We start from the raw sequence: 72089 nt of genomic DNA, 5'->3' as shown, positions 1-72089 counted from the left end.
GAAGGATGTAGACCAATTAGTGGTGCAATATAGTTTGAATCTAAATGAATGGCTTTTGGTCGGTAGAGTATCAAAAGTTTTGTGCAATAGTCCAATATCGATCGCCGTTACAAAGCTTGATTGGAATGCTTGGCATTGGCCCAACAATATTTTCTTTTTGGAAAGAATTGGGAGCATATAACAAGTGGATTTATATAGCATATTGGTTAACTCCTCTCATCAAATTATGGAGGGTGAATACGCTAGAAGAGAAGTCATTGAAGACAGCTCACAACATTTGGGAGGTAAATGCACATGGCACTATTGGGGCTGATGTAAAAGATGATGAGGTTGTACAAAATGTGAGGCCACAGTCACAGGTTTTGAGTGGACCACAAGAGTCCTCTTCTCATGGATCTATTGAGAAACCATGGAATGGTAGACTACGTACGCAGGTTACTCCACCAACAAGTACAGGGAATGTATCACGAAAAGGAAAGGAAAAGGTTGATGAACCTCCCTTTATGGCTGATGCATCATCAGGTTTTTCACATGTAGACATGGATTCAGATGGTTCTGAACAAAGTCTTGATGAGGAATTTGGAATTCTGGCTGTTAGGACACCCGGTGTAAGGAAAGTACAAGAAGATGCTAGAGGGCAAAGGAGTGACCCAGGACCGCGCAGATCTAATAGAGTCAGAAATCCAGTTCAGAAATTGACTTATGATGGGTATCTAATGGCAAGCTTAATGAAGATACTCACTTGGAATGTGTTTTGGGGGGCTATCCCAACCGAGAATAAGATTCTTGGTAGATTGATTGGCACAGACACTTGCTCTAGGTGCAAAGAAGATTTGGAGGATCCCTTGCACCTGTTTGAACATTTCCATTTCTCATGGAGTCTTTCCTGCCAAAATTTACAAATTGTTGCAGAGAATGTGGAAGGTATTCTTTTTTAGAAATGACTTGGTTTTGGGAGGAAGAAGATTTTAAAACCAAGCAATTTTGGTTTGCACACAAATAACCAAATATTGCACTATGAAGAAGTTATGAAAAGCTCAGTGTCAAGGGATATGGATTCAAGAGGTGAACCAAGAAGGCACAGAGCCTATGGTTGGAGAGAGAGAGAGAGAGAGAGAGAGAGAGAGAGAGAGAGAGAGAGAGAGAGAGAGAGAGAGAGAGAGAGAGAGAGAGAGAGAGAGAGAGAGAGAGATATGCATGCCACAAAGAAAATGGCTCGAGAGACACGGTGGACACCCAAAACATGTGTTGTTTAACAAACTTAGAGCTTCATTACAAAAATGAGCCTTTAACAGGCACTACAAACTCCCTTTTAATTTCTTGAATGAGAGAGAAAGTGGGAAAAACTAAACTACGAGTAAAGGGGAGCAGGGAGAGGATGTAGTCTTCCTCTTCTCCCTCTTTACTTTCCGGGTGAAAGCATGGAATGGTGGCTCAAATAGCTGTGTCCATGGACACCTACTATCAAAAACTTTGGCCTACAATTAGACATGAATTCACATAAAATTTCTATCATGATATATGTCAATGGATAGCTCTTAAAGAATAAATGTAGAAGTGCAATCACTTATAAATTTTATTTAGTTTGTATTATTTTTTCCACAATATTGTTTTTATGATATGATATCTAATAGCTTAAATATCATTCCACCTATTCATGCTTTCACCCTTCCCCCCTAGCCTTTGTATTACTTGTAGATTCACTATCTTCCATTGCTCTTTAGGATTCTCCATAATTATGTCTTGAGTCTGTCCTCATTAGCTCTTCAAGCTCCCTTCATCAATATCAAGGGATACAGAGCGAGATGGACCCGATGATTACCACCTCCCTTCTTCCCTCCACTAGGGTTGAGAGCAAGAGAGAGAGAGAGAGAGAGAGAGAGAGAGAGAGAGAGAGAGAGAGAGAGAGAGAGAGAGAGAGAGAGAGAGAGAGAGAGAGAGAGAGAGAGAGAGAGAGATGCTCCTTGCTTGATTTCTTCAAGATCCAAAGGGAGAGAGAGATGCACCCTTCTTGCTCTCCTCAAGGTCAAGAATGAGTGAGAGATGCTCCTTCTTCAAGGTTAAGAATGAGAGATACATGCTCCTTTTTCAAGGTCAAGAATGAGAAAGATATGCCCCCTTTTTGCAGGCTCCTCAAGGTCAAGAGCGAGAGAAAGATGCTCTTTCTTCAAGGTCGAGCGAGAGAAAGATGCCCCTTGCTTTCCTCCTCAAGGTTGAGAGCCTGACAGAGATGCCCCTTGCTTTCCTCCTCAAGGTCAAGAGCGTGAGAGCAATGCCCCTTGCTTCCCTCCTCAAGGTTAAGAGAGTTGAGAGAGAGGCACCCCTTGTTGCTCTTGAAAACCTTCCTTTCTTCTACCTCCTTTGCACAAAGTTTTCTACCCCACTCTTCTCCGTTGTCTTTTTATGCAAGTAAAAAAAACATTTTCCTAGAATCCCTTTTCCTTGAGTTTTCTCCCACAACAGTCACAATGCTGTGATTGATGTGGCATGGGAAACGGGTTGATGATGTGGTTGTCTAATCCTGGCACTACTCAAAAAATGCTAGGAATAGGGCCAAAAAGGGGTGCCACAGGCTAATTGTGCTAGCTCATTCGAGCACTTCTTAGCTTGCAATGAGCTCCCAAAGCCTCCTGTGCATCTCCAACTCACTACTCATGCATTTTTTGTGTGATTATTCTTCCTCTTTATATCGTGCCCCCCTTTATTTTAGCCTTGGGTGCACATTAATGTTTGTGCCAAACTTTTAGGTGGCCTTTTTATGGGCAAGGTGCTCATGTGGTGGCCACAAACATTGACATATATTTAGTATAAAGTATTGCTAAGCACAACATCTTTCTTTGTTGCTTCTTGGCCCTGTTCCTATTAAACATATCTTGCAATCAATGTACTCCAAGTGAAAATATTTCGGGCAGTAAGCTCCTCAAGCACTTTTGTGCTCTTTGAAGTAAACCAAATTTGACGTGCATGTCAACCAAGGAAGTGCCAAGCACGACATCTCTGTTCGTGATGATGCACGTATGTTAGTTGCTGCAAAATTACATGTGTCGTACTTAAATAGTGGTGCTATGTTTGGTCAATGCAGCTAACGGGTGCCCTCCTAGACAACCACACCATGTCCAAGCTCCAGAATTTTGATGTAATCTATCCTAATTTTTCCAAAAGTCTTGTAATTGAGCCCATATAATTTTGAGCCAAATGATGTATACTTTGAGTTGTATTTTTTTGTCATGAGCCCGAAGCCATGTGAGCTCGCTGCCATAGGCAATTTGAAAAGCCTAAGTATAAAGCTAAAAAAACCCTTAACATCATTGTAACACTATCTTGAGTTTTGTACTTACGATTGTGAGCGACTTCTCAAGTTCAACGTAATGATCTTGTAATTAGAATTCAATGAAAAGTGCATTATGCTCCTTGTCTCTTGCTCTATCAATTAAGTATAATCATTTCAAGTCTTTTTGTGGTTTGCAACTATGCATATGTGAGCCTTATTTGAAAATTTGGATGCTTAAATGACCGCTTTTTGACATTTTGACCTTAACAGAGTTTTGTTAGACCTTAGAATGACCTATTTGGATTGTTCTACTACAATTTTTTTTGACCTGAACCATGTTGGATTGGGATTTTGTTACCTTGTTGGATGACCATTAGACTTTGTAGATTCATGCCCTTAGATCTAATATAGCTTCCCCCTAAAGTTTTGTGATGATCCGGGTTTGTTAAGTTGACGAAATGGCATGAGGACCTAGAGTGATGGAATAGGACATAGGTAGATTTTCATATTAGAGAATGTTGGTTTGCTTCTTGTGGTGATAGGTTGACTTACTAGGTTCACTTCTTGAGGCTGACGCCCTCAAAGAGTCTTCATGCCCCATCCAAGTCACTTTCCCATTGACATTATGTTAGTGTTAGATAGCTATGCTACAGGTGTTCATCGCCGCGATGACTCGCTAACATTGGCACCATTTCCAGGGAATAATCATTAGGTGGAGCATGACCTAATCTTGTTAGAGCCTTCTTTTCAAAGATTTTGTTACCCATTCTGCTTACATCTTAGTAGTAAAGCAGCTAGATGTGGGGTTTAGTGCTTGATAGATTCTAGAGTCGAGGGACTGGCCAAGTCTTTCCTTTAAGGACAAAGATAGTTGTGAGTGAGATACAAAAGGAATTTCATTCTTCAAATTTCTTGATGCTTTGAAAGTATTGTTCCACATTCCATTCCGCTTTCAATTTGTAGTGCTTTGTTTGTTTTTGTTCATAGATTGTTTCCATCATTTAGGAGTAGGGTAAGTAGAAACTACCACCATCAAATTTGGGTAGAAAGATAGAGGGAAAACTACTAAAAACCATATTTCAAGAAAAAAGACCGTAACTTTGAAATTTAGAAAATTTAATGGTAAGAGTCTAAAGTCTGATCAAAACTCAAAAAGTTGGTGCCCAAGGATATCAATAAACTCAGAGGAAGCAATCTGAGAATTTTCATCCAATTCTGTGGTGGATCGCAATCCATGTACCCCTGAGACTGTTTGAGCAGAAATAGAGATCATCAAGTACATATTGCTTCCAAGCAACTAAAACCAGAATTTGGGATCAAATTAAAACCAAAATCAAATCAAAGAAATTGGAAAAGATCACCAAAAGCTAGTGAAAGTGACCAAATTTGGGGATTTTCAAGTCTCAATGTTCCAAACTCAAAAAGTTTTGGGGATAGCTTCAAAATTACACTGACAACCAGCTGACCAAGTTTCATGTAAAATGAGGTGAAACATGGATTTCAATCCATGTACCTCATCATGATTTTTGGTTGAGATTTGAGCAATAGATAGCTGAGACTATTTGAAACACTTTCCTTAAAAGCACATTGGCAAAAAAGTTGAAAAGATTGGTAAAAAAAGCACAAATTAGAGAATAGTCAAAAAACAAAAAAGCAGACCCAAAAATTTACTTTTGATTAGAAAAAGGTGATCCAAATTCAAAAGGATTTTGGGATTAGGCTATAGACATAATAAGTAATCACCTAGCCAAATTCTAGATTCAAAAGTGATGGAACATGGATCGCGATCCATGTACTCCATTTGAATTTTTGGACAGAGACTTTACCAGCCTGTAGCAAAGACTATTGTGAGCAATACTTCCCAAAGAAAGGTAGCCAAAAGACTTGAAAAAGTGATTCAAGAGGGCAAAAAATAGTCTCAGACTAAAAACTGCTAAGGAAGACCTAGGGTTTGATTGCGTTTTTCTTGATGAAATTCTAGTGCACACTGTTTTTGAGTAAGAGCACTTACAACATTTGGAGCAGGTGTTCAATTTACTACGGAAATACAAGTTATATGCAAAAGAATCCAAGCATGACTTTTTGAAAGATGAGACTCAATATTCTTGACATGTAATTCCGGCTATCAACCTCCATATGGATAAATCCCAATTGGATGCCATTCGTAAATGGCCTTCTCCCCAATATCTAAAAGAGATTCATATTTTCTTGGGATTTGTAGCTTCTTACCAACGGTTCATTAAAAACTATGCTCACATTGTTACTCCTATGACGTACCACTTGAAATCCAAGGGAAAATCCTTTCATTGGGGAGCAGCTCAACAACAAAGTTTTGATACACTCAAGGTTGCTCTCGGTACAACACCTACTTTAGCTATAGTGGACCCTATGAAACATTTTGTGCTCAAAACGGATACTAATAATCGTGCTATTGGAGTAGTTCTTCTGCAAGAGGGAGGGCCGATCACATTTGAAAGCAACAAACTTGATTCTTCATAGAGAAATTATTCTGCTTATGAAAGAGAACTCTATGCAATATTGTCTACTTTGAAAACGTGGAGACATTATTTGTCTGGGGCTCAATTTGAAATTGTGTTTGACCATGAAAGTATAAAAGGGTTTACACAAGGAACCGATTTGAAGGGTCAAAAGACCAGGTGGGTTAAGATTTTTCAGGAGTATGATGCTAAGCTGCAATATTGTAAGGGATGATACAACGTGGTAGCTGATGCTCTTAGTCGTATGCCTGATATCAACTCTCTTGTCTTGATAGAGCTTCAAAGTGTAAGATCCCCAAAATTTGGATCTCTTTTAAAAATAAGAAAAATAGATTGCGTGTTCCATAAAATTTTGGTTAAGAATGCCTATTTGACGGTGTTGTAAGGTTCTAAAGTGAAAAGCAAGGTCGTTTCCATGTTCCAATAGATTATACGGACGTTTGATTCAGTTTTGGAAAAACCAGTTTTTTTAATGTTTTTTTCATTCTTTTTGTGCTTTTATGTGCCTTTTTGTAAAAAGGAGGTCCAGATCCTTAATCTAACGAGTTTTGCAAAAGCTATGGTTCAATTTTATAAAAATCTGCTTTTTAAGCGTTTTCACGTTATTTTTAGCTCTCTTTTATTTTTAGTGCTTTTAGTTAAAAGCGAGTCTGCTTTCTTATTCCAATGAACAAGGAGAACTCGTGGTTTGATTTAAGATTTTTTTTTGTTTTTATGCTATTTTTAGCTTTTTGTGCTTTTTCGTGTTTTTCAAAGCAACATGACTTTTAAGATGATCCAACCATAACAAATATTATTTTTTTGTCTTCGTCGAATTTAAAAATGACCACCTGAAGAAAAAACGAGATTTTTTACGAAAATTATTCCTATAAAAAGCAGTACCGTAAATATGCATGGGTAGTATAAAAGGTCATAAGTATGTCGGGGCACCACGATGCAACATAGTTTGGTCTTGGTCGCATTAGTCATTAGGATACTAACCAATTAGTCAATCTTTACTATAAAAATTGAAGGGAAATTGGGCGAGTTGACTGCCAAAAGCTAAGCCATGTTTTTAGCAAAGTCCCAAAAAGCTTGCAGCTAATGATAGCAGGAGAGATAGAGCTAGTAGCTTGCCTGGACATCAATCCATCCTCTTGCAGTGCCTATAAATTGGTAGGAAGTGCACAATTTTTGGTACGACAATTGCGTCCAGTTTCGCACAATGATATGTACCTATTATACGGAGTGGTACAAGCTCTTCATTACCATCTCCATAAGTTCCACTCTCTCGTTCGTGGGAAGAAGAAGAAGAAGAATACTCTCTCTCTACTTGCTTACTATCTCCTCTCTCTTTTCACGGTGTACGTGCTCTCCGACGGCTTTCATGGTGAAAACCTCTACATAGCTCTCATCACCGCTCTCTTGCGGCAAAGCAAGAAGCCTTTCAATAGCCCCTAATCAATCCTAAAGCACGACTAGCCACTTTGGGAACTCTCAATTGCTACCATCATAGCTCCACTCTTCAACAACTGAGAGTCATTTCTTACCTAATCATAAAGCATTTGACATGTTTCATTTAGAGCCATAGGCCATTTTTAACCTGAGGTCTACTCTCTCTCTCTCTCTCTCTCTCTCTCTCTCTCTAAAACATCACTATCATAATGAGGCTTTCCATCATTGCTATCAATAATGAAGCTCATTAATTATATGCGAAGAAATTATTCTCATGGTGGGGAGCGTTTAGTTTAGTACACCATATCAAGAAAAAGCATCTTCTCATGGAAATAAAGAGGTAAGTGGTCCATCAAGTTGGCCTGTTCCACTCGGCTTCCTTCAACAACGATTTGTGGATAGCAAGGTAAGGAGAGCAATATCCATCAAATACGATTTTGTGAGTAGTGTCACCTCTCCACCTGCATCCCATCTTGTTTGTGTGGGAGTTCTATATGCAATGTTTGCAAAATGACATATAAAGGCTATGGTAAACACAATCAGCTCCTCAACTTCAGATATGTATCATCAAACCCTTGCATGATTTCTTTTTTGTTCCCTCAAGCATATAATTGAACAATTCCACTTCTTCCAAACAAATAGTGCAAAACTGTCATAGGACAACAAATGGAAACTCCTCTTAAAACATTGCTCTAATCTTATAACTGACACTAATTGCTACATAGGGTTTCATGTCATGGGGAATTCACCCAAGCCAGTCGTTGACCTTTGTAAGGATGTCACTTTCTCAAGTTTTACATCACAATTAAGGATGCTCAAGACAACAACTTTGCAAATACCCAACCAAAATTTTGATTCCTATGGGGAGGCATGAATAAAGCGAGAGATTTTCTTGCAACGTTCAATAAGGAGAGTACGATTGAAAGCTGACATAGAGCTCGTTTGGGAAGTAGCCTTGCTGGTCTAGAATGACTTCAATAGCTTGGCTACTATGCAAAGGTGTGCCTAAAGACTTCCAACTTGATAGAAAGACTTAAGTGCTAACTACAAGCTTTCTCCCCTCTGCTTCAATTTTCCTTGCTCTAGCAACTTGCAAGATAGTGTAGGTCATAACAAGCAAAACATTCACTAGAACTTGGAAACTTTTATAGGTTTTCTTCATGGAAAGTTTCTATGATAGCTACTAGCAAACATATGAGAGAGTATATGTAAGACAAGCACATAATAATCTTTTTGTTGTAGTTGTATAAGCTTAAAAAGAAGGTTCATCTTTACTGCATACTAAAGTCACAACTAGAGGGTTTAAAAGTCATAAATAAAGGTTTTTTCAAGACTATCCACTTGTAGGTGACTTGTCCTTTCTAAAGGCATTGAATCTCCCTATAGAACTTTGATTTTTGGCATGTCCCAAGGGCAAGCACTTAGTGTCACCTTCTAAGTGTATATGGATCACAATAGAAATTTTATTCATCATTTCTAAAAGTCATATGGTGGAAAAGAGAGATGTGATTGATAGAATCAAATTGGGGATCGTCATTAGTGTGTACAATTTATTGTCAATTATAGGTTCTTGTGCCAAATAATATCCCTCTATCCATCTATATTACAAAGGTACACAATAGGATTTTCTTTTACCTTGCCTATATTAAAGTTGACTCACTGCAATGCTTGCAAAGGTGTAAGAACTGATTCCACTGCCATAGTAGAAGGCACACCAAGTTTTTTTTTCTTGATAGATTGCACTTATTCCATCTTGCAAGAATGAATGAGGTCTTAGATATGATTTGTTGAGATGAGCAAATGGACCTATTCAAGAAAGAACAGGAGAGACAGATAGTGAACGAGAAAGAGGATGAGCAACATGCTTAGATGATACTAGGGGCTTTGATAATTTAGTATTCATGGAGCTGTTTCTTTGGAGATGCTTCTTGTGTCCTTTGGAGATAAGGTTTCCAAATGCATCATAGTCCAACCTTTGAAGTCGAAACGCTAGTGGGAACATGGGGTTATCCTTAGATGCCATAACCATCCATAGGCCATTTTTTTGTGTTCCCACTTCGGTTGACATGCTAGCCTCCTCTACCTTTGTAGCTTTCACCTCCGTATTGGCTTTTGTCTGACCTTGGTTTTCACCCTCTATTCTGATTTTGTTTGCATACATGATCTCTGCTACAACCCATAATGTTTGGCCTCTGCAAATTATGCACAATTGAAAAGAATATGTAAGCAATAGACACTCTCTCTCTCTCTCTCTCTCTCTCTCTCACACACACACACACACACACACCCCTCATGTCGCCTCTGACGGCAACAAAAACAAAAATCTTTTTTTTTGGAGAGAGAGAGAGAGAGAGAGAGAGAGAGAGAGAGAGAGAGAGAGAGAGATCCACACAACGTGTCTCAGTTGTTATTAGAGTATATTAAATTAGATAGAGTTCATAGAAAATCTTCCATCAAAATATCTGCACTCTAAGAGATAGTCTACTAAGCCACATTGTATTGACTTCTTTGAAATTTGTGTTTCATTAGTGCATACCATTTACAACACTTGTCCAAAGAGAGAGGAAGAGGCAACTACACTATAGCCTTCTTAGTTGAAGGGGTAGGGAATGGTCTGTCAGAGACCATTCCCATGACAGAGACCATTCCCAAGAATGTAGGTGACCACATGGCGATCGAAGGGGAGCCAGAGCCATGGTGGGAGCCTCATTCTTGAGGAATGGTCTTTGACATGATTATGGCTGCTGATTTGTTCAAATTTTGCGTGTTGACACAACGAAAGATGTGTGGCTGCAAGGCACCTCAAAAATCATTACGAGCGCTAATTTTGCATGCAATCATTGGACGGCTAGTCTCAGATTTTGGGTGTTGAGCTCTCAAAAATCCAACGGTTGTATGCAAGCATTCCGGCTCGGAACATCATCTTGATGGATGGTTATAATTTTCTGACCCCTAACTGTGTCGGTGCATGTATGCGGTGCCAAGTTTTGTGTGCTCATGAATTGTGAGCCAACTTCACCTACGAGAAGATCTCACCAACATAGACTTCTACCTCTCAAGGGGTCCATGTCCTAAAACCATTTATAGCATTTGCATTCAAGATGTATTTTCAAAATCCCTCTACACACCCACTTCACAATGAACTAAATGAACCCTTTTCCTTCATAACCTGTAACTTTTATTCAAATTCCATTTTTTTACCACACCTATAAATGCAGTAATATAACTCTCTCTCTCTCTCTCTCTCTCTCTCTCTCTCTCTCTCTCTCTCTCTCTCACACACACACACACACACACACACACACACACACAAAATATTTTACATGTACCTTTTAGAAGGCCAGCACAGCTGAGGTAGTGAGATGTCGGGTTGCCAGAGGGCTGGCAAGGCAGAGGAAGTCCGCGGTGTGACGATCCTCAAAAGAGCATCGACATCGACCCGGCGGGACTGGACGCCACTGACATTGCCACTAATAGATTTTGATCCTTTGACATCAAATTGAGAAGTTGCAAAAGATCCACCAGTGAAGGAGCCAAGCAGCGAAGTGGAGGTTTTGATGGAGGCTTGGATGTCAGGCATGCTGGAGGAAATGATGGAAACTAGGGGTGGGGCAGCGGCAGTAGCAGCGGCGGCAGCGGCGGCAGTGGCACTATTATTATTGTTTGTGGGGGATTGTAGAGAAGGAAGCTGGGGGTTGATGGCACCATCTGAGGCTTGCAGACGGCTGAGTTTGCGGTCTCCATCGACAAGATCCTGCAAAGAATATCACTGTTATGCTTACCCCAGCGCCTGCAGTGAGCAAAATTCCAATGCCTCCATGGCTACAGGCATACTAGCATACGTACATGCTTACCTCTAGGCACATGTTTGCTTACATACAGGCAGGCTGGCAAATGCATGCGTACAGATATACAAACATAGCTACCTGTGCTTTAACTAGGGAATCCTTGGTACCCAGATGGAAAATGGATCCAGCTCTAGACAAGCGAGTCCGTTCCCTGGACTTGGGCCGCAGCCAAGCAGGGAGCCAGGTTCGATCCTGGATGAGCACGTCCAGCAGCTGCAAATTGTCGGCCCAAGGGTCCATGGGCAGCGCCTTATGCACCTTCCACATGTATTCCTCCCAGCAGTGAACCATCTTCGTGTGTGTGTGTGTGTGTGTGTGAGAGAGAGAGAGAGAGAGAGAGAGAGAGAGTGAGAGTGAGTTGTTTGAGCCGCTGTATGAGAGAGAGAGAGAGAGAGAAGAGAGAAGAGAGAAGAGAGAAGAGAGAAGAGAGAGAGTCGTTTGAGCCGCTGTATGTGTGTGCACGCGAGGCGACCTTATAAGAGCCTCGATTGACATATTCAAACTACGCTATCCTCGAGTGCAAGCACTAAGGTTTTGCTTGACCCGAGCCGAGGACCACTGACCTTAACTAAATAACCTAATAAGAAATAATAGGTTTTCAAAGAACCACGTTTTAATCCACACAACACTTTTCTTCCACAATCAAAAGTCCACACGTACCTTTCCTCCTACACACATATAGCCTTAATGCATGCATGCATACCCATCAGCCATCGTTTTATATGAGCCTTACAGAGGAGGGAGGAGGTAGTCGATAAGGCGAGCAAAGAAATATGTGCAAGCATAAAGAGGCGAGCACGAAAGCATTTATTGCTTAATAGAAACCTCATCAATTTCTCCCTCCATGATTACCCACTAGCTTTTAGTGATCTTGCCATCGCCAACAAACTAGGCTGACAATGTCTGCATGGGGTACTAAACAAAATGACCTAATACATTACACCAATGCTAGTTTTAGAACAAAGAAGGTTGATGTGTCTAAATTGTATACGTATGACTCAAACATGACAAAAGTCAATATGTAACTTCTATAGCTAAACCCCATACAACTTGTACACATCACATTTCAATATCTTTAACTACTAGCAAAGCCTATGAGTAGAAGCTTAAGGCTAACGAAGAGCATTGAAATAACGATCTAGTATCTAGAATAAGAATGTTTGCAACACAATCATTACAAATATTTTCACCTTCCTTGATTGATACACATACCAATTCTAGCAATTAAGGATATGTTGAGAGAGTTCCCCCATAAGTCCACTAGATGTGCCTTTGGAGACAGCCTAAAAAAAAAGCACACTTTACATATGAAGTGCTCTCAGTTGGACTATTTCAAAAGCCCTATGAAGTCAAATGATTATCCATTTTCTAAAACCAAGCATAAGAGGATTGCTTTAAACCATACAATGCTTTATTGCATTTGCACACTTTTTCTTCCTGTCCTTTCTTGACAAAGCCACGAGGCTACATTACATACACTTCCTCATACAAATCACCATTCAGAAAACCAGTTTTAAATGTCTAACTGATGTACCTCCTGTCCAAAGTAAGTTGCCAATGCCACGAGGTTGCATTACATACAGTTCTTCATACAAATCACCATTCAAAAAAGCATTTTTAATGTCTAATTGATGTACGTCCCATCCAAACTAAGTTGCCAATGCACAAATGAAATGAATATTAGTCATACGTACGACAAGTGGAAGCAAAAGTTTCTTCATAATCAATGCCTTTTTGTTGAGCACAACTTTGCATTAATCTTGCTTTGTAGTGATCAATACTACCATCCGGCTTATGTTTCAGCTTATAAAGCCACTTCGTACCAATGGCCATCTTGCCAAAACGCAAGTCATATAAAGACCAAATATTGTTCTTCACAGGTGTATCATGTTCATCTTGCATAGTAGCCATCCAATTCTCTAATTTTTTTGCTTCATAAAACATAAGAGGTTAATCCTCATCACACATACTTGACACAACGAAAGCATAACAATATGATGCACAAGAAACATAATGAGAACTCGAACGAGTACGAGTAGACAAAGGTGCATCCAATTTACTATCACATAAAGTATGCATCAGTCATTTGGTATCCTCTAGAATCCTCCTTTTCAGCCTTGTCCTCATCAAGTGCAACTTTTATATCTACATAAAAAATAAGCTCATCTGTGACATCACTTGAAACCTACATAGACTGAATATTTGCCTCACTTGGACTTACATTTTTATGTCCACCATTGAAAAGCCACAACAAGGTATCAAAAATGTCATGTGAGCTTACACCTACCTCTTTAGTACATGACAACAAGGGTTGAACTAAATCTTCCACAAAAACAACATCTCCAAAAATCAAGATACATTTCGAATGCAAGCATATAACCCTTGCTTTCAGCATTGTCACCAACAAAGATGCATTTAATAACCTTATAATCCAATTTCCTGTGTTGTTGTTGCGGCACTAGAGCATAAGCTAAGAAACCAAAAACAGGCAAGTGACCAATAGAAATCTTCTTATCATGGCGTGCCTCATATGGAGTCATAGACTGCAAAGATTTGGTGGGACACTTGTTAAGTATGTAGGCAACACACATAGCAACCTCCCGCCAAAAGTCATGTGACAAAAGCTTGGATTTTGACCACACATCATGCCATCTCCATTAGTGATCTATTTTTACTTTTAGCATGTGCGCTCCTTGCCGCACTGTCGAAGCAAGGGACTTGCCAATACACCGTGTGCGAGCCACAAACGGCTCCAAGCACACAACAAGCCTAAACTAGCAAGCTCAAGAAAACAAAGGGTGTGTCACTCACCGCTCTACGCTCGCCTTCGTGGTGGATTCCTCGCCGCGATGAAGAAGAAGCTGCAGTCGTGCCGCGCTCAACCGCTTCGCCGCTGTCGTGCCTTCGTAATGCTCGATCGCACACACACTCTCCCTCTCTCTCTCTCTCACACACACACACACACACACAAGGAGGTGAAGAAGAAGAAGATGGAGATGGAGATGGAGCAAGAGCACTCTTCAATTGCACAAATGAGAGAATGAGTAAAAATTAGGTTTAGTTGGCTTTTATAGGAGCTCACCCCATTCACACTTGGGCGCCCATGCTTAGCCAACTAATCCCTTGAATGTCCCAGTTAGAGTGCGCCTCTCATCGACGATCACTCTTACCCTTTTCCTATTGGTCCGACAAGCCCGGTGCCTGACTCTAAATAATACAACGTTTATAGATCATAGGGTGTCCGTGTGCCGTGAGGGTTAACATGCCCCCCTTCCTGATGTAGATTCCGTCCTCGGAAGCTATTGAGTTGAAGCTGGTTCGTCGAGGTGGAAGAGCATTTGAGATGAATGTCCTTAGCCTTCTTCAGTCACTGCAAAATCAAACAACATTGGCACAGTAATTGCATTCTCTTAAAAAGCATATGCAGTTTGAGGTAGACAAATTGATTGGTAAAAGAATTTCAAACAATTTGGCAGCAATGAACATTAAATTGCAATGTAATCAAATGCATAAACAGATGTAAAGGTAAAAAATTAAACAAGTCTGGGGTCACTAATTTGACGGTCGAAAGGCACTAGAGATCGAATATTAATACCATGGGTAAGCTTCTTAACTTTCTGTGGTCAATTAAGTTGTTTAATCGCGAGAGCCAAGTATTCATGTTCGAGGGCTGACTAGAGGCTATATCTAGAAAACTTTGTAGTTAAGCTACCATAAAAGGAATTTCTCATGAAATCATCGCCTGACTGATTACTTTTTCTTTGACCCCCCAAGGTCTTTTCACATTGATTCAGTTTTGTTGTGTGTGCTTATTTTGTATGCCTTGGGTTTTTTGCTTTTCAAGGAAAAGCGCCCACACTGGGAACCTCTAGGGCTCTAGTACCATAGGCAATACATGTGAGTGAAGTACCAATTTAAGCAGGGATTTCTCTTCCAGCTTAAAATTTTACATTGTGGCACTTTGATTTTTTGTTTGTTCATTTTCAGCATTTAAATTTTGTAACTTTGGGGGGTCATATAACACTGATACACTCCCCAGGCTCATCACATTAGTAAACTCCCTTTATAATACTTAAGCTAAAGGTCAATAGGGTTAAGCCCACTAGAAAGCCCTAGTACATTTCACACAATGCTGCCTAAATCGGATTAAGAACCTAAGTAACCATTGCTTATTAGGAAGGCATTCCCCATGGTATTAAGAGAAGATCTCTAACACCTAACTTGGTCAAACTAGCTTAGTCGGACTGCTTGATTTTTAAACCTAGACAAGTGATTATGACAAAACATTACATTGAATTAAATGTTTGATACTAAGCAAATGCACTGAATATTATGCTACCAATCACAATCAAAGCAGACAATCATAGATGCAAAAGATAACGGCAATGCTAATGGACAAGAAACACCTGTTTGTGTTGATGGTCGTGCTTGATTTGAAGGTTCCATGAAGGTCCAAATCCTATCAATAGCAACACGCTCCTGTACACACTAGGAAACAAAAGGAATACCTCCAGGAGGCACATCAGTGGGAAAAATTAAAACTCCTAAAAAACAAACTCAAAACACAATCTAGACCCCTAACCTACCTATCTGTCACCCCTTTTAGAATCAAGGAAAAAGGATATAATATAAACCGGGTGGCCACCCTAAGGCAAGGCCTCTATCCTCATCATCTAGATAAATAAAATCGTTGTCCGTGAGGCCATAGTCTTCCTCGGTCTTTATTAGTTCCTCTTCATCATCCTCTTGTGCAAGCATGCTAATCAAGAACCTCGTGATGCGTGGATACTCATCTTGTGCAAAAGAATAAGCATGTGCCATTGGAGACACATTCGCTACTGGGTAGGGATCACTAGTTAGCCATAGACGTATCAGCCATTCTAACTCCTCAAAATTTCTCTCACATGCAAGGCTCTCTATCAAATCCCATTCGCAAGAAAGTATAGGGTAGCATACGTAGAACACTTGAGGAAAAGACAAAGGGTACCTTTCATCAAAAATAGAAGTGCATGCCTCTGGTGAAGTAGCCATTTCTGACAAGACAGATAGATTTGGTTAGGCCTTTAAAACATAAGAGTTGTTTTTGTGTGTTGCTTGAATTGACACGGTGAATTTGGACTTATATGTAAGATCTGATAGGGTGCTCTCTCATTGCTAGGCGCTCTTGCTCTTTACTATTTTTGTTTTTTTGTGAGTATAAGGCTATATATATACATTCCCTAAGATCGGAGATTGAGAGGTCAGGGAAAAAGGTTGAGAGGGAAACAAATGAATGATGACTGTCAGCCAACACTCCCCCCTTCCTTGGGTAGATCATACCGTTTGAAATGAGCTTGTCACCCTTTGAAACCAATTGTTCCAGTTGGTAATAGGTGAGGATTTTAACCAATAGTTTTCGACCGCCCTATGCGTTTCATCTAGTTGCAAGGGTGGTAAGGTACTCTCCCATGATTTTATTTGCAACGTTGTTGTAGGTGGTGAGCTTACCCCGGAAGGTGCAAACTCTTTCGTGCTTGTATGGATATGTACAGTGGTAGGTGGAGGTTGTGTCGAAGCTTCTATTTGCGTATAGGAACTACATGAAGAGCAAGAAGCTTCATTTGATTTCCCTGTTCCTGAGCTAGGTGGAACAAATCGTTCTTTCTTTGGTACCCAAACTAGCTCTAGAACGGGTGTGTAACATTCCATGATTTTTTCCTTTCCGCGATTTTCAATTTGTTTTGGAGCCACAGGATTGGGTTTACATGGGCCAGGTGACAGGTAAGAGTATACTTTACGTTTGGGCACCCAGATTTGATCATTTCCTTGATAGTAGCCTTGGGCTTCCAATAGTCGTTTAGGGATCCATCGCAACATTTTCTTACTTTTCTTGGAGCGAGTGGTACGTTTCTTACAAGGCTTCTGTTTTTTAGCACTAGATATGGTCGCTAAAGAAGCTTTAGGGACCCACTTGTATGTTTTCTTCGTTACATTAGGATGAGTCTTGTCGGAAGCGATATGCATTGCTTGTAGCATATTTAAGGGTACATGCATTTTATCCCCCTCAGGTGTTACCCAGGTCGTCCCCCTATTTCCCCAAGTGTCTATGGTTGATGCTAGGTGGACCCAATCCACATTGTCTGATTCCGTCATACCCGGTAACACATCCATATAAGGAGAATCTTGGCCAATGTCTGTATCCTTCTTACAAGTGTAACAATATTGTAGTGGGGCCGAGTGAACTGTGGTGTCAGAGCGATGATCAATAATGGTTTTACTCCCTAAGGGGTGTACCTTACCAGTCACCAAATCCACTCTAAGGACAGAGTCTTGGAATTGCAAATAGACATGATTTTTAGACCAATCGTGAACCATTTGTGCTTCCCTCATGAATGGTCGTCCTAAAATCATTTCATATGACATAAGGTGTTTAGAGAAATCCATTACAATGAACGTATGTCGTACCTTGTGTCCTAGAACTTTGATCTTAAGATCCTTGAGCATCCCCATAGGTTTGGCTATGGTACCATTTGCCATCTTTACCACAATGTTAGTAACACTGAGGCGGGGTTTTCCCATGGATTCCCAACAATCTTTTGTAACGATGCTAACTCCCGCACCACCATCAAGAATTCCCTTTATAGTTAATCCCTTGGTAGTGATGGGTAGGGTCGCATTAGACTCGTCGCCTTCAAAATACTGCCCTAATTCGTTAATGGGTACCTCGATCACAGACTCGTGTCCATCTAAGTCAAGTGATTGCACATGATTTTCCTCATCAATCATAATCGAGTCAGGCCTATTTGGTTGCGCAAACTGCGGTAATCCCGTTCGTAGCTCTCCGTTAAGGAATGCTCGAAGTGCAAGGAATAACTCAGGATCTCCATACAGCTTTGCTATGATCGTGGTTCGGACCTCAGAAGACATGAAGTCCACTAGTTTGGCAACATTCATTGGCGTTTTGCAGGGTGTAGGTCCTTGACTAGGAACTGGTGAGGATGGAATCTCATATTCCTCAATGGGATCAGGTATTCCTTCGTTAAACATCCTTTCCAACAAGAAAGGTGTATGCTCACTTTCTGATGTCCCGTCCTCACTCCCTTCTTGGATGATACTAGATATGGCTAACGGTCTATGGTTCATGTGGGGTGGATGAACTTGCGTGGGAAACACTGTGTCATGAATTTTGACATGCATGGGTTCTGGTTCTAGTTTCCTTTGAGTCTCCTCCACTAAACCTCTTAGATGTTTCACCTGCTCAATCTCATCTACTGGGTTTGGGTACGTCCCAATCTTCTTTTTAAGATTCTTCCCTTTTTGCCCCTGCGGTTTATCTTGGGGGTCTTGGATTGGATTTGGAAACACTTGTGGTGTTTTCAGAGGCTCTTTATGGTTTTCTCTTATTCGGTTTTCATTTGGTTCCATGTTACGGTTTTCTTTGTCGGTCTTTCTCTTTGTGGTATTGGTTCTAGTCTCCATTGTCTCGATTGAATCTGAATCATCCTCGAGGTCATTCATATACACGGGGTCATCTCCTGTTCCTATGTTTGTTTTGGAACTTGGCTTTGAATTTTCCGTATTCTGCGACTTCTTCCTTCGTGTCTTCTTTTTCTTTGCTTGGATAACTGACGCGGTATCTCTCTCTTCGAGGATATGGCCTAGCCCTTGAAGCATGGACCGTGTAATCGCATAAGCGGGTGCGACGGGTGGTATTGGCGATGTCACACTAGCAATTTCGACCAAATTCAGGGGTGTGATTTTAGGCGCATTTGGGTTATAGGGGCATTGGGCAATCAAGTGATCTATGCCACAACGATTACATGTGAGTATTGGCATTGCAGACGTGCTCCCTTGATTCATTTGCATCTGTGCAGCATTCTTTTGCAGCCTAATAGGGCACTCCGCTGCTCGATGTGGTCCACCACACTCGTAGCATTGAAGAGGTGGCCTCCTAGCCTGGGTGTTGATATTTTGACCTCTGGATGCGAGAGCAGCAGCTTGATAAACCGGCTTGACTTGCCCCCAACAATCTTCCATGTAGTATATAGGACACTCTTCCAATGTATCAAGTCCGTAGGCAATACTAGTGTCTATTTCCTCCTCACAGCCATCTGGATAAGCATTTGATGGCTCGCAACCCACTTGGTTCATAGGGGCGACTCTTGGATGTGGGGGCTGCGGTCCTAGCACAGGAGGTGGTAGCGGTGTAGCTTGTACAACATTTTGAGATCTAGGGACCATGTGTTACGGTAGTTGCTCAACAAGTGGAGTAGGCATCAATACAGGAGCTCGAGGCGCATCCGTCCAGGCTACAGGTGGTCTATTTTCCATCATACGTTTGATCATTAAACAATCCTTAGCTTGGTGACCATACCTACCACATGCGTTGCAAGTTCCATTAAATTTTACTCTAAACGTAGGGCACTCACTAGTGCTATGTGGACCTAAGCAAATGGAACACCATTGTTGCTCCCTTCTTGGATACATGTGACTATTTTGAGGGGGTCGATTATCCTTAAGAGACTCTTGGATTGCCTTGGTGAGGTCTGTCAAGAATGTCTCAAATACCTTTGGCTCATTGGCAATGGGCTTTGCAGTCATGGGTTCATACTCAATGGCTTGTGAGCTAGTGGATCTCGTGTCAGTAGACACCCTCATGCCTGCTATCATCAAGTTGTCCTCTAATTGGATTGCATTGGCAGTGACATCTTCCCAGGTTGTGATACCTCTAATCACTAGTCCATTATAGATTCCTTCATTCCTCAACCCTCGAATGAATCGATCAAGCAGTTGGTTATTGTTGAAGCGCTCATTTACAGGGCAACGAGAGTTTAAGTGCTTTAGACGACTAATGAAGTCCCTTACTGACTCTCCTTCCTTACGTTCGGCCTTCTGTAGCTGAGATGCTACACCCCAAAGCACACCTTCTCGTATGTACTCCTTTAGAAACAACCTTCGAAGGGTAGGGTAGATTGTTTTCTCGTCCACCCTTAGGGTCCTATACCAATCTCCAGCCTTCCCACTTAATGTCAAGCTTAAGGCATTGCACTTATGTAGTTCGTTGCGTTCCCCTAAGGAATCACATACTTGTTCAATCAATGTGTTTCCTAGCATCTTCATCCCCATTGAATTTTTGCGTGAGTTTGGCAATTTGTACTGCCTTACTTCTAGGCTCTCTATCAGATGCATGACGCATATTTTCTGCGATAGATCGACCTATGGTTTGAGCAAACGCTGCCAAGTCACCTATGTGAGGAGGTAGGGCCGGTGGAGGTACTCTTGGAATCATATGTGGGAGAGGAACGGGTACCGGTCTTGGCATATGTGTAGATGATGCAGGATATGGAACATAACCGGGCATAGGTCCACTCGGATAAGAGCTAGGGAGCGGCACTCGAGGAGCATAAGCAAGTGGTACAATTGGAGGTGTGGGGGCCATGTGTGCATAAGGGGCTAGAGGCACATATGGTCGAGGCCCCATATTAGGTACTACGACACTAGGTAGTGGCACTGCGCTAACCATAGATGTCATCGGTAGCTTATCCCTGGAGTGAGCACTGGGTTTTCCTTAATAGAGGGTTGAGCCAAGTTAGGGAAGCTAAAGTTTTCGCTCGGAGGCTCAGATTGCATAGAGACCCCAGGTGAAATGACGTAAGATGGGTCCATGGGGCTCATTAGAGGAGTCTCCATTTGTGATAGAGTAGGCTGTTGAGCCTTGCTCGTATCCAGAAATCTAATGGGACCAGTTGAGAGTATATTTACCCCTCGGTTTTGCCTTTCTGATTGAATAATGCCATGGATAACATTACAGATCATTTTTTGTTGATCTTCGATGCTCGTGGCACTAGAGGTGGATTGTACAATCTCTATCCATCCTACATGGTAGGCGTGGCCAGAGTGTAGATCCGTCAACACCTCAGTGTGGAGGTCGTATGTCCAATGATCATTAATGAACAATCCTTCTAGAGTCGACGTGTTAACGGTTTCTTGTGAGGTAGAAGCAATGTTGCTCCCCGTGGTTTTACTTGTCACCAACGGTACTCTAGAGGGAACTTCTGAAGGAGGCAGCTCAACAGGGCCTTCTTGGTAAGAAGTTGGTAGGATATCCACATGGACACTCTTTGGGGGTGTGGGGTCCACGTGCGATGTGAAAGGAGAGTCCACTTCCCCACCCCCTTCGTGTGCTTCATTTGCATCAGGTTCCGAGCGAGTAGCTCTACCTAATGTTTCCATGAAACGGCTAAACATACTAGTACTAGGCTGTGGAGCTTCGGGAGGTGCATGGCCTTCTCTCTCAGTGTTTTGGGTAGGGTATGCTTCCATGATTTCTGAGTCGGAGGAGGAATCACTAGCGGCTATTTTAGGGTCTTGGGTGGTGCTACCTTGTGTCCCCGCTGAGGGTCTAGAGCTTATCGTGGATGGGTAATGGGTGTCCGTATGAACAGAGGCACCCTCAATATACTCGTGTTCTAGCACCCGCCCAGAGCGTAAGTGCATGTGCTTTTGATACCCTAAGGTGTCAAAAAGCTGCTCTAGGAGGCCTTGTGACTAGTTTTTAGCGTGTTTTTTGTTTGTTTTTTTGCTAGATTTTTTAGAGCGTGTCGTGGAATGGGCCGTGTGATAGCTCGAAACGAGCGTATCGGTCAGAGGGTCGTGCCGTGCTTTACAGCACTCCGTTTGGTCACTCTATGCCCTCGGAATCCCTAAAACTGTCAATTTCCAGTAGGGAACTAGGCCCAAACTAGAAAGTCTAAGGGTGCAAGTGGGAAGAGAAAGGAGGAGAGTGGAGGACTTGTCCCACATGCTCTCATTCTCTCTTGAGGGAGTAGGGTATATATATAAGAGTGAGTCTAGTATATATCATAAGATTGAGGACTGAGGCCTGGGCCTGGGCTTGGGCTTGGGCTTGGGCTAATGATCCCGATCTATCTTTTATAAAACCAACCCGTCCGTTTTAAGAGTCACGTTTTTTATTTTCGAAAAATTTAGCCGCCCGCTCGCTCGCATTTTTATTTATTTATTTATTTTATTTTTTTTATCTTTTTTTTTTGATGCAGAAAATACAGAAATGCAGAAAATTGAAAAAACGCAGAAATGCAGAAAATTGCAGAAATTGAAAACGCCGAACTTGAAAATGCAGAAATTGCAAAAAATTGAAAAAACGCAGAAATGCAGAAAATTGCAAAAATTGAAAACGCCGAACTTGAAAATGCAGAAATTGCAAAAATTGAAAAAACGCAGACAATAGCAGAAATTGAAACTTGACAGCAAATGCAGAAAACGCAAAAAACAGAAATCTCCACACACTCCTTTCCTGCCTTTCCTATGATAGAGATTGCACCACAAGGAAGCGTAAAGTGCTAACCGAGCTTAGTGTAGGGCATATCCCCGGCAGCGGCGCCAAAAATGTGCGCTCCTTGCCGCACTGTCGAAGCAAGGGACTTGCCAATACACCGTGTGCGAGCCACAAACGGCTCCAAGCACACAACAAGCCTAAACTAGCAAGCTCAAGAAAACAAAGGGTGTGTCACTCACCGCTCTACGCTCGCCTTCGTGGTGGATTCCTCGCCGCGATGAAGAAGAAGCTGCAGTCGTGCCGCGCTCAACCGCTTCGCCGCCGTCGTGCCTTCGTAATGCTCGATCGCACACACACTCTCCCTCTCTCTCTCTCTCACACACACACACACACACACACAAGGAGGTGAAGAAGAAGAAGATGGAGATGGAGATGGAGCAAGAGCACTCTTCAATTGCACAAATGAGAGAATGAGTAAAAATTAGGTTTAGTTGGTTTTTTAGGAGCTCACCCCATTCACACTTGGGCGCCCATGCTTAGCCAACTAATCCCTTGAATGTCCCAGTTAGAGTGCGCCTCTCATCGACGATCACTCTTACCCTTTTCCTATTGGTCCGACAAGCCCGGTGCCTGACTCTAAATAATACAACGTTTATAGATCATAGGGTGTCCGTGTGCCGTGAGGGTTAACATAGCAATACTATTTTGTTGAGTTATAAGGCACTTTACATTGGTGTTTTATCCCTCGTTTATCTAGAAATGAATCAAACTCTTTTGACATATACTCCTCTCCTCGATAAAAACAGAGATACCCATAGGACAATTAGATACATTTTTAGTCAATAGCAAAAACTATTTGAAGCACATAAACACTGTAGATTCAACCTTAAGCGATATATCCATATATGTCATGAGTAATCATTCATCAATGAAAGTCACAAGTTACATATTGTTACTAAAAGAAGGAATGTGCATCAAGCCTTGGAACAAGCTACAACTTGCAAGTAGCCCACATAGAACCATATTTTAATAACTTAGAACATTGCATCTTCCCCAAAAATTGAACCTTTTGCTCACAGGCTAGCGCAAGAAATAAACTCTGCACAGCCTGCGTTGATGATGATAATTAAGAGTGGTCAAGGTAGAGCCTTTGTGTTATTGCCACATTAAACAAGCATAAAGTGGAGGTGGGTAACCTCTGATTCATCTGTTGATCTGGTTGTTTTGAGGTACAAGAACTAGACTCTTGTCATTGTTGATTTTCCGCACTTGCACTTCTACTCGACAACCTCCATAGGGCGTTGGACCACATGAGACTTGCAAGTCCTTAAAGTGAGTTCTTCCAATTTTTGACAATTTAATAGCTCCATTGAAGTCAAGATTTTGGACAAGTTAAGTTTGTGAGAGCACAAGGCACCCTCACTTTTGGACAATGGAGATCAGGACATGATCGAATATCTTTTAGGTTAATTAGCAAGCGACTAAATACTTGGATACGAGCATTGAAGTGCAATATCTTTTATGTTGAAATAGTAGATCAATTAAGACTGACCATTAAGTAATAAAATCTTGGTCAATTTAAATTTCAAGTGTAAAATCCAAATGGGTTGCAGAGAACTAATGAAATATCAAAGATGATATGAGGTACAATTTATGTAAGTAAAATTCTATGTTTGTCAAAGAGTTGCTGCAATCAATCCGCCTATAAGTCTATTTCATTTGATTATGCCATTGCTTGAGTATTTATTCGGGTTTGCCACCATTTTTGTGTGTTTTCAAATCCTTTGGTTTGGGGTTTGTCGTTGCCATTGGTAGTTTTTTGAGCTATTGTCTCTCTGTTATAGCTAAACTTTTATCCTTTTATACCATATGCACTTGATGTTGTATCTAATTTAAAAGTACGCCTATTTTTATTGCCTTTTCCACATTGAAAAGTTATTGGTTGCTTACTCTGAGAGTGCACTTCCAGTAGCCAAATTGATGGGCTCTAGGAATGTATAATACATAAGGTGGATACGATGGTTTTGCAAATACGTATGTTGGATATATCATGTGATAGTAACTACCGTGTTTTGAGGTTAAGTAGCTTGAAATTTGAATTTGGATAAACGTGTGCCATGAGAAGAGTTGTAACAATTAACTAAATCGCACATACAACTGACTGGCAAACAATCTTATGAATTTTTGGCATTGGACATAGATTAACCTTGAAGCCTCATATAGATTTCTACTACATGCCACTTTGAGAAAAAAAACCAATTTTGCCATTTTGCCTTGATAAGTTCGAGCCAAGGTACCATGCTAGCCTCCAAACCAAAAGGCAAATCTCCCAGCCTTCACGTTGCAATGCTCTATCTGAGCTAGGTCTACGTAGAAATTCTCAAGGTCCTAACAACGTTTCATTTCTTCCTCTATGTCCACACATCCCAAAATACATGGATCATTCAGACTACTACTAAATTTTCAACACATAGAGATATTACATCGTGTCGTTTGGTAGCCTTAAAAATCATCTTCAAAGTTTATTTCCCCGAATCTAAATCCTTTTTTTTAATATAGGAGCTCAACATATATGACCAAGGGCTAGTTTCCATGTATGGGGCTTGGTAAATTTATCTTCTGCATGCACATATTATACACACCAATGTGAAAAAGATGTCTCATAGAAGATCGGGTCTTAGTAGCCCAGCTGTCCAATCTACATAGAATACTAGATTATACAAATCTAAAAAGAAACATTCATAGATCATTAAGCATGCCACTAAGTGCACACAATTGTGCAACCATATTATTTCAAGAGATAATAAGTTGGTGAATAGGAGACACACAAAATTAAAACTTGTCAAGAAATGATCACCTTTAACAAACTCCAGTGCCCAGAATACGTTTCTCCACAATTTTGAAAGCATCACGCCCACCATTGTTTTGTATTTGCAAAACAAGTCCATATGTTTCCATTAAATATTTGGGAGGATCCTTAAGAAGTGAATACCAATCATGTAATTACAAGTGAAATCTGTAGTAAACTTTCACCATTATTGTAAACAAAGCAATACAGTTTTTCCATCAATCTTTTATAATGACAATTGCAAACAAAATTCTAGTGAATTGCTTGAAAAGACAATCAAGTTTATGATACTTCCAATATTTCCTTAATCCATAAGTTTGATAGGAGTTTTTTCAAAAATATATTTTCTTATATAAGATGTATGTCCAAGACATATTTCCATTGCTACCAAGGAAACTTAGCATATGGGCCTCTCTGCAAAGACATGCCTTGTTGCTTGTATATGTTCCCCCTTGTGGGGTTTGATCTCTACCCTCCCATGAGATCCCTTCTTATATCATTTCTTTAATTTAATTTCCTACTTTATTAGAAAAAATTTGGTTTTCTCCCTCTCTAATTAATGCTACTATACATGAATCTCTCTCTCTCTCTCTCTCTCTCTCTCTCTCTCTCTCTCTCTCTCTCTCTCTGAAATTGATTGCATATATTTGCATACAAGTACTTATGGTATTTGCATACACAGTATTCGATGACCCTCACTCAGTGACTTTATGTTTGAAAAGATTTTCTTGGTTTTTTCTTTTCTCAACAATGGTAAAACTGTTAAGCTGCATGAATTTCTTCTCTACCTATCACCCACAAATAGACAAGTAAAGTGAAATTGTCAGCTACTCTAATCTAGATCATCTCAAGAATTCTTTCAATCAAAATTCAATCCAATAACTCAATGGAGAAAGTATCCACCATTAGTTGAATATGCATAAAATAACACATGGCATGTCTCTACTGAGAATTTTCCATTTGAAGTTGTTGAAGAAAGATCTAAGATTCCTCCCATATTCCAAACACATGACAAGGTCTTTGCTATTGATGACTAATTTATAGATTGCCATTCAAAACGGAAAACCATGCATGGTGCATGCTTGTCAATTGTTGCAAATTTGCATACGTGGTAATTTGGCAATGGTGTTATAAAAAATATTAATTCATATTTGTGACATGATCACTCCTCTGGAGGATATCCCTATAAGGAATACTAAAAATTCTGAAAATAATCCCGGATATCTAGTCAAGGAGATGAGAAGATATTGCTCATTACTCCAAGTGGTGGGTCTTTTGGAGCAAAAAAGAAGTTCATGTCTGCATCCATACTTGCTAATCTTGGCCTTGTTGTCAAATTTGTGAATGAAAGATGTACTAATCATGAACTCAATTTTGGACATAAAATTGCCTACTATTTAATACAATTTTTTCATGGGATGTTTAAGATCAATGTATGAAAAATGTGTGGAGAATGTTGCAAATGCAACTTCTGAATCAAAAGCTATTTTGGATGAAAACTTTTGAATGCAATAATTTTAGAAAAACTTGTCACAATTGTCTTGTTGCCCCATCTTGAGGCATGTTGAGGCACCATCTACACATGTACATGAGTGGTGCTTTTTGGTAAAACCGCAGCATGTTTCTTTTCTAAAAGATAATTTAGTTAGAATGGTAACAAGATGCAGCTTGTACATATTGACGTTTGTTGTCCCAATGCAAAGCCACTATTTTGTAATTATGCATACTTCATGACTCTTATTGATAAGTACCCCACGCATCCAAGGGCATATTCATTAAAGGCAAATTCTAAAGTGATTTTTTATTATTTTTGCCAAGACTATTCTGAGTGGAAGAGTCGAATTATCTAAGATGGAATTGCTCCACATTTTAATATTTTCTTATCTTCTATGTAGAATCTAGACACAAAAACTTCAAAATTGTACGTAAGGAAAAACTTAGAGGTGGGAGGTACTCACTGGGGGAAATTAAAAAAATTGTGAATCTTAGGTGATACATTCTTGGCAACAGTCGAAACCAAAAATGGTGCACATAGCCAATGATTGATGTGGGTTGGCGAAGTCCTCCAAGGGATCAGAGGGAGCAGAAGCGGCCCGAGGTAGAGGTAGCACAAGCGGCAACATGGTTTTGGGGGGGGGGGGGGGGGGGGGGGGGGGGGGGGGGGGGGGGGGTTGCTGTTTCTGCTTTAAAAGAGTGAGGACACCTTGAGAACATCGTGGGAAATTTGTTTGGATGATCTAGAGTAGCACGCCATCGTGAGTCATCGTACGAGGGTTCGAATCCACATTCTCCCTTTTGATTGGTAAGCAAAATAGCCAAATGGTAGAATATTTTGTGGGAGAGAAGGTTGGGATAGGAGGAATCTTCTTAATAAATGAATAAAGTAGAAACTTAGCCAGTAGGCTATATTCATACATTTTTACAATGAAATCCTTCAAATTTTGTAGAGGTAGATCGGCTATATTTGTACATTTTTACATTGAAATCCTTCAAATTTTGCATGTATTCGTTCCTTCTAATGTGAATTTAGAGGAAAATCTTGAAAAGTTACATTAATCTTGGGTTTTTCATAGGCCAAGTACCAAACAACAAAAGCTTAAATGTATAATAATTACCTTGAAGGAAGGCAGTGTCTTATGGTTATAATCAATTATGACCATCTCTTTGAACTTTATAAAATCATTGGGAGGCTGATTATTTAACATATAGCTTGATTTCCTTAAGATCATATATTATTTAGAAATTATTGTGTTTGTTTGCTTTTTTGCTTCTTTTAATTGATCAATTTAGTTTGTCTTCTTGAATGGTGGCATTTATCTATTTTTATGCACTTTCTTGCTTTTGCCATGTCTTGTATGTTGACGTCCATCCTTTGTCATGTTATGAACTGCACGATCAGAATGTGTGTGTGTGTGTGTGTGTGTGTGTGTGTGTGAGAGAGAGAGAGAGAGAGAGAGAGAGAGAGAGCTTGCATGGTTCAAGGGCCCATTAGGTCTCCCCAATCTTGGAAAAATAGAAATTATTTCAAAACATCTTAAGTGTAGGGTAAGTTTAGGAAAGGAAAAGAGATATGAAGGTGGAAAAAAAAGACTTATGAAGGTAGAAAGTCAAAAGCCTTATGAAGGTGGAAAGTCAAAAGACTTAGGAAGGTAGAAAGTCAAAAGACTTTGTGTATCCATATAAAGAGGTGGCTGACTTCCCATTGGTCCATTTGTATTTCTCTTCTACTTCATTTTTCTTTTAGAGTTTTCTTCTCTTTAAAGTGTCTTTGCACTTCCCATTGGTCCATTTGTATTTCTCTTCTACTTCATTTTTCTTTTAGAGTTTTCTTCTCTTTAAAGTGTCTTTGCACTCTCTCTCTCTCTCTCTCTCTCTTAAAATGTTTTTATCCATCCTTCTCACATCCGATCGATATTGTTGCAAATATAGGTGCTTCGTCATTGCACCTATTGTGGCATGATACAAACTAATGCATTGTTTTTGTTGTTGTTGTTGAGGGAATTTTAGAATTAGGAATACCTTTTAATGTTTTGACGCCATTAGGAATACCATTAAAAGAACACCCTTTGCTAAATTGTAATTTAAGCAAGTGTGAAAAAGAATGATTGGTGACTTGATTTGATGGAAGATGCGTGTCAAAAATAGATCCTCGATAGCAATCACTCAGCTAAGTTGGCCATGATGATGGGAATCAATTCACCATTTAGGATTTTTTCGTAAAAGCTCCACATTTTTATGCAATTTTATGGCTAAAGTGTTCTCAATTCACACCATGATGTACAAGTTTGGAACTTGATACTGTATGCATAAGCCCACACCAAAGATTGATGTGTAATGTTGACCCAATGTGCAAGAAATGTCTACCTCAACTTAGCCTAGAGCCGATTGAAATTTAAGATCATCCGCCTTCAAAAGGGGGTAAGAGGAAGTAAATCAACTTTAACAAATACAAGAAAATAGCTCAATTTTTTTTCAAACTTACCAAATACCATGATGAGGGCGGGACATTATAGTGCAAAAAAGAGGGTGGGACGGCAAGTGGGGTTGGGAAGCCCAAAAATGGGTATCCCCTGTGACTATGTTTTTTACACACTGTGTTTGACATACCATGATACCTTGGCTAGTCAAGTTTGCAAGCAATTTTAATGGGAAAATCTTGCTTGGATAGCAAAATTCTCATCAAGGGATTTCTTGTATCATTTCAATTGACTTTAAGAGATTTCAACAATAGGTCCTTGAAATAAAGACTAATCACCTAGCAGATAATGCTTCAAGAATCACAAGAAGATTTAGAAATATTCTCATGTAGGAAAACGGAGTCTTTTTCAATGTTTTTCATACAATGCATAACATCATGAGCTTCTGCTCGAGAGGTACCACATACCTAGCTAGGTACGATTGGGGGCAAGGGACCATCGGTCCCCTACCGGGGTTGACGGTCCGCTGCCCCCAATCGTACCTAGCTAGGTCTGCGGTTCCTCCCTCACAAAAACTCATGATGTTGAGGTAAGTCACAATGTGGGACTTATTGTCAGAATTTGTCCAAAACTTCTTATGAACGTGGCATTGATACTTTCGAAGGAAGCAAAACCACAGATAATACCAAGGCCTCAGAATCTTTCCTGGGTTTCCCTTTGCTGACTGTGGACTAGATGGCTGCTGCATGCACACGAACATTAATAAGAAACACATCAAAATAGGGGGAAGAAACATACTCTATTGCATGAATAGCTCTTGGAAAATCCAATCTACCTGTTTTAGAGATCTGCAAGGCGTATTTGCAGGCAAACCACTATGCTTCTTCCCCAACCTATTTGTTGTTGTGTTGTGGGCAAGATTCTCTTCATTGCCATGATTGTGTTTGTGTATGCTCTTTGAGACACACCAACCATGGCCACATTCTCCTTTAGTGCCTATGTAGTGCAAATCCTGCTAAGCTTCATATCCACCAGCTCATTTGATGGTTCGTGAGCAAGCAACAACTCATTATTGTTCTCCGGTTGCTACTCTGACAAGAGGAATTTTGGGAACAATTGAAGGAAACATTGGATCATTAAAATCATTAGACAAGAGAGAAGTAATTGGAAAGTCCTTGGAATCTGCTTCCAAGGATTTCAGTGAAGGTCGTTTCTCCACGTGATGTCCTTGGAGCTCATCATTCTCTTCAAAAAACACACACATCGAAAGTTTTAACACTAAATGAACGATAAAAGGAAGCAACAAGATCGTTTCAAAACCACAAACGTTTTTATTTTTCTTAGGTCCATCAAAGGCTAACATGAAAAGCAAAAAGTGCTCATTGCTGCTCGCTCACGCCCCTTGCCCTCTATACTATCACAAGAAGTTTTGGACAAATTCTCACAATAATTTGCACATTCTCACTTACCTCAACATCATGAGCTTCTATGAGGGAGGCACTACATACCTAGCTAAGGTATGATTGGGGACAGGGGACCATCGGTCCCCCCACGCCCGGGGGATTCACTGTGTTTTTTTGTATGGTACCATGTGAGTGTACAAGAGGGGGGTTTCTAGATTTTGTACATAAGAGTATACAATAGGGGTAGCCCCTCATTATTTCATCCTCATATTATATACATGGGGGGATGGGGGGGCTACATACAACTACCTGGGCCACCTTAAATACAATGGTTGTTTTCACAGAGAGAGAGAGAGAGAGAGAGAGAGAGAGAGAGAGAGAGAGAGAGAGAGAGAGAGAGAGAGAGGTTGCATCCTAAGCTTCCCTGGACCCCTCTCTACCACTCATCAATCGTCAATGTCAATGTAGGCCGATTTAGCTCGTTTTTTATATCCTTTGATAAAAATTGAAGTTTGATTTTGAAGCCTCAAGATTGGAAATCAAACCTTATGCTTTGTAGATTATTCAAAGTGGAGCGCTTGCATTGTTGATAGAATATTACAAACTACAGTCACACAAAGTGGTAGCTATTAATTGACCAAGTGGTTCCTCGCAACTGCCAATGCGCTCTGACTGTCAGTGTAGATAGTGTTGGCAGTGTCCTGTCCAACACCCAAGTCAGCCATAAGGCATCTGAGCCATACACACTCAACCGTAGCTGTGAAGACTGCCCTGTACTCAGCCTCACAACTCGAAGTGGCCACAGTAGGTTGCTTCTTGCTCAACCATGATATACATGAACTGCCAAGCATGAAACAAAAACCACTTGTAGACACTCGCGTGTCAAAACAACCAACCCAATCTGAGTCTGAGAAAGCATGTAAATCTGGCAGCAATGATCCCCCCTTGGGATAAAACAAGCCAAGATGTAAAGTGGCACTAAGATAGCAAAAAATCCTCTTGAAAGCCTACCAATGCTTAGACCCTGGGCTATGCATAAATCTGCTGACCTGTGAGACTGCAAACTGAATATTTGGCCTTGTGTTGCATACATAAATGAGGCAGCCAACAACAATTTGGTAAAGAGTGACATCAGCAGGATCGCCACCACCATGTCGACTCAACTTCAAACTTGTTTCCATGGGAGTGGCAATAGGTTTGCAATCCTCAAGTCCAAACTTACATAGCAAAGTCTCTATGTAACTTTTCTAACACAAGGCAATCCACCATCACATGACTTAAACTGTATGCCCAAAGAATGAAAGCGTCAACCTCTCATGCCAAGTAGAAGTCCACAAGCCTCGACACCCCTTCCTTCCCATGCAACAACCCCAAATCTTTCATCTTGAAAGTAGCATTCAAATCAGCCTTAAATTCAACAATATGTCTCTCATTTGGTCCAGTGATCAGCAAATCATCTACATAAAGAACCACAATGAGAAGTACATCACCCTCACGCTTTACATACAATGTGCTTTTTGTTGGACTGTTACGAAAGCCTTGTTTGACCAAATGAGTGTCAGCTTTCTCATACCAAGCACGAGGAGACTACTTCAACCCATACAAAGCCTTGTTACATTTGCACAATTTATCCTCTTGTTCTTTCTTGACAAAACCGCAAGGCTGTGTTACATAAACTTCCTCAAATATGTCACCATTCAAGAAAGCAGTAACAATGTCTGATTGATGTACATCCCAACAAAAATGAGCTACCAATGCACATACAAAACGCACAATAGTCATACAACAAGTGGGAGCAAAGGTCTATTCATAATCTATGCCTTTTTGCTGTGCATAGCCCTTTGCAACAAGTCAAGACTTATTGCAATCGATCTCACCATCCGGCTTGCGTTTCAACTTGTAAACCCACTTCGTACCAATGGCCTTTTTGCCAAGAGGCAAATCACATAAAGTCCATGTGTCATTTTCTATAAGTGCATCATATTCTGATTGCATGGCAGCCGTCCAATTTTTGGAATTCTGTGCGTCATCAAAAGATAGAGGTTCCTCAACATCATGTAACCTAGACATAGCCAAAGCATAACAATCTGATGCATAAGATCCATGGTGAGATCCTGAACGAGTACGACTAGACAAAGGTGCATCCAATTTACTGTCATGCAAAGTGTGCACCAACCATTTTTGCATACCTCTAGCGTGCTCATTTTCAACCCTTTTCTCATGAAGTACATCATGTACATCTGCATCAGTAATAGGCTGATCTGTAACATTTTCAAAAACCCCCATAGGTTGTACATTTGCCTCATTGGAACTTACATTCGTATTTCCACCACTAAAAAGAGGCCACAAAGTGTCATAAATGTCCTATGAGCTTACATTACTGTCTCTAGTACATGACAACAAGGGCTAAACAGAATCTTTCACAAACACTACATCCCGTGAAACCAGAATACGTTTTGTTTGCGGATGATACAACATGTAACCTCTGCTTTCAACACTATAACCAACAAAAATACATTTGACAGCCTTATCATCCAATTTTTTGCGTTGTGTTTGTGGCACCAAAGCATATGCCAAACAGCCAAAAACACGCATGTGCTCAATAGAAGGCTTTCTATCATTCCATGATTCATATGGAGTAATAGACTGCAAAGCTTTCGTAGGACATGTGTTTAGTACATAAGTGGCACACATGATGGCCTCAAGCCAAAAAGAATGTGGCAAAGCTTGACTTTTTGACCATACATCGTGCCATTTTCGTAAGTGACCTGTTTTTTCTCTCAGGAACACCATTTTGCTGAGGTGTATAAGGCACTGTACATTGGTGTTTTATCCCATGATTAGCCAGAAATGCATTGAATTCATGAGACGTATACTCCCCCCCCTGGATCGAAACGGAGGGTGCCCATAGTACATTTTGAGACATTTTCAGCCATAGCCAAAAATTGTTTGAAGCACATAAAAACTTCGGACTTCTCTTTAAGCGGAAATACCAATGCATGTCTGGAGTAATTATCAATGAAAGTCACGAAGTAAAGGTAATTGCCCAAGGACGGAGTTTGCATGGGCCCACAAACATCACTATGCACAAGCTGCAACCTACATGTGGCCCGAACTGAACCATCCTTTGGAAACTTAGAACGATGCATCTTACCCAAAATACAGCCTTCACAAACATGTTTGACAGGTGCCTCAAGAGGCGCCAAAGAAGCAACCATATCAGATTTTTGCAAACGCAGCAAACTGGCAAAATTCAGATGACCAAAATGTGCATGCCAAAGTTTTGCATCTGAAATAGCCCTTGAATCTTCAACTACATTTGCAAAATTTTATCCACACTTGTCATACAAAGTGAGCTTATACAGCCCACGACACAAAAGCCTAGATGCAACAATTTCATCACCAAAACTGAGATCATGAACTGTACATCTGTCATCCACAAATTTGACTACAAGTCCAAGTCTAGCAAGAGCAGATACAGACAAAAGATTCTTCTTGATCCCAGGTACATAAAGTGCATCAACAAGTGTGAAAGAACTACCATTAGCAGCAGTAAGCACAATCTTTCCGACTCCCTGAACCGGATAAGAGGCATTGTTGGCACAAGTGACTGAATTCCCATGAGGGACAGACTCGAGAGAGGTGAACAATTCCCTATGTGAGGTAATGTGCTTTGTAGCACCACTATTGAAATACCACACATGTGAATCTGCAGCAACTGACAAGCATGCATCATGGATAGCAGGATTGTAAGTGCACTCTGCACTAAAAGCCCATTTGCATCGACATCAGCAACACAATCTCCTTTCACAGAAGACTCAACAATGGATGCATTTGTAGTGGAACGAGCATTTGCAGTGGAACCCCCCTCTTTCTTCTTAGCCTCTTTGGCCTTCAACTTAGGACAGTGCTTAATCAAGTGATCATTAGATTTACAATAATGGCAACGCATCTTCTTTTTGCCCTTATCACCAGAATTTCCAGACGAATTGGTGCCAACAGAAGCATTAGGAACAGAAGTTTTGCCACTCACAGTAGAACCATAAGAAGTGGCTGCATTGCTGTTACTACCCTTTCTTTGAGAAGCAATAAAAGCCTATTCAACTACACGCTGTGTAGTCCTGTTTTTTCTGGAAAGTGACTCTTACAATAGCAATGTGCATAATGCATCAAACTTGACAACTTTGGATTTCCTTGGGTCATAAGTCTCCAAGTACTAGCCAAAGTCTGGTAAGAATCTGGTAAGGCATCAAGGATAGTCTGCACAAGGGAACTATCTGAAATGACTTCACCTACAGAAATAAGTTTCTCATTGATATCCTCGACACCAGCAAGAAAAGTGTCCATATCATCTTCCTCATGCATAATCTTCGACTCCAGCTCTTTACGCAACAAAGCAGTTTTAGCCTCATTGCGGCTTGCATAAAGACCTGCTAGAATATCCCAAGCCTGTTTTGTAGATTTTGTTGAACGGATGTGAGGAACAATGGTACGCTTCACACACAACACAATCAATATATGAGCCTACGCATCCTTTACATCCCAACGAGCTTGTTCTACCTAGGCAAAACAACTCTAATAGCAGCAATCCTTGCAGCAAGACCCTCAACATCGCCTACATCCTCAGAACCAGGACATACATCAATGCCCTACACAATATTCGAGATGTCCTTTGACACAAGAACGTGTTGCATCATATAAACCCACATAGGGTAATTGTCCCCATACAACCTGTCCTCAGTAGCAAACATCTTGAAGACATCTGTGTTGTTGTTAGCCATGGTAAATGTTGCACCTGATGTGAAAACTGCCCAAAAATAGGAGAAACGGAGCGGGAACAACATGTGCCATATAGCACAAACCATAGAAGACTGTAAGGCACCTGTTATGCAAAAAACGGCACTGACAAAAATTCTACACAAAATGACAAAATTGCCTGTGTAGACCTGCCTGTAGTGGAAACAGAGGCCAAAATGATCCCGAATCAGAAATCTGAGCAGACTAAGCTTTACGAGCACACCCAAAATATTTGTCGACCTATGAATTCTCGCCAAACCTCACTGTAATTGGAGAAAGTGAGCAGGCGTGTGCTGGAGTAGCTCGTGATTAAGCTCGGGAGGACGTAACCTACTTTGATACCAATTGTTGGAATTAGGGTTGTGGAGAAAAGCACAGCTTGGAGAAGATGAAGGAAGCTCAATGCACACAATAGAGAGTGTGTTTCTTAGTGTGCAATGGAAAGATTGATAGCCATAGAGTGATGGGCGTATATACAATGCACAAGGGAAAAAACCTCCTAAAGAGGGAAAAAATGCCCCGGCGGTCCTAGTGTGTTCACACACATCACTACCACATGTATATGGTAACAGCCCCTACCTTCGCTGGCCATGTTTGCTTGGCAGTGCATGCTCTCAAGTGACAGGCCAAAAGCACTAGGTGACTAGAGCATGGAGCTTCCTCTACTGTCCTTGCAAAAACCTTACTACAACATGCATTTTGGTGGCGTTGCCTTGCATGCAAGAAGCATGTAATGGCACTTTTTACCATGGTGGAAAAGGTGTCGTGAGTTAGGGCGAAAGATGAAATCCTTAAGGTTGTATCCTCATTAACAAGATAGAAACTCTAAGAATATTGCATTCAAGCTGCTGCCCTTGGTTCTCTTAATCCATTCCAACTGAGAGTTCTATCGTCATAGAAGCATGCTCGCGAACCTGAGGTGGGTGGCATGGAGTCTTGCAATAGACCACAGGTTTGCAACAAACTTTGATTTTAAAGTGTGCCTATCATGTGTAGGAAACGTAGAGCAGATGATTGTCTCTCAACCCTTAATCTACAATACTTGGACTTTAGTGAGTTTCTGTGTGTCTTTGTGCACATGTATGTGGCCCGCGGGCCTAATTTTTGTGTTTGGACTTAATTCTTGTAGATTCAAGCCTTGAATTTCTTCATCAGTGGTGTTAAGTTTTTGCCAATAATGCTTGTCTGTGTTGCGATACGCACCTCGAGTTTTTGCATGTGCTAGCCCTTGAGCATGCTATGTCAGGCCTCGGGCCTTTCCATCTAAAATTTCTTGAGTTCTCTGTAGGTTTGGCCGATCTTTTTTGGCGCTAGCTCAAGGTGCTGGATTGTTTCCAACGCATGTCTTTTGTAAGAGCGTATTTTTTTACCATAAGATGTGTGTTTCCAGATCAGGGAGTGTTCAGTTGCATTTCCAAATCTGAGCGCTTTTGTGCTGAGGCCCTCACTATTTGATCTGTTGCTTTGGCTCTCTATTGAGGTTATACTGCTCTTGTATTTATTTTGAGGTTGAGGTTATCGATACCTTATTAAGCACATTTATTTAAATTTTTTGAATTATGTGTGCGCATCTGCTTGCATGTTCATCTCTTTGTTGGTGCATTCCTTGGCTAACCTTGTTTTAATCCTTATTTTGAATTTGGTTGAGCCATGCTCCAAATATTCAAAGCTTGGATGATTCAAACATGCCAAGGGTTATTGCAGGAAAATGTATTGTGTTGTATAGGCCCTTCTATCTTTCTCCCAAGTCAAGGGCCCCTTTTTGCCCTATGTGACCAGGTACCATTACTCATGCTAGCATAATCCTATGTTTCCCTATGGTGTGCATGTGCAAATGAGAGTTAAAAAAATAATAGGTGATTGTTGATGAGCTACCATTGGTTGTTGTTGCCCTGCAAATGATGTGCTACCCTTGAATGCTTGGAGTCATGGCTTAGTGTTTGGGGTCTCTAGAGATGATAGTTTCTGTTGGTGTGTCACAACTATGTATCGAACTCATAAAAAAGGATTCCTCTTAAATTATTTGCCTTTGGAATTGGTTCTTCTTTGTGTGGTATGGGTGTTGATCATCCTTTTTCTTTTTGAGTGTGTGGTACTGTGTGCTGTATGTTTGGTGTGTGTCTATGTAGTGAGAGCAATAGACGAGACTTTTTAATATTATAGGGACAAGTTCAAAAGGCCTCAAAGGTCTATCGAATGAGTCTTGCTCAAGACTGAGCTCAAGACTTTCCATTCAAGTGAGAACTCAAAAAACCAATCTACCACACTTGGGACTGATGTCTTTGATCAGGCAGGTAGGAGCATTGAGCAGGGATGACATAGCTAAGATTATGATTGCACGTGTTATGTCATGGGCTATACGATGATTTTAAATATAGATGACATGGTTCTCTTTCTCTAATTCATTTTGACTATTGAGATATGGTGTCTCTTATGTTTTATTTCATAGTTGTTCAAAAAATGGATTGGCCTTTGTGAATGTCATGCTAGACTATGGTTTTAACCAGATTCGTTCTTGATGCAACTAGTGTGGGCTTATTGCATCCTTTGCTACAGATCAAATTGGAATAGAGGCTTCTTTCTAAGACCATCATGTGATGGGATGGCCCTTCATCAGTGTCTGGCTCAATTAGTGCCTTTTGGAAAGTTTGTTTATTTGTGCTCTAAAGTGAAATGGTGCCTACACAGGTTTTCATCAAAAAATACTACAAACCCAATAATGCTTCCGATGCACTTGCACATGTACCGAGAGCGCCAAAAACTCAGATCTCAGATTTGAGTTTTCGACGCTCAAGCAAAAGTGGTAACCCGCGCTCTTCTCTCTCTTTCTTCCCCCCCCCCCCCCCCCCCCCCCCCCACACACACACACACACACACACACACACACACACACACACGAGGAGAGGAAGGAGATCCATGTATGCTCCTTCCCTCTCCTCTCTCTCATGTTCCCTTCCCCTCTTTCTCTCTCTCTCTCCCTCTCTCTCTCTCTCTCTCACACACACACACACACCTTTTGTGTCTTTGAAAGAAAGAGAGAGAGAGAGCACATGCATAAACAGAAAACACATACACACACAGATGCATAAACATAGAATACATACGCACACACATTGAGAGAGAGAGAGAGAGATAAAGTAAAGAGAGAGAATGAGAGAGAGATATATATATATAAAACACACACACACACACACACACACACACACACACACACACACAGAGAGAGAGAGAGAGAAAGAGAAAGAGGGAGAAAGAGAGAGAAAATAAAAAACCAAAGAGAGAGAGAGAGGGGGAGAAGATGAAAGAGAGAGGTAAGGGGAGAAAACAAAGAGAGAAAGATTAGGTTAAGATTTAAAATTAGGTTAGATTACATTTAGATTTATCTGTATGTTAAGTATAAGATTAGGTTAGATTTAGATTTACGGTATATTAAGATTATGTTAGATTTAAAATTAGGATAAGATTTAAGTTAGATTACATTTAGGTTTAGGATTTAAAATTGGATTAGATTTAGGTTTATGTTGAGTTCAAGATTAGATTAGATTTATATTTAAGATTAAGACAAGATTTAAGATTAACTAGAATAAATTTAGATTTAAGCTAGATTACATTTATGTTTATGTTAGATTTAAGATAAGATTAGGTTTAGGTTGAGTTTAAGATTAGACTAGATCTAGATTTAGGTTAGATGTTAGTGCATGTCAATGAAGGCGTGCTTTGCCCAAAGAGGAAACACTAGTTACACAACAATATGTATATTCCCATCAAAATCTGACACCTATTAACTCACACACTAACCATATTCAATTAGCCGCGAATCACCACATGTTCAATTAGGTTAGATTTAAGATTACATTTTGGATTTAGTTTTTATATTAAAATCTACCTTTGGGATTACGGTAAAAAAATTAGAGTTAGGCGAACGATGATCCCTCTCTTCCTCTCTACGGATGCGACCTTAAGTTGGAAAGCTTTCAACAGCATGATACTCAGATTGGAGGCCAACATGTAATGTGCTAAGTAATCACTTGAACAAAGATCTATAGTGAAGAGATGTTAAGATGCTGTAAATTGCTATAGCTAGAGAAGAGGCAAAGGGGTTTTGTCCACTATATGCACTATCATGTAGACGTGGTTGTGTAGATTTCTTATATCCACAAATATAGGCATTGACCGATAAAGACAAGATTATAACCCGGTGGTTTTGATCTCCGTGCACCTCTAGACCGAGGTGTGCGGGATTGGACATGATTAGAGAATGTGAGGTAGTTTACAGTGTGAACAAAGAGAGAGAGAGAGAGAGAGAGAGAGAGAGAGAGAGAGAGAGAGAGAGAGAGAGAGAGAGAGAGAGATAAAACCGAGGATGCCAATAGAAGATTAAATTTATGTCCAGGTTATAAGGTTTTTACCTTCATTATGAGTAGTGACGAGGATGTGGGGCCGTCCAGCCGAAACACCTATCTCTCAACAAGGATCTTTTGTCCTTGTAATCAATGCAAGCATGATGTGCGACGGACAAGACGCATTTCTTTGAAGCACGTTCACTAATTTGGCGAGTTTGATCCATCTATTATAGATCAAGTTGTCACCAATTATAACTCGTCGGACTCTGACGCTGGCCAACAGGCAGCAATCTTACAACCCAATAGACGTGTTCGTAGGTGCTTTGGTCAAGCAGCATATGTGAGGCCACAAGATGTATCCTCTAACAGGTTGGAGGATGATCATGCAGACCACATTCCCAACGAGGGTATGTTTGAGCTTGAGACTGATGAAATGATCGAGACGATCATGGATTCAGAAAGGCTTATCTATGATGATATGAAAAGTGAAGCTGATACGCCATTGTATGATGGAGCATGTGTGTCTAGATTGAAGGCGCTCCTGGTTCTTCTCAACATGCAGGCAAAATTTGGATGGAGTGACACTAGCATCACAACGTTTTTTAGGTGATCTATTACAATGTGTTTACTTTAATAAAAAACTCTAGATGTATAATGATCTGATAGATTACTTACACAAGTGTACCGCATTTTTTTTCCTGTGTTGATTGCTCAAAGAACACATACTGCCAGCTTTAATGTGATGCCAGATTCTAGAGAGGAAGCAAGAAAGATCTTGTGAAACTTAGGGACGGATTACAATTCGATTCACACTTGTCCTAATGACTGCATTCTTTTTAGAGGGGAATACATAGACATGGAGAAATGTCCAAAATGTGATTCTGAGAGATATCGAATAGATCTCCATGGAACAAAAATTCCACAAAAGGTTTTGCGACATTTTCCTCTGCTTCCTCGCATCAAACTTTTCTTTGAATGTAAGTCCATGGCCGCCCTAGCATCATGGCATGAGGAGAATAAATCTTTGGATGGTGTGCTATGGATTCCTGCAGATTGGAAACATATAGACGAAACATGGCCAGATTTCCAGGGAAGCTCAAAATTTGCGCCTAGGCCTGGCTATGGATGGCGTAAATCCATTTGGTTAGAGATCAACATCTTACAGTGTATGTCCCGTTGTCATCGTCAACTACAACATTCTCTAGTTTCCATTGCACTCGGAGCGCAGTGCTTTTACAAGATACATAGAATGCACACAGAAGACAAATTCACAAGAACCTCTCTACACAGGAATCCCTCCCCCTTTATGAGTCCTCTCTCCCTCTCTCTCTCTCTCTCTCTCTCTCTCTCTCTCTCTCTCTCTCTCTCTACTTCTTCATGTTTTCTTCTCCATTCAATATTAAGATTAAATGTTAGTGTGTTTAAGGCAGGTATGGATGATGATGAGTTTCTTTCTTCTTTGTCACCTCGATAGAGGTAGTGGTACGAAGATTGTCATCGCTCTGGATCACCATCATGTCGAGTCTAGTCCTTCAACATCTCCCTCTGTTTTGGAGCATTCAGCACACTCCAAAGCTTCGGTGTCAATGAGACGATCTTCACACTCGTCTAGGCACCGACGCTCTAGTGGTGGCGGCGGTGGTTGTTGTACGGATGCCGCCGCTGATGCCTCGACACCATATCGTGTTTGACGAGGCTCTTTACCTTCCCCTTCTTTGTCCGCCCCCACACCAACCACGGCATTGCCATCTACGCCAAGTTTTGTGCGGCTATCGGCCGTTCCTGGCTACACACCACTACCTACTCCTCTAGGAGTCACCCCAATCAACACTCCTTGCTTCGGGGCCCAGACTCCAGTGGAGACACCTGACGTCTGTTGCCCCATTGACATGCCGCTAGAGACCTTTGCCAAAACACCCAGGTTCACGCGTCACAGGCTTGAGGGCTTGCCGTACTCCGTCGACTTCAGCGGCGGCATCATCTTGGATGATGAAGGCAAGAAGGTGATCTCGCGCATGCGTGGTCTTTGCTCTCAGGTGTTTAGACACTACATACTAAACACATGGAGTGAAGTACCAAGTGAATTAAAAGACACAGTCATTAGCATGTTGCATGACGAGTTTCCCATGTCAACACGGGATGAGCACTTCAATGCAGACCTGATGAAGATTTGAATACGCAATGTAAGGTTTTCAGTTTCTGAAACCTTAAAGGTTATATAAAGCTTAATCAAACTGATATGATTATTGAAAAAACAATGTAGAATTGTCCGACCATGGCAAATATTGGTATTTTTGGAATCTTAAGCACAGCAAACCCCGGGCTAGAATTTTTTAGAATTGACTTCCGATAAAAATTGGCATAGTTATGACCCCTGGAAGTTTACACTGTGAATTGAGTAAAAAGGTAAAATTGAAGGGTTGCAGTAATCATTTAAGCATAGACTTTATTAAAGGCCTCCTAGATATTTACCAATTAAGCAAAAATAGGTCAAAATATAGCAGAATTGATATTTTAAAAGCTGGCAGGTAATGGGAGGGTCATCACTGACCTGCCAGGGACTCATTTAGCAGGAGGGGGCGTTTTTTGACCTGTAGGGGACTGCTTGAACTGCAAGCAACTGCCTTTTTCAGCCGGTGAGAGCTTATGAGTGCCAGAAAACTATAAATAGGATCCCTAGCTTCACATTTTACACAGACTCGGAGCCTTGATACTTTCTCTCTCATCTAGAGAGAGAAATCATTAGAGATTAATCTCTAATTGATTAAACCTAACGGTAATTAGACTAATCCTTCTTAATTAGCAATGTTAGATTAAGCTTTTTGTTAATAAATCAAAGATTAGGCCTATGTATACTCATAAAACCTCTCTTAATTAATTAATCTCTGCTGATTATTATAATTAAGCTTAGTGATATTAAGCTAATTAAATATTCTATTATATTAGGACTGAAATTAGTCAAATTAACCATGAATTAATGGTAAATATATCAATTAAGATTAAATTCAGTTGAAGTAATTATCAGAGTTGCATTAGACAGTCATTAATCTAGGAAAATTATCCTATAACTTTTTGAGTAATTTTCCTAATTAATTTAGAAGAAATACTCTATTTTTTGAAAAATTTAAATAGGGGAAATTAGTAAATGGATTTCAAATGTTGTGATATATTTATTAGTGGTTAATTAGGTGTTCAAGAACCCGTGATAATTAGGAGAAGCTCAGATAATTAATCTAGCTAATTACTTTAGCAGATATACTCTGTTTTTTGAGCAATTTAAATAGGAGAAATTAGTAAATGGATTTCAAATGTTGGGATATATTTATCAATGGTTAATTAGGTATTCAATAACCCTTGATAATTAGAAGAAGTTCACATAATTAATCTAGCTAATTACTTTAGCAGAAATACTTTGTTTTTTGAGCAATTTAAATAGGGAAAATTAGTAAATTGATTTCAAATGCTATGATATATTTATCATTGATTAATTAGGTGTTAAAAAACTTGTGATAATTAGGATAAGATCAGATAATTAATCTAGCTAATTACTTTAGAAGAAATACTCTATTTTTTGAGAAATTTAAATAGGGAAAATTAGTAAATTGATTTCAAATGCTGTGATATAGTAATCAGTGGTTAAATAGGTATTAAGGAATCCGTGATAATTAGGATAAGCTCAGATAATTAATCTAGATAATTACTTTAGAAGAAATACTCTATTTTAAGAGAAAATTAAATAGAGAAAATTAGTAAACTGATTTCAAATGCTGTGAGATATTTATCAATGGTTAATTAGATGTAAAGAAATCTGTGATAATTAGAAGAAGCTAAGACAATTAATCTAGCTAATTACTTTAGTAGAAATACTCTGTTTTTTTATAATTTAAATAGGGGAAATTAGCAAATAGGTTCAAATTGAATTCAGTTATTTATTCGAGGTTAATTAGATGTTAGAAAATGTGTTATAATTATGCTAATCTCAGATAATTAGTTTGACTAATTATCTTAGTAGAATTACGCTATTTTTAGGGGTAAATTAAAGGGGGAAATTAGTAAAGCATGTTCTATAATTACATGCTATTTATCAGAGCTGTATTATAGGGTAAAGAGGCCGTGATAGATATGCCAAGGTTAGAAAAGAAGTATAGATATTTATCTAAGTCAAATTATACTATTTTTAGCTAAAAACTAAAGAGGGAAATTAATAAATCATGCTATATGATTACATGCTATTTATAAAAGGTAGATTACATGATGAAAACTCCGTGATAATTATGTCAAAGTTAGAAACTTAGTATAGATATTTATCTAAGTCAACATATACTAATTTTGGTTGAAATTTTAAGAGGGAAATTAGTAAATCAGGCTATATGATTACATTCTATTTATCACACTTAGCTTACATAATAAAGAGGCCGTGATAAATATGTCAAGGTTAGAAAAGTATAATAAGTATTTATTTAAGTCAAATTATCCTAATTTTAGCTGAAAATTGAAGATGGAAAATATATAATTAAGTTAAAAAATAATAAGACAATTACGAAAGGTCAAAAATATCCTTATCTACTTGTGGTAATTATACCATAGTTAATTAGTGAGGTTAGTAAATTATAATTGACCAAAAGTCCTATTTTTAGCAAATGATTAATTAAAATAAATAGACTTTGTGGTTAAAAGTTTTTACAAAAATTATAGTAAGTGTAAACCTATGATATCAAGTTAAGGAAATGAAATCTTTAAGAGAAATTAGATACAATAAATATTAAGCCCAAAATAAGTAGATTATTAGCTTAAAAGTTGATGGGAAAATTAGGAAAAAGATATAGAAAATTATAAGAAATTTAGGAGAGCTTAGGAAACCCTTAGGGAAGCGGTGAAAAAAGTTATCATGCCTATATAGACAAATAAAAAATTACTAGGTCAAGAATTTATCAATTAAGACTATAAATTTGACCTTGGATGGGTTAGGTTTGTATACAAAGGTTAAATATAGATTTTGAATTATTTACCTAATGATTAGATGACCTTTTTAAACGGATACGAAGTTATGGCACCAAAATGAACCCGAGAAAATCCTACATCTGATGATGAGAAGGTAGCTCCAAAACGAACTAAAGCGTCGTACGACGATGAAGCCGGGACTAGTAGTAGGCCTACGGAGAAGAGTCTTCAGGCACCAGCGCAGTAGCAGATGGCCAATCAATCCCACATAGGTGTCCCATTATTCAATTAAGTCTTTAATTAGTTTAAGTTCTTTTATAAGTTAGCATTGCATATGTAAGAAGGATAAACTGGGTGAAAACAGAAGGTAACTTCCAACGTGCATTTGTTTATAATGTAGGAAATAATTGTTTGGATTAAAACTGGTTTGGTGTATGGGTACCCGGAACCTTGGGTGGGGGTTTATTCCACTCCGGATTTGAATAAGGAATGGGTGCCGTTTTTCATCCTTAGGTGGTCTTGAGACAAGACGAGTACTGGTCATGGTTATTATGGATAATGTTTTGATTGACAGTACCCTGTCTTAAGTTTAAAGATGTCTGTTTACTAAAAGAATGCTTTCAATGTTGTCTTCAAGGAATTACCGTGATGGAACGTTAAAAGAAACCATTATTTTAAATGTTAAAACAATGTGATTGATAATAAGATAAACGAATCTTGTGTGAGTGCGGGGTGGTAACTGGGGATTGACTAAAGTTGTCAATCATGGACGGGTGGACCATATTAGTCAGGTAACTATCCATCCCTGCACACTAAAACATTTAGAAAACTTCTTCACTTGGAGAGGAGTCCACCAACGGCTGTGCCCTCACATCTGTTAGAGGGAAAAAAGCGTTGGTTGAGGATACCTTAGCCCAATATGTGGAAGTTATAGGGCCGAAAGACTTTTGGGATTGTTAATATGTTATCCCGTTTCCGCTGCGAGACAGGACTAAGTCTTCTTCTAAGGCTATAGACCCAAGCCATTGTCAATGTCAAAGGTTTATTCCTTGGATTTTTCTTGTGTAGAGACTCCGATTTTTATAAGGCCTAGAGACCTGTCAAGGATCCCATCCCGATCTTGGTGTAGTCGGGGTTGGGAACATTATAAGTGGTATCAGAGCCTAGGTTTCAGAGCCTGGGTTAGTTTGAAAAAAAATAAAAATCGTACTGTCTGAAAATGTAAAAAGAAATATATATATATATATAAAAGAATAATTAAATTTGGTTAGCTAACCAAAGGCTTATGCATCAATAATTCAGGAAGATCCTGTGATTGAATATCGCAAATTCCAAGTCTTTGAGCTTATTTATGAGAGTGCTTATCGTTCTCCAAACTGTTTTTTTCCGACGGAGCGTGATGGAGCTACTGAGGAAGGCTCACTCACACTCCTCATTCGACTCGGATAGATAAAGGCTGGGAGCTTGAATGGAGCAATGAAGGCGGGACTTATTACATCAATACTTGGAAGCTGGGATGTCTTACCACGGATTTAAAGAAACTACGATGGGCTGAGGAATTGAGAGTGGTTCAGTTGTACTACTTCTTGGGTACAAACTCAAGTATCACTGTTCCCACCTACCCAGGAGACACGGGAAAACCCCTGAACGAATGGGTATGGGATAGAGTGGTGGAGATAATTCCATATCGAAGAATCATAACTTTTTCTTAGAATACCCCTAAGAATTTGGACCTTATAATTTACTTTGCGATTTCCAATGAGTATAAGAACTATTATACCAATCAATTAGAAGATTGTAGAAATCTGACTACAAACATCCATCGTTTGTATCACCATATTCCAAATCGGCCAGCTATGCGGATCCTTTAAAGGCCGCAAAAATTCACAACAAGTTAGGATGGGATACCTAAGGCTCTTTTGTAAGGCTATCCTTGTAAATATTCACCTTATCAATAAAGAACCAAGTCTTTTGAATTGAATATCTTGATCTTGTGTCTATTCTGAAGTAAATCCTAGCCGTGTCATAAGTCTTAAAATTGTCAGTCCATCGATCTTACGAAACCATGTAGATACCTGCTTCTGTTCTTTATACCGTGCTTGTTTCTTCTCAAACAAGCGCAACCCCCCAACTTCAAAGGTAAAGGGGTCAACGTGGAACAAGATGCAGAGGTATGGATCAAGCCATGAGGCATACATCAATACAGGATGCCTTCTCAGGGCTAAGCTCTTGCAACTGAAGGAACCAACTCTACAAAGAACTATAATGGATTTAGTAACTTTAGGGGAAGAGACAGTAAAAAATTCCAACCATGGATATCAACAACGTGGAGTAGCTGCAGCAGTGAACTGAGAACAGACCTTCCAAACGTTAGGTGCTATGGATGCAATCAAATGGGGCACTATAGAAATAATTGTCCAGAAAAACAAAACCCTTGAATTACTGCTAGAGCCATTCCTCAAAATCAAGGAGATAATCTAAGAGAAGGTAGAAATGGAGGACGAGGTAAAGGAAGAGTAAGAGGAGCCAGATTTTATGCAATCATAGGAGAACCAACCCTATGAATAAAAAAGATAAAAGAGACACTCGCTTGGCCATAGTTAGCAATCTTAAAGCTTATAAACCACTATAAATCAATAATAGAAAAACTTGAGTTACTTATATATTATAAGGGTATACATGATTTTCTTCTCCAAAAATTACTTAATGAATCTAAAGTTAAGTTAGTATTCAATTAAGAAATTAAGGGTAGATCTAGCAAATGATAAAGAGGTTCTCGTTAGGAAGGAAAAATTCGAATCTTAGAAATGAGGTAGTTATCAAATAACCAACTCACATTCTTGTGCACACGATAACCTTCCTTGGAAAATGACTTAGATATGAAAGTATTAAGGTAACGAGACTTATAGGAAGACGAAAAGAACTCTTGGTATGATACTTCTTAAAACCCTTCAAAATATTGTTGGTCAACCAGGTTAGAGCACAGAGGGGGTACCTCTGGTGCAATGGTGGGAGCTTGTGACAAACGCAAATTGCTCAGAATGGAAAGAACACGCCAAGCACGTTCAAATTGGCAAAGCTAAAATACATGATACTTGTCGAACGCTGATTGCTCTGAATGGTCAGTTAGACTGAGCGCGTTCATGTGGACAAGGTGGATATATGGATCTTTATGGAATTGAATTAACGTGGATTTTGAGATGATACAAATGGTTTGTAAAGGTTTTTAAGATGGGCTCAACACTAAGAGTTTCTTGAGGAAAAATTGGTCAGCAAGTAACTCCAACCAGAAACTAGAAAGAACTCTTAGAATAATCAGTAACATTTGGTAAAGTGGAAAGATTATCCCTTCGAAGATGCCACTTGGGGGGGATGAATTTCTCTTCTCAAAGATTTTCCCAATTTCGGTTCAGATGAGGACATCTCAAATTCTTAAGTTGGGGTGATTGTAAGGTTTTGAGTTTCTCAAACCTTAAAGGTTGTATAAAGCTTAATCAAACTGATATGATTATTGAAAAAACAATGTAGAATTGTCCGACCATGGCAAATATTGGTATTTTTGGAATCTTAAGCACAACAAACCCCGGGCTAGAATTTTTTAGAATTGAATTCCGATAAAAACTGACATAGTTATAACCCCTGGAAGTTTACACTGTGAATTGAGTAAAATAGGTAAAATTGAAGGGTTGTAGTAATCATTTAAGCATAGACTTTATTAAAGGCCTCCTAGATATTTACAAGATATTTACCAATTAAGAAAAAATAGGTCAAAATATAGCAGAATTGATATTTTAAAAGCTGGCAGGTAATGGGAGCGTCATCACTGACCTGCCAGGGACTCATTTAGTAGTAGGGGGCGTTTTTTGACCTGTAGGGGACTGCTTGCACTGCAAGAAACTGCCTTTTTCAGCCGGTGAGAGCTCATGAGTGCCAGAAAACTATAAATAGGATCCCTAGCTTCACATTTTACACAGACTCGGAGCCTTGATACTTTCTCTCTCATCTAGAGAGAACACTATGCAAAAATCATTAGAGATTAATCTCTGATTGATTAACCCTAACGGTAATTAGACTAATCCTTCTTAATTAGCAATGTTAGATTAAGCTATTTGTTAATAAATCAAAGATTAGGTCTATGTATACTCATAAAATCTCTCTTAATTAATTAATCGCTGCTAATTATTATAATTAAGTCTAGTAATATTAAGCTAATTAAATATTCTATTATATTAGGACTGAAATTAGTCAAATTAACCATGAATTAATGGTAAATATATTAATTAAGATTAAATTCAGTTGAAGTAATTATCAGAGTTGCATTAGACAGTCATTAATCTAGAAAAATTATCCTATAACTTTTTGAGTAATTTTCCTAATTAATTTAGCAGAAATACTCTGTTTTTTGAATAATTTAAATAGGGAAAATTAGTAAATGGATTTCAAATGTTGTGATATATTTATCAGTGGTTAATTAGGTGTTCAAGAACCCGTGATAATCAGGAGAAGCTTAGATAATTAATCTAGCTAATTACTTTAGCAAAACTACTCTGTTGTTTGAGAAATTTAAATATGGGAAATTAGTAAATGGATTTCAAATGTTGTGATATATTTATCAGTAGTTAATTAGGTGTTGAATAACCCATGATAATTAGGAGAAGCTCAGATAGTTAATCTAGCTAATTACTTTAGTAGAATACTCTGTTTTTGAGCAATTTAAATAGAGAAAAGTAGTAAATTGATTTCAAATGTTGTGATATATTTAGAAGTGGTTATTTAGGTATTAAAGAACCTGTGATAATTAGGAGAGGCTCAGATAATTGATCTAGCTAATTACTTTAGAAGAAATACTATATTTTTTGAGCAATTTAAATAGGGAAAATTAGTAAATTGATTTCAAATATTGTAGTATAATTATAAATGGTTAATTAGGTGTTAAGAAACATGTGATAACTAGGAGAAGCTCAGATAATTAATCTAGCTAATTACTTTAGAAGAAAAACTCTATTTTTAGAGAAAATTAGTAAATTGATTTAAAATGTTGTGAGATATTTATCAGTGGTTAAGTAGGTGTTAAGGAACTTGTGATAATTAGGAGAAGCTAAGATAATTAATCTAGCTAATTACTTTAACAGAAATACTCTGTTTTTTTATAATTTAAATAGGGGAAATTAGCAAATAGGTTCAAATTGAATTGAGTTATTTATCAGAGATTAATTAGATGTTAGGAAATGCATGATAATTATTCTAATCTCAGATAATTAGTTTGACTAATTATCTTAGTAAAATTATGCTATTTTGAGGGGTAAACTAAAGGGGGAAATTAGTAAAGCATGTGCTATAATTACATGCTATTTATCAAAGCTGTATTATAGGGTAAAGAGGCTGTGATAATTATGCCAAGGTTAGAAAAGAAGTATAGATATTTATCTAAGTCAAATTATACTATTTTTAGCTAAAAACTAAAGAGAAAAATTAATAAATCATGCTATATGATTACATGCTATTTATCAGAGGTAGATTACATGATGAAAAGGCCGTGATAATTATTTCAAAGTTAGAAACCTAGTATAGATATTTATCTAAGTCAAAATATACTAATTTTGGTTGAAATTTTAAGAGGGAAATTAGTAAATCATGCTATATGATTACATTCTATTTATCGCAATTATCTTACATAATAAAGAGGTTGTGATAAATATTTCAAGGTTAGAAAAGTATAAAAAATATTTATTTAAGTCAAATTATCCTAATTTTAGCTTAAAATTGAAGATGGAAAATATATAATTAAGTTGGAAAATAATAAGACAATTACCAAAGGTCAAAAATATCCTTATCTACTTGTGTTAATTATACCATAGTTAATTAGTGAGGTTAGTAAATTAAAATTGACCAAAAGTCCTATTTTTAGCAAATGATTAATTAAAATAAATAGACTTTGTGGTTAAAAGTTTTTAGAAAAATTATAGTAAATGTAAACCTATGATATCAAGTTAAGGAAATGAAATCTTTAAGAGAAATTAGATACAATAAATATTAAGCCCAAAATAAGTAGATTATTAGCTTAAAAGTTGATGGGAAAATTAGGAAAAAGATATAGAAAATTATAAGAAAGTTAGGAGAGCTTAGGAAACCCTTAGGGAAGTGGTGGAAAAAGTTATCATGCCTATATAGACAAATAAAAAATTACTAGGTCAAGAATTTATCATTTAAAACTATAAATTTAACCTTGGATGGGTTACGGTTGAATACAAAGGTTAAGTTTAGATTTTGAATTATTTACCTAATGATTATACGACCTTTTTAAATGGATAAGAAGTTATGGCACCAAAATGAACTCGAGCAAATCCTACATCTGATGATGAGGACGTAGCTCCAAAACGAACTAGAGCGTCACACGACGACGAAGTCGGGCCTAGTAGTAGGCCTACGTAGGAGAGTCTTCAGGCACCAGCGCAGCAGCAGATGGCCAATCAATCCCAGGTGGGTGTCCCATTATTCAATTAAGTCTTTAGTTAGTTTAAGTTCTTTAATAAGTTAGCATTGCATACGTAAGAAGGATAAACTGGCTGAAAACGGAAGGTAACTTCCAACGTGCATTTGTTTATAATGTAGGAAAGAATTGTTTGGATTAAAACTGGTTGAAATAGGAAAGATATGATTGATCATCCTTAAGACAGCTTGTTTTAAGACACCTCCGACTCCTTAGTATAAATTGATGATAATGATTGGCTTTCTAGCCACGGATAAGTCGGTTACCCCCATGAAGGATGAGTTTCTACTCCGTGTCATGTCTTGATGTTTCTACATAAGTTAGGATACCGTTTTTTATCCTAGGGGAGCCGCCCGGTTGTATGGGCAACTGGTTTGGTGTATGGGCACCCGGAACCTTGGGTGGGGGTTTATTCCACTCCGGATTTGAATAAGGAATGGGTGTCGTTTTTCACCCTTAGGTGGTCTTGAGACAAGCCGAGTACTAGTCATGGTTATTATGGATAATGTTTTGATTGACAGTACCCTGTCTTAAGTTTAAAGATGTCTGTTTGCTAAAAGAATGCTTTCAATGCTGTCTTCAAGGAATTACCGTGATGGAACGTTAAAAGAAACCATTATTTTAAATGTTAAAACAATGTGATTGATAATAAGATAAACGAATCTTGTGTGAGTGCGGGGTGGTAAGTGGGAATTGACTAAGGTTGTCAATCATGGACGGGTGGACCTGATTAGTCAAGTAACTATCCATCCCTGCGCACTAAAACGTTTAGAAAACTTCTTCACTTGGAGAGGAGTCCACCAACGGCTGTGCCCTCACATCTGTTAGAGGGAAAAAAGCGTTGGTTGAGGATACCTTAGCCCAATATGTGGAAGTTATAGGGCCGAAAGACTTTTGGGATTGTTAATATGTTATCCCGTTTCCGCTGTGAGACAGGACTAAGTCTTCTTCTAAGGCTATAGACCCAAGCCATTGTCAATGGCAAAGGTTTATTCCTTGGATTTTTCTTGTGTAGAGACTCCGATTTTTATAAGGCCTAGAGACCTGTCAAGGATCCCATCCCGATCTTGGTGTAGTCGGGGTTGGGAACATTACACACAAATACTGCAAGCACAAGCGTTTTGAAGTGCAAAAAGCAATAGAGCATAGGTGGAACAAACCAGATTGGCTGGCCAAAGAAGATTGGAAGAATGTGAAGCGAGCAACACGCGAGAATCCTGACAAGTGGAAGCAACCAAAGGAGGCAGCCAAAGCACGAGTAGAGACTGAGAGCTTGTACCACTTGGGGAGCGGTGGGTGGGCATCATTTGAGGCTGATTTTGTTGCATTGCTCTTTAGGTTTGGTAGTTATGTCTATTTGTACTTTTAAATTCTAACATAATGGATTCTTTGTATGTTTTGAATAGTGGTCGATTAACAGGAAGTGACCCCACACCATACGAACGCAAGTACACAGGCAGAAAGGGCTTAAACGTCTTGACGGACATTCTGAGTTTTGGCGGCAGCATGGTTAGTATTAAGGTTTACTCTTTTCTATTTGTTGTATTGTTTTGTAAATTATATTTTTATACTTATAGAAAGCTATCTTATTGTTCTTTTCTGCAGAATCCAACAGATACGTCGCTTGGACGCGATGAGACGTCTGATTAGACGACTTCAGTCTAGCCGTAGCTAGATAGCATTAGTTTCCTTTTGTCATAGCATGTATAATGAGATGACTTGTATACGTCTTTTTGTAACTATTGGAAAACCATGTATATTTTCTCAATAATGACAATGGTGTTGTAACTATTACATTTGTAAAACTTAACAATCAAGTGATTTTGCCTATGATGTGTACAATTGTCATTGATATAATTTCATCAATTTACTTTTGTCAATTTTGTATCTATCTTTATTATTCAAACAATACTATGGACGATGGAGTTAATGGTTTTATTGTCTTGTGGGTGACTACTTTGGGTCTATACCTTGCACTTTCTTTCGAAGGTGAATATGGGCTTACCTTGGATTCATTTAGGTTTACTAAAAATTTTACTCTCGGGCATCGCTATAAGCGTCGCTATATAAGGCTCTGCAATGTCGCTATGAGCGTCGCTTTAGGTAGCCTCTAACCATCACTATAAGCGTCGCTATAAGCGTCGCTATATGCATCGCTATATAGCGACGAGTATAGAAACGCATATAGCAACGATTATAGCGACGTCCCCGTAGGCACACTGTTAGCGACGGTCTTAGCGACGTCGGGGAGTATAAAAACCCAATGTATTTTCGTCGCTAAAAACGTCACAAGTGCACACAACCTCTTGTAGTGACCCCTCAAGCTAGACCCCGAGTTGTTTGGGTCAACCCCCCTCTTTTAGCCCTTGATTGAAGCTCATTGGCGCTCACAAGCCTTGGTCACAACTAGCAACAGAGGTAGTCCTTGGACAAGTGTCCTCGTTTCCTCTTTGAGAGAGAAGGATTGGAAAAGGCTTAAATAACACTATGTGGGCAGCTTATCTAGGGCCTTCACATGTGCTCCTTTTTCCTCTTTGAGCAAGGGGTGCCCTTTGGGTGAGGGAGTAGTCACTCAACCACACCCCCTACTCTCATGGCTCGCCCCCTCCTTTGTAGGCATTGGTTTGACTTTCAAGCCTTCAAGCACCTTGGCTCCCAACATGCTTAATCACCTCAAGAACCTTAGTCACAAGCATGGGATTAGCAAGTGCATGGCCTCTTTCTCTCTCATGCCCCTAGCCTCAAGGGCTCGCCCCCTCATTGTAGGGATTGGGTTTTACTTCAAGCATATGCCTAGCTTGACCAAGCACCTTAGTCATCAAGCATCTCAAGCATAGGCCTAGCTTAACCTAAGGTCTAAGGACTTTTACACTAAACTTTGGAGGTCTTTAATGAAGCTAACCCTAAGGTCTTGTAAGCTTCATTATGCACATATTGTTCTTCAGTAGACCATCTCCTTGTGAGCCCTTGCTGAGATGAAACCATCTCCTTTTGGCCCCATGTTGAGCTTGGTCTAAAAACACATATCTATATTCTAACTCTTGTTTCCCTTTTATCTTCCCATATTAAATGATCAGTTTAACATGAAAAAATTGTTTGGATAAAGCTAGATATTAGATTTTATGACAGTTTTCCTACATGAGAAAATTTCTAAATCTTCTTGTGTGTCCCCTTCACCCCCCCCCCCCCCCCCCCCCCCCCAAGTTTGTGGCCCGCACTCTCCATCTCTCACTCCAATCCCCCTCCACCCCACACAGACCACGCCCCAAGGCCAACACAATTTATTTCAAGTTCATTCAAAGGGGCCTCAACAAAGGTTTTGTCTAATTTTCAATAGGACAAATATCCCTGAAATTTGTAAAAATTCCCAAAATACTCCTCAAATTTCAAAAACTCCCAAGATCCCTTTTGGCAATTTTGGATGGAATGCTCCAACTTTTGCATCGTTTATTCCTTTCCAAGTTTGTATAGTGGTATCAAATCTCAGTTGATTTCTCTTCTATTGAGAAATCCAATCCCTTTTCTTGAAACACATATGGATTTTGGCAAGAATCAGGCGACTCCTCCTGTTACCTCAGGAACAGGAGACAACACTAGAAATTTGAATAAATTAGCATACCACAAATACGGGCCACATCAGCCTACACAGTATCAACTAATGGAGACACAACGTCAATAGCAGGTTGATGAGTGCGCAAAGCAGATTCTTGAGTTTATGAAGAATCCATAGTATGCCAAATTTTTGACTTGGCACTTGATTGACGAAGTGCATATGCATTGGTAGAAATCCATTGACACACCAATAAAATCGACCATCAAGAAACCTCCTACCCCAAGGATGTTCACTGAAGAAGAACTTGATGACATCATTGAAAGACAAGTCAACCAACATTTGGGGGCAAAGAAACACGACAAGGGGACTGACTACCCCAATTATTTGGGTCCTCAATCCTCTTTTGCAAGTGCAAGAAAACAGAAGAAGCATGTATGGTTTGAAGGAAAGTCCAGTGTGTCCTCTTCTGACAATTCGAATAGCTCTTCCTCCTCCAATTTGAGTGAAGAGGACAGAAAGGGCAAGAAACAAAGAAAGAACCAGAGATTTGGAAATAAAAAGAAGAAGACAAAGAAGAGAAGATCATACCGCATATCTCAACATGTCTTTGATAGTTCTGATGAGGATTCATCCTCCTATGAGAGTTAAGACTCCAATGACCACATGTTCTATTCAAAGAAGAAACACTTTTACAGAGCCAACCAATATGATTTTCTCGAGGACTAGGGAAAAAAGACCAAGGAATTTAAGGAGGGTAGATAGTCAATAAAGTTTGAATCCTTTTCATGATTTTGAGATGATCCCAAGACTTTAGCCTTTATTCAGTAGTTTGGCATAGCATTCTCTGGAGGGTGCTACTCAGAGCACTCCAAAATCAAGAGGACAACATCATTCTTAAAATGAAATGCATGAACGTGGTGGTCCACTCTTGTTTTAAGGAAATAAGCCCTACCAAGTGGTTAAAATTCTAACGGCTCTTTATTTCCTCTTGGCTCAACGAGATGTGATTATTGCTTGGAGCCATCTTCGGATGACCAAGGCTGACACTTTGGATGCTTATTGTGAGAGATTTTGGGATGATTTTCTACCTGCCTCTTCTTTTAAGAAGGTCACTTTTAAGCAACAAATTGAGCGGTTTTGCTTTGAGCTTCCCAAAGAAATCCAAGATTACTGCCTTGAGCAAAATTTCGAGTCCATACAACAATTGATGGGACATGCTAAGCAAGGATTTACTATGCATTTAGGTAACCTGACTTACCCCACTAATCAATTTTTGACACCAAGGACCGAGTAGCATTTGAAAAATGATAGGAAAAGAAGAAGGAAATTTCAAAAAACGAAGGAGGCACGACCTTGATTGATCGAGGATTAGATATCATACTACCTCAAAGAGGGAAAGTGTTTTGATTGCGAAGAGAAAGGACACATCAAGGTGCCCCAAAAAGGCACAGCGACGACAATCAGAAGATAGGCCAAAGAGCTCTAGAGCAGCTGGCAAAAAAGGAAAGATGAAAGCAAGACTAATACAAGATTGTATGGGGACCAACCCGAATCAGATGGACGAAAGCACATAACTTTTTCGTACATGGGGAAAAGTACGAGATCAGGAAGCCCTCATCTTCTTTGATGGAGGATCCAAGGCCAACTTCATTTCACCCAAATTGTCAGCTCGACTTGGAATTATGCCCGAAAAAATGGGGCCACAAGCGGAGGCAGTTCTAGTGGCACCCGGATGGGATGTTGCCATTACACCCGTCATTGACAAACTTCATTTTCATTATCAAGGGTATTTAGGGCACAAGGACTTTTACATCATGCCTTCGGAAGGGTGTGACATCCTCCAAGGAATCCCCTCATACCATAAGAACAACGCCGTGGTTGATAATCGGGCTAAGAAAGCGACTTTGAAAAATGACAAGGGCATGAAAATTCAGCTTGATGTAAAATTGAAGGGCGAGTCCATCCCTATTGTATTGGATTCGGCCATTTCAAAATTAGTGAGATCCGATCTTTTTGTTTACACGATCTACTTGAAAGAATTGAATGATAAGCAAAAAACTAGTATGTTTGAATTGGATAAGGAATGATAAGAATTTTTGCACACACAGGTTGATTGCTTCTTCAAAGGCCTACCAGAAGAGTTAATTCCACCTCATCCTAAGGACCATACGATTGATTGGATTGCTGGAAGTATACCGCTGAGCCGGCCACCTTATCAAGCTAGCCGAGCCCAAAATAAAGAAGTAATGAACCAAGTAAAAGGACTTCTAGAAAAGGGTCTCATCCAACCTAGCACGTCACCTTTCTGTTCTCCATGGTACCAAAGAAAGACGATCTTGGAAAATGTGCATTGAATTTTGAGCTCAATAAAATCACCATCAAGAATCGATTCCCTATTCCAAGGATCAATGATGTACTTGACATACTTCAGGGATCCTCTTGCCTCAAGAGAATTGATTTGAATAGTGGATATCAGCAAATCCGAATCGCTCCAGGGGATTTCTACAAGACAACTTTAAAAAAAACTTTTGGTTTATATGAATATTTGGTGATGCCTTTTGGACTCACAAATGCTCCAGCAACTTTTTATCAAATGATGGATAGGATTTCGTGAGAGTATCAATCTTTTATGGGCACTTTCTTTGACAACATTATAGTTTTCTCCAACAATGAGGCAGAGCATAGACATCATCTGCTACAGGTCTTTCAAGCATTACAGAAGCATAGATTGGTTATCAATGCCAGAAAGAGTGAGTTTTTCTTACCAAAGATACATTTCTTGGGGCACATCGTCTGAGCAAAATGAATGCAGATGGACCCGGCCAAAATTGAGACTATCCTTGATTGGCTTGACCTACAAAATAGAGACTATCCGTGATTGGCTTGACCTACAAAATGTTCACGAAGTTCAAAGCTTTTTGAGCTTGTGCTCTTATTATTGACGGTTCATTCGGAAGTTTGCAGAGATAGCTTCACCTTTGCATTTACTGACTCAAAAAGGAGTACCTTTCACATGGGAACTGATAGAGGTGACTGCAAAATTGACTATTGGACCATTGTTGGCTTTTCCAGACTTGCAGAAGCCTTTCAAAGTTTATTGTGATGCTTGTGGTCATAGTCTGGGGAGTAGTTTTGATGCAAGAAGGCCATGTCATTTCTTACAAAAGCAGGATGTTTTCATGGCCAGAGTTGGTAGCACAAATATATGAGAAAGAGCTATTGGCAGTGATCCATGCTCTTACAGAGTGGCAATACTATTTACTCAAAGTTGATTTTACAGTCTCTACGCATCATCAGAGCTTACACTACTTCTTGTCACAAAAGAAGATTTTGGAGAAGAGAATGCGATGGGCTAACATCCTGTCACAGTTTCACTTCTAGATTGTTCATGTTTAGGGACAGAAGAATTTAATGGTAGATGCATTGTCTTGGAAGCCCTTGGTTCTAGCTATTTTGGGATTCAACATAGAAGCTTCAAGGATATGGTTGACCAGTATACCACAGATCCTGAGTTTGTTGACATTTTTACCCGAATACGGAATGGAAAGCCAACTTTAAGCTATTCCATACAAGACGTATATTTGATGTAGAAAACAATGTTGTGTGTGTTAGGAAATAAGACGTAGCTAAATAGATAATTGAGTAGATTACTTAATGGAGAGAGACAGATTTACATACACGAGATTATAGAGTAGAGAGAGAGAGAGAGAGAGAGAGAGAGAGAGAGAGTACACACGATATACGTGGTTCACCTACGTCCACGGGAAAGCAGCCACTCAATGGCTTTAGTACTTCAAAACAAGAAGTAGTTTACAAAGGGATTATACCCTTAATGAAGCTCCTGCCTTGCTTCACTCTCACCACCTCACACTCACCTTGTTGCATCAACTTCACACTATGAAATGTGTGTAGAAATGGCCTCCTTTTATAGGCCAAAAGGGCTGCCCTCTCTTAGGAGAGGCAGCCATGTGTAGCCGCCCTTGTGTAAATAAGTCCAAATCAGACCCTCCAATCCACCCATGTGTGGCCACCCTTGTGTAGACAAATTCACTTTTGAATTCGGCCACCGGCCATTGACTTCCGACCACCGGCCATCGGCCATTGACTACCAGCCACCGGCCAACCGACGGTTGTTTTCCGACCACTTTCCGGCCGCCGTCCGGTCATAATATTTCGGCAAAAAGGAATATTCCGGTGAGGGAAAAAAAAGTCTCGGGGGCTTCCGCCCCCGAGGCCCCTTAAGTTGCCCCTGATTTTTTGCCGTGAAAATTTTGGTTTTTTTGGCGAGTGATTTTCCTTTACGCAAGATGGATTCTCCTCATAATGGGGGCCTTACAAATGTGCGATTTTACCACAAAAAATTACAAGGGTAAATCAGGCTCCATACTTAACAGTGTGTTACACAACCCTTGAGGGAAAAGGTATTGACAGAGTGCCATTGTCCACATTTTACAGGCCACAGCAGCATAGATACCACCTTGAAGGGTAAGGAGCATTACTTCTATTGGGCAAGGCTTAAAAAGGATGTGGATGACTTTGTTTGTAGTTGTTTAGTATGCCCAAAGGTCAAGTTTGACAGGCATAAGGCACAAAGACTTCTACAACCTTTACCCATTCCCACCCGCCCTAGGAAAGCATTGATTGCTATGGATTTCATCTTTGACCTCCCCAAGACTCAAAGTGGGCACGATGGCATTTGGACAATCATTGACAGATTTAGCAAGCAAGCTCACTTTATTCCAGTAAACAAGACTGTCAAGCCTAATCATTTAGTGAGATTGTTCATTGCTCATATTTTTTGGTTACATGGCATGCCTAAGACCATAGTCTCGAACAAAGATTCCCATTCAAGGTTTGTTTTGGAGGGAAATTTGGGAGAACATCGGCACGCAGTTGCGCTTCTCATCATCATTCCACCCGTAGGAAAATGGGCGATATGAGATGGCCAATTTAGTGGTTTTGGATTTATTGAAGTCTTTCATCTTTGATCAGAAGCCTCAATGGGAAAAATATGTGCCTTTGGTGAAATTTGCCTACAATAACACGGTTCACTCTTCGAGAGGGAAAGCACCATTTGAGGTAATCAAAGGTGCTAAGAAGATCTCTCCATTTCTAAGCACCAAGGACAAGATTTTTGAAGCAGATCAATACACGAGGGATTTCGACACTGTTTTTTCCATGATTCGTGAGGCTCTAGAGCAGTCTCAAGCACAACACAAGAAGGCAGCAGATAGACATAGACGCGACTTGAAGTTGAAGGAAGATGATTAGGTGCTCTTATGTTTTGAGAAGGCACGCCTAAGGAAATGAAAGGGAAAGAAGTGGCTTTTTCCAAAGCTTAGCATGAGGTATTATGGTCCTTTCCAGATTCAAGAAAAGTTAAATGATGTATCCTTCAAATTCAAGTTGCCAGACACTTGGAAGATTCAAAACGCTTTTTATGTGAGTCTCTTGAAACCCTTTACGGGTGCGCTACTAGTTGACAAGGAGCCTGATGAGCAACTTGAAGTGGAAGAGAGAAAGGAGATACTCATTCCTAAACTGATACTAGCCCATAACAAAAGGAAAGTGAAAGGTAAAATGATTCGGTGGTTCTTAGTAAATTTCAAGAACTACCCTACATTGGATGTGAAGTGGATGAAGGAGGAGGACCTAACAAATACTCCTTAGATTTTGCAACTTTACCTTGAGGCTTTTGGCTTAGCTGCATCTATTCCAAAAGATCTCACGGATCAGCACAGGGTTGAATTTGGTGCATTCTGCAGATGGGACTGCACGAGAGAGGAGTCACTTTGTCCTTTGTCATAGATTACCTAGATGGAATAAAGTCACTGATTTCCCTTTGGATTTCAGGGATACTATTGTACTGACATTATTTTGATGTATGAATTTATGAATAAGGAAACTAAAAATGGAATTTCCAAACTTGAATGTGATTGATGTGTACTCTCTCATGTGATTTTGTTTGAGTGCAGGATTGAAAGACGAAACGATTGCAACATTTTGGTCTCGAGAAGGCTGTAGACATGATCACAATAATAATTATCTAATCCAACATCAATGAGGTTCAGGATGGCTCTAGATGTAATTGCGAAATACAGTTCTAGGAATCGTGGTCGTAGATCTGGAATCAGCTTTTATGTGATTGATATGATGTGAATGTGCACTGATTGAGTCATCTTTGTGCAAGTGCTAGATTTGTGTTTGTCTAGTGCATCAATAGCTAGAGTTAGTGTCTATTGAATTGTTTTATGGCCTCTGTATGTTTTGCAAGCATAATCAAGGACAGTTACAGTTCTTTGAAGAGGGGGGTAGGTCACAAACTTATGATGTGGCATACTATAAGTTGTCCCAATTTATGGGCATCTTCCGACATGCCATGAGGACAACTAGGGAAATTAAAAGAAAGTGAAAGAGTTGGCTATACGAAAATCCACAAATTGCACAAAATTTCTGATGTGGTTGGCCGTACGGATTTTTGCAAAACGCATTGGCTGTGTTGATGTGGTAGGCTGCACGAAATAACGCAAATTGTGCTAGCTGATTTGGCACTAGCTTTTGAAGCCAAATTGCTTTTGAGTTTGGAAGCTTTTCATGTACTAATTTTCCCATGGCCAAGGGCCTTTAAATAAGTCCGGTGGGCTCTCTCTAGCACACAAGAGTTGACAAATCGGTGAACAGAGGAGACACGCGGGCAAATGTACTTTGCTTAATCATTAATACAAAAAGAAATACCAAAAGGGGCGCAGCCTTTGGGGAAATCTCTATTGGCACGGAACTAAGGCGGGTCGTGTTGACTCAATTGAACTGTGATTTAAGTGGAAGTATTTTAAAGTGACTTTTTTGCATGTGTCATGCTAGATTCCAGACTTGGGGTGTCCAAGTTTGTTATAGACTGTGCTTTTAGCTAAGAGTAACCTTGAAAGGGGCAATAGGGTTTTAAACTTTTTGGATAGCTCGCTAGTAAAAAGGTTCATTGATCGAATGAAACACATGCAGTTTTACTAACTCTTGTGCCTTCTCTAACGCCCAAAGGGGTCTTTCAATAGGTCTTTTAGCCATTTTCACTACCTACTTAAGATAAATGTCATGTGAAAGTCACTTATTAGTAAATGACTTAAGTGATTGTTCATATGTCTATATGCTTAAGTGACTTAATTGTGCAAGTGAGGGTATGCAACTATGACCAACTTGGACATGCACATCCTACTAGAGGCTCACAAGGTGCAAGGCTAAGTCCTAAGCTAAGACTAACGCTCAATTGTAGAAAAAGCTTGTCCACACAGCACAAGGGCAGTGCGCACGTGAAACATAATCTCCATCATAGACTTGAACAAGGTCTCCATAGGACTTGGTGCAATCCATGGCGGTGGAGGATTGGGAAACAATCCTCTTGGTGTAGGGACTTCTTCTTCTCTAATTCCACTCACATCACCTTCACACAAAGTATCCAATCTGCTTCTTGTGATAACCATGCTTTGAGTACTTGTGTACTTAGGGTGCTTGGATTCTGGGGTTCTTGGGGTACTATGGGTACTTGGGTTCTTGTGTACTTGGGTACCTAGGTACTTGATACTGCTTGGAATTTGCATTTAAGAAGGTTTTTCTCTTACCCAAGCTCAACTCCTTCCTATGGATGCACCCCTTGGCGGCTTGCACTCACACCAAGGTTGTTTTTTCCCACCTCACGTTCATTAGCCTGCCATAATGTGCAAGCACTCTCAATGAGTGGAAAAGAGGAACAAGGGGAGGTTGGACAAGCCCTTCTTTTCTGGGTTACATGTCGCTCTTCAAAAACACAAATTAGAGAGATCAACACGCCCAAGTGGTCTTGGGTTATGTGCAACCTCAACAAGAAAAAGAAAAAAATTGTGGTTCTTTATGGCTTAATTGGACGTAAGGCACATTGATGAAGATGGGAATGTGCATGATGCACGATGGACTAAGGGTGGAAGTGGCTAATAATTTTGGGGTCGAGACACAAATTTTCTTCAAGAAAAAATTATGAGAGACATTTTTTAGGTTCTTTTCTTGAGTGATGATACCAAACACTGCCAAAGAGCTCTGCTATCAATGTTATGTGCAACAAAAGTAATTGATGGGGTATGCTCAGGATGAGTTCTCAGTGCGTATTCAAGGTTCTTTTTAATGAGAGACTTCCTTTTACTTCATGAGAGATGTGCAATAGACTAGAGAGAAAAGAGAAGGATATTGTGAGTGATACACACACACACACACACACACACACACACACACACACACACATATATATATATATATATATATAGAGAGAGAGAGAGAGAGAGAGAGAGAGAAAGAAAATTGACACTAGATGGGGTCCCAAGCCCCCCTCCACCAAGAGCCCCCCTCTCTATCGCTAGAGAGGTATTTGCATTAGATTGCACAAAATGCTGATACAATGGTACTAGATACTGGGATGTTGATGAGAGCTTGTGGTAGATACTTGGTTCCATGAGGCTAAAGGCTGGGATGCAAAAATGCTAGGGATTTTGGTTGTGATCTGCAATGGCGACAAGGATATGGGCTGATTTGCTATCGCCGATGCCGACAATGGTAGAAAACTTAAAACAACGGCTGATCTAAGGGATGAATGTGAAATGTTGGCTGATCTTATGCAAAAAATTGAAAATGTTGGCTGATCCGGTATGATGGGCTGAATTTGAAAACGCTAGAGATAATTTGGTGCAAAAATGTTAGAGGGGTGCCGAGGTACTACGGATACTTGGTACTTGTAGTGCGGGTATTGACTTACTGTGGAGAAGTGACCCCTAGATTCACTTATATATGGGATAAAAGCTGGGTAGGGCAATGCCTCCTAAAAATCCCATGATCTCTAAAATGATGAAAAAATGCCACTTATTAATTGATGAACTACTAATAAGAGGTGATTGACATGCAAATAAAAACCTAGGTTGGGTACTAATACAATTGTATGGGAACACTCCCCATTGCCTACATGTAGTAGACACTGGCTATGCTCATGTGCAATCAAAGGGTATGCAACTAATCTAAAGTGCGTGGACATGCACATCCTATGTACAAGCTCACAAGGGTGCCTAAACACTTCCCAGGTTGTCCTAAACCCTAGAAATAGGAGCTAGCTTGTCTACATGCACCTAGGGTTTGATGTGCACATGACATCCCCCCCTTTTCAAGGTGAGGTACTTGTACCGAGCTACATGGCTTCCATGTAGTTCTCCAAAAACTCTAGGGAATCTGCAAAAGAACCTTCTCCGGCCCACTCTGCTATGTGCGTGCCACAATACTTGAACTTCAAAAAGGAATACAATGCTAGCACTACACCAAAAGTGATGCAAAATAATCTACATTGGCTCCATTTCTATTACTTCATCTACAATCTTGGGTTCATCTTCTCTGAAGGATCTCCCTGAAACAACTTCAACCACAATTTCATAGACACATTTGTTACTTTGCGGGTGGTTGGAAAGAGACTATGCTTCCTAAGTGACTGTGGATTTAAGGTAAATGAAAAATGTGACAGAGTGCCATAACTTTCCATACCAATAATGGGATCTAAACTTGACTTTTCTACCTAAAACTATCAACTATGGCAAACCATAAAGGTAATACCAAAGCTTGACAGACAATCATGCTAGTGCTTTTGTTGTGACTCTGTTTTGCCTCAGAATGAACATGAAAAAGTTATTGACATGACTTACCATGGTGCAACATTGTGTATTCCTTAAGTGCAAACTTTCTACCTTTCCTAAGGTGTGGTTCATGCTGCTATGCTCATCCATGGGTGAATCATGTGCATCCTACAATATGGATTTCTTATGAGAGGTAACACACAAAGACGGTGACAAAAATACAAAATACCATCACGAATGAAAGACTCAAAAAATGCATACGGACTCTGCATGTGAACAAAAGATACTTCCTAAATCGATACTGTGGAAATCGACTCAAGAACCAAGATATGTCCTTTGTGACTGATCGTATCTGCAACGTAATCAATCAAACCACCAAATTGATCACAAGACTAGAGCCATCAAGCTTGAAGGTTACTCCAATGTGTACTCGGTACAGACTGGAGCCACTTGAAGGCTTGATGATTTTTACTAACAACTAAATCTCTATCATGCAGAAAATGCTTCTAAGGTTGTAGAGAATGAATGATAGAGAGAGCTTCCTTATCATGCAATGATTGATTCTTTTTGGACTGGGGGATTGTATACTGAGAGAGACTATGGGATTGCGTGCTTTATACTCTTTCAAAACATGAGAGTGAGAGATTAATGACAAAGACAAAATATTCTTCTCACATCAAATAACCATGAGAGAGGCACCATTGACCCCGAGAGAGAGAGAGAGAGAGAGAGAGAGAGAGAGAGAGAGAGAGAGAGAGAGAGAGAGAGAGAGTCTTCTTTCCAACTAGCTCATGGATCAAAACTTTTAAACCACTATATGCCCAAAATCATATCACATCCTAAAAAAGGAGAGACGACAAACTTAAGACGAAACCCTATGTTTTGAACTGAGACTATCACATTTGGACATTCATGCATAAGTGAGGATTGCATGCCAGGAGAAAATCCAAAGAGATCCATTGGAATAGCTTCTAAATGTGCACTCTTCATAAGAGAATCACTAATCACATTATGAGGACTACCAGCATCAAACAAAATCACAATATGCTGACCATTCATATGACCATAGCACTTCATGAGAGACTGATCTAGATGATCATTAGAAACTTGGGGCACATTAATTTTCTCATTTATAACACTAAACAAAGATGTGGGTTCTGTGGGTCTTTCTTAGGACAATCTCTTTTCATGTGACCTTTAGTGTGACACTGAAAACATCTTCCTTCTTTTTCATACTCGGTTTGTTCTTCAAGACTTGACCAACCTCCTACTATTCCTTTAGCGTATTTTTCATTAGATGTCAACTTAGGGATTCCCTATGTTTTAGCCTTTCCTACTATTAGGTGAAAAGAGTAATGTGATCTAGGTGTATAGGAAGATTGAGAGGAGGAAGAACTACCATGGTTCTTACCATTCTATTGGTTCTGAGGGGTACTTGACTTGTTCTCCTTCGGCTTACCTTTGTTGTGCTTCATTTCTTGCTCAAGAGCAATCTTGACGGCATCATTGTAATCGATGGGTTGGAAGACTTTCACGTCGTACTTGATGTACTCGTGCAAACCAAAGAAGAAAGCCTTCTTGCAATGCTCATCCAACTTGCACCATTGAACACCAATCTGTAAAATACGGTTAGAAAAAGACATAATGGGAGTGCCATTTTTCTTGAGGCCTCGCCAATATTCTTTCAATTGATCAAGGTAATGTGGTGGCATAAAACAAGCATTAAGCTTGTCTTGCAAGTCGACGGAAGTGAAAGATAGTGGTTCGTCACCCGAGGCATGATCAAGGTATTCAACCATCTATGCCTCTTACCAGGTCTGATACTAATTAATGGCAACACCTGACAGATACATGGCAACCACCAATACTTTACTCTTACTCTTTTTCTTGTTAATCTCAAAGTAAGCATTAAATTGATGCAACCAAGAATAAATCATAGAAGCATCCATCTTACCATCATACTTACTAAAAGTCAACTTCTCAATGATTGGATTGTTTGAGTCATCATCTCTACATGTGCTATGAGATGACTTGTTGATCTCCTTGAGTGGCTCGCTCTTTGGGGAGAGAACCTGTAGGACCAACTCTTTCATGTGTTGGTCCCGCTGTGACTCTCGCTCTAGCTCCATGGCCATCCGCTTTTCTTCAATCACTATGCGCTGAGCTTTGCATGCTTACTCACGCTCTAGCTTCATAGCTGCTCTCTTTTCTTTAGCCGCTATGCATTGAGCTTCGCATGCTTGCTCACGCTTGAGCTCCATAGCTGCCCTCCGTTCTTCACGTTCTCTATCCATGGCGGCACACTTAGTTTCTTGTTTTACATCTTCTACATGATAGACTTGACCAAGGTCTCCATAGGATTTGGTGTAGTCCGTGGCGTAGATGGGGATGGCTGAGGATCGGGAAACAATCCTCCTAGTGTAGGGACTTTTTTGTCTCCAATTCCACTCTCATCACCTTCACACGGAGTATCCATTCTGCTTCTGGTGAGATGACCATACACTCAATACTTGGGTACTTGGGGTACTTGGGTTCTAGGGTTCTTGGAGTACTTTGGGTACTTGGGTTCTTGCATACTTGGGTACCTGGATTCTTGGGTACTTGGTATTGCTTGCATTTTTCATTTAATAAGGCTTTTCTCTTACCCAAGCTCAACTCTTTCCTATGAGTGCACCCCTTGGTGACCTTGCACTCACACCAAGGATGCTTTTTTCCACCTCTATTCAATTGGCATGCCACAACGTGCAAGGTCTGCTCTCAATGAGTGGAAAAGAGAAACGAGGGGAGGTTGGACAATCCCTTATTTTTAGGTTACCTTTCACTCTTCAAAAACACTGTTACAAGACTGGGTTCCCTCCTGTTGCATGTGGTTAACTGCAATTGGGATAGCTGGCTTAATGGCTAATTATGTGTTGTCTATTTGAATTTTACTACTAGTGAGTGCATGATGGTTTGTATATTGGAACTCTGGAAGTTGTCAAGGAGGCACTAGAAAATAAAAATTCTCTTAGTCATTTTATCTTAGCATAGTATTTTAGAAATAAGACACTATGGCTCCTTTGTAAATAGGATAGTGAGAACCCACCCTAAGAGGGTCATGCAATAAGTAGTGTGGACCCACTATGGCTCCTTTGTAAATAGGATAGTGAGAACCCACCCTAAGAGGATCATGCAATAAGTAGTGTGTACCACTCATAACTAAAGTGTAAAAGAGGGGCCTCCAATTTTGGCATCAATAATAAATCAAAATGTCAAATACCAAACTCTACAAGAGAGGTGCCGTGGAGTTTGAGGCTATGATTTTAGGCCTTTATTCTGTAGATGATCTCAATTTTTCATCTCCCCTCTCTTAAGCTATTCTGTCTTTGATGTGTACTCCCTAATTAATTCTACATCTTCTCTTCCATGTTCTTACACCCTCTTACAACTTGTCTCTGTCAAATCTATACGTTTAGTATGTGTGTGTGTGTGTGTCATAGTCTAGGTGTGTGTGTGTGTGTGTGTGTGTGTGTGTGTGTGTGTGTGTGTGTGTGTGTGTGTGTGTGTGTGTGTGTGTGTGTGTGTGTGTGTGTGTGTGTGTGTATGTGTGTGTGTGTGTGTGTGCGCGCGCGCTTGAAAATTGGGAACAGATGTTGACAGGTTGATGGTGATGTTTGTTTTTAAGTGTTGAATTGTTTTAAGCAACCGGTCTCCCCCCTTTCTCCCAACCGTGATATCAAAGCAACAGGTTTGAGGAAATTGGAAATTAAATTGCGAATTGGAAATATCAAGTCCACAAATTGAACCTAATTGGCGATCAATCGACAAAATAACCCACTAATTTGACTTATCAGCCATCAAGATACGGTATGTCGAGTTTTAAGTTCCAAGTTAATGCCTAAAAATTGCGGATTGTGAATGTAGTAGAGTGAGAGTCAAACGAGCAAAGAATTTCGAAGAAATTGAAGAAGTGATGATCAAGATACGAATTAAAGGAACAAAGACAAAAGGAGTTCAAGAAGCGTATTGGCAAGAGAACGGATTCACGAACCTTATTAGAGTTTTCAATCATTACGTGAGAACTTGAAGCCGATGCATGGATAAATTTCCATAAAGACTATTTCAAGAGGCAATTGGAGGAGATTGTGTGGGAATCGCTTCTTGCATGCAAACATGTCCTCTGTTGACCCCAGCCAAATTGCGTCTGGATTGCATCAAAGGAAGTGTCCCTGGATGGCATCAACTGCTACCAAAGTCGTGATGGGCAAGAACCTCTACAACGGCCGCCATCACTTGCTTTTTCCCTGTGCACCATCGCTGTCCAACCCTGTTCCTAGCCTCACGCTTTTTCTACCCTGTTCCTAACCTCTACAACGGCCGCCATCACTTGCTTTTTCCCTGTGCACCATCGCTGTCCAACCCTGTTCCTAGCCTCACGCTTTTTCTACCCCATGCATTCACACCTTTTAACCATTTAAAGGTGTGGCCATCAATTAATCTCCCAAGGCTCAAAAGTTATACACTTTAAGAGGGTGGTCATCCCCCCCCCCAGGTTGGCAACCGAGCCGCTCAAAAGGAAAGAAAGAAAGAAAAAAAAAGCCGATCGATATTACTTATTTCATTGGCCTACCAGCAGCAACTCGTCCCACAATTGTTGAGCAGCTTGCCAATCTGCAACAATCTCTCACATTTGAATGCATGCAAAGGCAAGAGCTTGAAGATAAATTATTGCATTCTACATGCATAGAATCTGCACCGGCACCCAAGCAAAACAAAATCAGCAGAAAAGCCTTCACTTTTAAGGATTTTGATGTCACTAAAGATGCTAGCACGGTTCTAGCATGGGTTAGTCAATTAGATGACTATTTTCATGATGAAGACTTTCGAGCGTGAAATGGTAAAATGTGCATTGAATCATCTCACCAGTAGTGTTGCATTGTGGTGGATCGCCACCAAACAGCATGGAAAAAGACCACGTAACTGGCATGCATTCAAAAAGTTGTTTTTACCTCAATTTTTGCCCACACAGTATAAAGCTAAAGCACAACGCCAGTGGGATTTCATTCAACAGAGTCAAAATGAAGATGTCCAAGGCTATACTGATTGTTTTTGGAACTATTTAATTCAATTGCAAGCTATTGAACATGTCAGTCGCTCGCAGGAAATTAAAGCATAAATATATATCTGGCTTAGCACTACAAATTAGTGTTGAGCTAGACATGTTTGAACCGGATTCACTGTCAAAGGCTATTTTTTGGCCCTTAATGCGGAGAAGAAGAAAGGTGGACAACCCTCTCACACCAAACAAACTGCTAACATTAACCGTAACAAGAGAGCTTCTTTCTCTCTTAACTTTGATAGGAACAAACATCAAAGCCGTACCAGACGCAGATTTGACAATTCTGCTACAATTTCTCAACCTCATAGCAATAACAACAACAACACGCAGCAACAAGGCAACAAAAATTCTTTCAACCAACGTCTTACTCAAAACTCTAATGGTAATAAAAAGGTAAATTCTTTCAAATTTTTTCAATATGGTCACTATGCAGATAAATGTCCAAAAAGTCTGCTAAGAGCAATGGACAATCCAATGAAGTCATCCAAAATCCAAGCCAAAAACCCTTCAACAACAACCTCCCCAACGGCGCTACTGTTAACCTCATTGCAGATGCTAATCCCGACAAAAATGAAGTGGAAGCTAATTACGATGAGGGATATGATCCTAAGTATGACCACGGAGACAACCCATCTTCAAGTACTCTTATATCTCCTCACACTTTTTTCTAAGTGCAAGGCATAGTCAAGGGTGAAAGTGTCACCATTCTTTTAGATGATGGCAGTAGCCATGAATTTATTTCCATGCGATTGGCACAACAACTCTCTCTCTCTCTAAAAGTTCTTCACCTCACAAATTCTAAATTGTTTTTAATAATCAACATTTTAATTGCAAAACCCAAGTCAATGTTGAAGTTTGTATTGGTGAATTTACACAAACACGTACATTTTTGGTAGCACCGTTGCATGGTCTTGATATGATTTTGGGAATGCCATTTCGTCATGAATTTGATTCGTTGATTAATTATAAAACACATACCATGTCTCTCACTCATAATAATACAAATTTCTGCATCCAAGCAACACTAGCACATCAAAAATTTCCACTTCTTTCTCACACTCAAGCCAAGAGAGCCATTCGAAAACAAGGAAAAACATATCTAGTGTTGGAAAATCAATTTTTTGTTGAAACTGAAACCTCAAATAACTCTTCACATGATTAATTTCTCTCAAAATTTTAGAATTGTTTCATGCATGATCTACCACCTAGAATACCACCTTCACGCCCAAAAGACCACAAAATAGATATTATACCAGATAGTGAACCACCTTGTAGAGCACCTTATCGTGTAAATCCAACTGCACACAAGGAGATACAAACTCAAATCATTGACTTGCTTGATTGAAGACTTATCAGACCTAGTAGTTCACCATACGGAGCTCCTATACTCAATGTTAAGAAGAAAAATGAGACTTTTTGTATGTGTATTGACTACAGGGCTTTAAATAAGATCATCATCAAGAATAGGTTTCATATTCCTAGAATGGATGATCTATTAGACAAACTAAAAGAGACAAACATCTTTAGAAAAATTGACCTCAAATCAGGGTATCACCAAGTCAAAATGTTTGATCAAGATGTCTACAAAACTGCTTTCAGAACACAAACAGGACACTATGAATTTCTTGTCATGCCATTTGGTTTGACAAATGCACCAACCACATTCACATGCATGATAAAAAGAATTTTTGTTGACCATCAAGATTTTGTAATTGTATGACATTCTTGTATTCAGTAAACCAGAACAAGAACATAAAGAGCATTTAACAAGTGTAATTGAATTGCTTGCACACAACCACTTGTATCTGAATCCTGAAAAGAGTTCATTTTTCCAATCTGAAATTGAATATTTGGGACACATTATATCGGGAAAGCGAATCCATGTAGATCCTAAGAAAATTGAAACCATTCAATCATGGCCTAGACACAAAAATTTACATGAACTTCGTTCTTTTATTGGTCTACGCAATTATTATAAGAAGTTTGTATGTAACTTTGATTACAAATCTCATTACCTCACTCTCATGTTAAAGAAAAATTCTCCTTATGTATAGACCCGGGGCAGTCACTTATCAAAAGCTTCCTATATCACGTGCGTTCAAGAGGTTATTAATAATACCTCAATATACATACTATATTTACACTACATGCCTATTTAAAAAACCCCCACCCCCCTCTGTATGTATACATTTTGATCTTTTAATAATCCTCTCAGGTTAACTCACGTGATAGCATACACATTCTAAAAAGTGATTGCCCCGGGTGTATAGACTGATTTGTAAGAAAGTTCCCTTAATGCACTCAAAAATGATTTGATAAATGCACAAGTACTACAATTCCCTGATTTTGATAGACCATTCTTTGTCATAGTCACTAATGCTAGTGGAAAAGATATCGGTGCACTCCTTATCCAAGATAACCATCCACTCCCACTTGAAATCCGTAAGTTTAAACCATATGACAAAGAGTTAACCGTTGTTGTACATGCTTTGAAAATTTGGAAACACTATTTAATGAGTATTGATTTAATCATCAAATTTGATCAACAAAGTATCAAGTATTTACTGTCTCAACCCTTAATAGATGATAGACATATTAAGTGGGCTGCCTTCTTTCAAAGTTTTCAACCCAACATTCAATACCAACCTGGTAAGGAGAATGTTGTCACTGATGCTTTGAGCTGAAGACCCTCTCTTAATAGTATATCAACCATTACAGGTACTTCATTTGATTCAATGCCT

At 39.6% G+C, this 72089-nt stretch overlaps 1 protein-coding gene and 1 pseudogene across 1 annotated transcript; both read right to left on the bottom strand.

Moving 5' to 3' along the window:
* Positions 1–8740: 8740 nt before the first annotated feature.
* Positions 8741–11482, bottom strand: LOC147432968 (uncharacterized). Its single transcript, XM_086491683.1, has 3 exons — positions 11130–11482; positions 10533–10957; positions 8741–9395 (listed from the first exon to the last, which is right to left on the bottom strand). The coding sequence occupies exons 1-3, from the start codon at positions 11340–11342 to the stop codon at positions 9014–9016; spliced, it is 1020 nt and encodes a 339-aa protein (XP_086347809.1). The 5' UTR covers positions 11343–11482; the 3' UTR covers positions 8741–9013.
* Positions 11483–24986: 13504 nt separating this feature from the next.
* On the bottom strand, positions 24987–66385 carry LOC147432967 (uncharacterized; annotated as a pseudogene).
* Between the last annotated feature and the right edge of the window lie 5704 nt (positions 66386–72089).

The sequence above is a fragment of the Adiantum capillus-veneris genome, chromosome 20, assembly GCF_014529385.1.
Source record: "Adiantum capillus-veneris isolate H3 chromosome 20, ASM1452938v2, whole genome shotgun sequence".
NCBI classification, from domain to species: domain Eukaryota; kingdom Viridiplantae; phylum Streptophyta; class Polypodiopsida; order Polypodiales; family Pteridaceae; genus Adiantum; species Adiantum capillus-veneris.
This window is presented reverse-complemented; position numbering and strand designations above follow the sequence as displayed.

Coding starts and splice junctions, on each gene's coding strand:
- LOC147432968 (XM_086491683.1), bottom strand. CDS start 11,342: ATGGTTCACTGCTGGGAGGAATACATGTGGAAGGTGCATAAGGCGCTG. Junction 10,958..11,129: donor ATTCCCTAGTTAAAGCACAG/GTAGCTATGTTT, acceptor TATTCTTTGCAG/GATCTTGTCGATGGAGACCG. Junction 9,396..10,532: donor CTGTGCTGGCCTTCTAAAAG/GTACATGTAAAA, acceptor CATAATTTGCAG/AGGCCAAACATTATGGGTTG.